The following is a 52,980-nucleotide window of genomic DNA, read 5'->3' as shown; positions in this document are numbered from 1 at the left end:
TTGCCCAAACAGCTTAACCACATTACAGGGAATCTTAAAAAGGAAAAAGATAAATAGTTAGAAATAGATAAATAGACAATCAGTAACATGACTGAAATTCTAGAATAGCTAAAAAGTTGAAGCCTTTTTCTTACTCAACACTAGCCAATAATAGACTTATTTTCATGTTTCTGTTGCCCTTGCTGAATAATTTTGGTGGCTTAAACATGTTTTGGAAACCTAATTTGGGTGATTCCCTCATTTTTGTTAAGAATTGAAGGGACTGCTAGACTAGAATTTCTTAGTAGCTGCTGAATTTATTAAAATTGTGCAGGCAAATACTATATATAATAATGGCTATTCTGCCATGACACTTTATTTATACAGTGAATCTCAATTAATTGTATGATAATTTATTTATGCCACCAGGTGCAACAGTGAGGCATCTATCTCATCCTGCTGGAGTGCCCTTTTCCTTTGCTTTGCTTTTTTATTTATTTATTTTTAATTCAGCCATTTTTCCGTATTCAAAATGCCTCCACTGAGCTGTTTGGTGCAGTGGGGAGGGCATGGCTGACCAGAGGCCAAAAATCTCTTCCTTGCCTTTTAAAGTCCAATTTCCATAGATTTTTCTCCAAAAAAAAAATGCCTTTCTATACAGCTATGTTAATTTTATCATTTGCCTACGTTACACATACCATGGAAAACTGGTATTAAGCCAGAAAAGTGGGGTTTGTCCCCTTTTTGTACATTCCTCCTACCCCCTTACTCTCCCCACCCCCAGCCTGAGAGGGATCGCCTCACTGCCTTCAGAATTGTTAGTAACCTGTAAGAGTAATGATTACACATAATGATAGCACTTTTTTTTTACTGTATTTTAAAAAGCCTTTCATCCAGTCATATTTGTCCTTTACAACAGCCTTGGGCAGTAAAAATGTGATGGGACCCCATTTCATAGGCAAGTCAACCAAAAGCTCAGAGATTAAATGTCAGGGACTTTTGCTCAAAGACTGCAAGGTAAGTGAAGGAATCAGAAGTTTCTAATTCAGTGCTTACCCCCAAAATGAGGTAGTAAGCTATAAAGCGTCATTTCAGTGTGAAGCATGATGATTGTTAAGTGCGCTATGTGCTCTTAAAATCCCTTGTCAGATGACAGGTGTCCCGCAGTCTTCTGCCTCCTGAATTATAGCCAGAACCAGACAGATCCTTGGTTATAAATGTCCATCGGGTGTCCGTGAAACATGAGCCTCCTCATTGCTGGGATACCTGTCACTGCTGTGGTGATATTTTGTTTCCACATTTGCTGTCATTCATCTGCCAACACTGCAGTCTTTGTTTTGTTTGTTGGACTTCTTTTTTTAAATGTAGGTTTTCTTTAAAGTCTTTTAAAAATCCCCCAGAAGTGTTCTTTAGCAAGGTCTAAGCTTTTTTCTTTACTCAGGTTTCCACTAAAAAATCATCATCATTTAAAAATACAGTTGCTTTTATGCATAGCCCCTCCATTATTAGTGTTTGAGTGTTATAGACTGTTTAGAATCTCCTGGCCTGGATCTAATGACCCTATTAAAATAACTCTTGCTCAATATTCTTCATAGTGATTATTTTTTAAAAGTATTCCTTCCTTTCAGTCGGGGCTAATTCCTTCTTAGTGAGTGTCAGTACATAATCTTGGAAATCACCTTTGACTTTTATGGGGGAAAGTTGGTATTAAGCAAAAAAATACAAAAAAACCCAAAAACTTTTTTAGAGACGGTAACCTAATTGACTAGCTTTGAAATTCTCCACCCCAACCATGTGTCTTCTTTTTAGAGTTAATTTCCCCACCAAATAAAACATACCCACCCCCACTCCCGCAAAACCGTGGCCCTCCAAATCCCTCTCCATTAAGTGACTTCTAGGAGGCATGTAAATAGCAAATGAAAACTGGTCTCTACACTTCTTGGTTTCGTTAACCTGCGGCAAAGGTGGGGCTCCTCCCAACCCACCTTATACCTCCTGGGGTTTCTAATGGAATGTGAAATTAACATGCCAGTTGTCCATTTCAAAATCGGATTCCTCTGCAAGTGTAGCAATTTTCAAAACAGAAAGGGCAGGGCCCGTGTCTGTGACAGGGTTGCCACCAGCAATTAAAACAGTCAAGTCAGTCCAATTAACCCTCTCCAGCTCTGGTGGCCCCCCAGTAAGAGGAACTCAGACTCTGGCCCTGTTAACACCAACCTCAACAGATTTCATTGAATTAGACTGAAAGGGTCTTTGTCCCATCAGATTCCTGTTCTGGCCTGTGGTCACCCCGGGCATAAGATCCTCATCTCTTCAGGGAGTGAGAGAAAGATGGGCCTGAGTCTCTCTCTTTGGGATTCTGCTAAAGAGTCAGCAAGTCAAAGTGGCCTTTATAAAACTGAGGAAGGCTGGTAGGAAGCCCCAGATACAAACTGGCCATTGGAGTAGGCCAAGGGAGGGGGAGGGGTATTTGCAGAAGAATCAGAGGAAGATGTGTCCTTTTCCTTAATTCCTCTAAAATGGGGACCAGAGACTAGAAATCGAGAGAAGCCTTTAACCCAGGGCCTGGCACATGTAAGTGTCTGATAAATGATAGCCATTATTTTTAGAAATTTACTTTTCTTCCTGGACTTTTCTCTCCCTGGTCCAAGTGAGAGGTTTTTTGGTGGTTTTTTTTTTTTTTTTTTTTTTTTTTTGGTGTTTTCTGTTTGCTTGTTTGTTTGTTTTTAAATTTTCTTGGCCATACCGTGTGATATATGGGATCTTAGTTCCCCAACCAGGGATCGAAACCATGCCCCTTGCATTGGAAGCGTGGAGTCTTAACCACTGGACCGCCAGGGAAGTCCCTGGTTGTTTTTTTTGTTTTCTGTATTCCCCGAGACCTAAAGTTCTAAAAGTCCCAGGGACCCATCCTGTCTTTCTGTCTCGACGTTTCAGAGTACACTCTTTGTACATGTTTTATAAATAAGGGTCAACCCAAGCCGTAGACTGACGACACTTTGCCAAATGTACGATCGTGTGGAGTCACTGTTAGGTGTGCAACAGGATGAGGTGGGAACTTATTTTTTTACCTGTCCTGAGAAAGTGCCGCCTACCCCCCTCTCGGAGCCCACAATCCCCTCTACCACCCCCCCTCTTTGTATTAGCCCCTATCTATAAACCAACCGGATACTACGGTCGAGCCCAGGGTCCTGAGCACAGATTGCTCTGTGCTTATTACACATGCAAAAAAACCAAAAAAGATTGTCTCTAGTTTTCCTTCCCGACAGCCAGATGGTGACGAAGGCCAGCCACTGGGAATGGAAGATGAGAAGACCTCCAAGAACGAGGTAGGGAACAACATACACACACAAAAAAATGTTTGAATTTTCCCAATTGTTGATCATCACATACTCAGCTGAGATATGGGATGCTCTGTTCTCTGACAGACAGCAAACACTTGAGAGGTGTAGCCCCCTCCAATCAGAATTACTGGAGTAGTTTTACCCAGACAGCAGCTGGGGGCTGTAATAGAGAAGGATGTTAGGTAACTGATCTGTGACAGAGCAATGAAAATCAAGGGCGTGCGCCTCTGCCGTCCTTACTTAGAAGGAAAATCCCACGTTGCATTGCAGAGTAATTTGTTAAACCTCAAGAGAATTCCCGAGCATTTCGACTCCTGGAGTTCTGCCCACAGAACTTGAACATTAGATCTTACTAAATGTTTCTTAATGATTCAATTTGGGGCGAGGAGAGAGGTATAAAGGTAGAAATTGTTATCGGATCCCGAATTTATTATGAGTCAGTCAATGTTTCTGAAGTTGTCACACATACTTGGTGTGTGGGACAGAGTACGTACCTTAAACTTCCTTTAATGAGTTGATAATGGGAAGGAAAATCTCTCGTACCCACTTCTGAAGGAGTGCCACAGTCAAGCTTTCATGAGCTCCGTGTCAACACGGAGTGTCGATTCTTCTAAGGGAAAAAGAACTCGGTGTATCCAGCTCTTGACTCTCCCCCTCAATCCCCAAACCAGAGTACCTCTCTCCTCTTTCCTATTTGAACAGTTTTGCCTTGCCTCAACCTGTTTGCTAATTTGCAAATGACCTTGGAGATTTTTTTTATAGGGAACCTCCATTCAGGTAAGTTTGCAGCTGTGGGATTTTTGCAAAGAAAGAATAATTTGTATGAGGCACACGCGACTAAAATCAGGCATTGTGATAGAGTCCAGGGCCAAGAAGGGCTGCTTGCCAGGGCTCAGCCCAGGGAAACAGGAACAAGGTCCTATATCTCAGCTGGTGTCCATCCCAGCACCCTGCTGGCCTTGGGGACCATATGCCTAGGCCTGTTTCTTTAGCTGTAAAAGTAGCTGAGTGTTAACCTTTGAAAACGAAAAAACAATCTGGGGAGAATAGGCCGTGTTACTTAGGAAGTATGTAGCTACTTAAATTGCTGGGGCCACTTGGACACCCCCTTTTAAGTAGATGCTACTTGCTTCTCTGTGGTTATATAAGGTAATCCCTAAGGTTCTCAGCCTTTGTGGGCTGCTGAAACCATAGAAAGTGTTCATCGTAATTCCTTATAGCTGTTCTCTATATAGGTCTGTTAGGCCTACAAGATGCTTAATTAACTTATTAATAAAATCATATAAATCGTTCGGGGTCCTTCCACCCACTGCCCCCCCCCCCCAAATATGAATTTTTTTAAAGACTGAATCTAGAATGGCGCAGAGATGGTGAAGGTGAGTTGATATTTCAGGTGGCCACTAGATGGTGAGACGGCACAGGCAGAAGAAAGGTGTCACATCTGTAGTGAAACTGAGAGGGGAAGGAGAGAGCCGGCAGAGGCAGGGGAGGGTCCCACTCCAACTGCACCCTCCCACCCCACCCCAGGACAAAGCCTGGGTTTAACAGGCCCCAGAGCTTTACTCAGACCTAGCCTTTTATGTTTAAGTTCTGACTTCTCCCTGCTGGCTCTGTGCGGGGATTTTAGCATTTTCAAGGGGCTCTGTCTAATAAAGGGGTCTTCCATAGGTGTTCCGTTGTCATGGGGACCGTCCTGTGCAATGTAGGGAGTGTAGCAGCCTCTCTGACCTCTACCCACTAGACGCCAGTAACACACACACACACACACACACACACACGCACACGCACACGCACACACACACAGCCTACCCCACCAAGCACCACCACATACACAATGTGACAAACAAAACTTCCTGTAGTCATTGCCAAGTATCCCCTGGGGTGAAGCGGGGGCAGAAATCATCCCCAGTTGAGAACCACCGCCCTAACATCAACATCAGATCCTGGGGAAGGTAGAGATCATACAGGTCAGAGCTTGAACACCTTAAAAATAAAAAATGATCTTCAGAGAAAAGGCTGTTGACTTCACTTACTAATAACCAGTCAGAAATGTTTATTCCGGTGTAGGTGATCCTACATTCTGGGGTAGAACTAATTTCCAAAAATCTCTGAAAAGAAGGTGACCCAAAAAGTCACCAGCTGACCCTAAGTAGCATAGCAAAGGGTGGAAATAATGAATCGGTCTAAGACTCTGATTAACCAAGTCAGTCCCATAGCTAATCAATGGGCCAGAATAAATCGGGGCTGACATAGACTTTAACCCTTAAATGACCACATCTACCACGTAGGGGTTCTTTAGGGGCCTTTGTCTGCAGCAGGCAGGGAATTCTCCCCGTCTGATGTGCATAAATTAATTCACCGTGCATCGTGAAGAAGGGTGGCCAAGGTAATAAGGACGGGCACTCATGAATGGAGGTGCCCCCTAAGCTTTAGCAACTGATATTTCAAGGCAGGAAGCTGTAGGGGTGGGATAGGGGGCAGTGGAAGGAATGTCTCTGAATGACTGTACTGAGGAAGGTCAAAGAAGATCTTTTAGGAATAAAACATACTTGTGCCAACAGGAATAAGAACCCAGGGACATTTCCTGATCAAGAGAGTTGCACTTGGTTTTGGATAAGATGGTAGATGCACCCTGCCCCCGCCCCCCCCCATCCTAGGGCAGATTCTATAACCAATATCTTGGAATAATCACAACAGGAATAAATCGTTTTTAAATTTTATTTTTTACAAAATTTTTTTTTTTACTGAAGTGTAGTTGAATAAATCATTTTACATTTAAATAGTGGTCTAGGCCCCCAGCTTGCACCTAACGAGTTTCTCCCCCAAGTATCCCTTATGGAAGGAGTCTTTATTGCTTCTTTATTATATTTTGAGCCTAAAACACTTATATGTTTGCCCTCTTCTGATCTTCCAATACAGTTATTACAGATTCATCAGAGATTTCACTTTTTTAAAAAAAGTTTTTTTTCTTTTTCCTTTGAGAATTTGGAACTTGTGGCCTTTCAGTTAGTTGCAAAGTCTAGAAGGAAAAACAGAAAACAAAAAACTCACTCTCCACTCCAGACACCTCTATGAACTTGGACTTTTGCTTTTACTGTTAAGATTACTTTAGGGTAAAGGGTGGAAACTGATTGGTAGTTTAATAAATTATATATTGGGCATGTTAAATTTAAAATATCATTTTTTTTTATAGGTTCCAAGTTTAGTTAAGTGCCCCCTAACTAAGATCTTCTTATTGCAGAATCCTCGAAACTACCCAAGGCATGTTTTTTGAATGTTGATTTTGACTTCTTGCCTGGGACCAAGTGCAGCATCTTTCCAAGGAAATGCTTAGAAGGCTCCAGGCAGAACCCCAAAACAAATGCCAGACGTTAGGGGAAAATTTTTAAAAGTTGGATTGCCAGAAAATAATAGCTATTTATAATCCAACACTTAGGTGATTTCATTTCTTCCTTTTTAGCTGCTAAAAGGGAAGCGTATTAGATCCTTTTGTTTTGCAAACAAATGCCCAGGGCTGACTTTAAGATGGACACTTGATGGAGGGTTCCCCTTTCCAAATGGAAGTCTTTGGGCCTTTTCCTGATGGGATCTGGTCATTCCGGAGCACTATCAGGAAATCTTTATCCTTGGGCGGTTTGGGATGGAGTGAGCTTGTGACCATCCTTTGCTGTCTCCCCACGTTGCCTTGATGGTGGGGGCGGGCAGAGGGGTCCAGGATCGTGGAAAGAGCACAGTGGGTAAATGTTAGTGGGCTCTCATTTCCGGAACCTTGGTTGATTCCACTGCTCTATTCAAGGATTCCATGAATTTGCCAGGTGACATCCAGAAAAGGCCAACGTTTGACTCTTAAAAGTACCGACAAGGCTTCATGTCGCAATGGTTCTGCCATGGTCAGGATAGGGACTTAAATTTGGTGGGCCGTCCAAGAGAAAGCCACAGGGGATCTCCCTGTGTTCACCTTTATGTAGAAAGAGGTAATGAACCAAGGGACAAATCCAAAACCCTTGAAGACATCTTCTCCTGAGACTTAAGTTGCCAGACGGCAGAGGCCTCACTTCTCTCTTTCTTTCTGGCCCTAGAACCTTGATTCCCCAGAGATAGGGTCTGACTTCTGATATTAAGGCAGGCCCCAAGCTGGGCGCTGATCTTTCAATCTGCCAGGAGGAAAGGGTCAGGAGACAGACCACCAGGGCTGCCTTTGATGGAGAAAGCGGGGTGCCCTGTCCCATTCTCCCCAGAGGTCCACACAGCTCAGAAATAGGGGAGCAGAAATCAGCCTCTTAAGAGATTCCCTCATTTTTTCATTGCTTTCCCTTTTTTTCTCTCTCTTTTGTGATTTAAAAAAAAATAAGATTCTTATTTTAAGGGGGTTTCTGAGCAAGAAATACCTTTTTTTTTCTTTTAAGGGAAAGAGACGAAAACACCAACTATTTAGGGCTGAGAAGTAGAGACAATAAAATAAAGCAAGGCTGCTCAGAACTGGCTGGCAGATGGCGCTCGGCTTTTACTATTGAGAGCCTGGCTTTTCAAAATTCACCGCGCTCTGGTGCCTAAGGCAGAATTCCACGTCCCCTCCCCTAATCCTCTTTCCAAGGGACACAGCTCCCGCCCCCAAGGCCCAGGGATAGTTTTAAAGGTGTTCCAGTTGAACAATTGATATCTGAGGTCAAACCCTGTCCCTTTTATTTATTTTTTAAATATTTATTTATTTTTATTTGGTTGCACCAGGTCTCAGTTGCAGCAAGTGGGCTCCTTAGTTGCGGCTTGCCAGCTCCTTAGTTGTGGCACACAAGAACTCTTAGTTGCAGCATGCATGTGGGATCTAGTTCCCTGACCAAGGATAGAACCCAGGCCCCCTGCATTGGAAGCGCAGAGTCTTATCCACTGTGTCACCAGGGAAGTCCCAATCCTGTCCCTTTTAACTAGTGGCTCTCTTAGACCCTAGCCTGTGCAGGAACACACACTATCACAATGACCTCTAAATTCCTAGGCCGTGTGTGTGCCCTGGGTCTTCTGGGAACCAGTTTCTGAGACTGTGGGCAAACTGCTCTATCTTCTGGGTCAGTTTTTCTCATCTGAAAAATGAGAGGGATGTCCTTCTCACTTTAAAACTTCTTTAATTCTCTTATTAAAAGTTTTAGTAGAACTGGTATGCCAAACCACCCGTCTGCCCCGCCACACACTCTCTCTCTCTCTCTCTCTCTTTCTTAAAGTATCCTTTTCAAAATGGCAGCTTGCACAGGAAATTTTAGGGCTATCTTTTGCCCTTTGGTACATAACTAATAATTTCTGGGAACCCATCCCTGGGAGAATCTCTGCAGGATGCAGAGGAGAGTGGGACATTCTTTCTCACCCCCAATCAAGGGCTAGAAAAGAAATTCAGAGGTGGGTTAAGGTCCTTTTTTCCATCAGGGAAACCCAGGGAGCCTTCCTGGAGGAGTTAGCATTTGCGACAATATGGGAAGATGCAGGGCAATGAGGGAGTAGACTTTGGGGTGAATGCTCGGTGCTGTCTTACAGAGAAGATACTGGCTGAGAGTAAATCCTTATGGTTTTTTCATTCATGGGAGCATCATTGGGTTTTTGAGGGTGCCTGAGATTTCAGAGCTAGTTTTAATTTTCTCCCCTTTACAACCCTTCTCTACCTCTCAGGGCTGCAAACCCACTGAGCACTCAGGGGCATTCTTACTAAGAAGAGTCTTCTCCATCTTAGCATGGGACCCGCACCCTCCATCTCAGGCCCAACCCTGGACTTGGAGGAAGATCACTTCTGTCTTGTTTAGGCCAAGTTTCCAGTGGAGGGGAGGGGAGATCTGATGGTGTCTGGGGCCAGGTTCCTTGGTTCTGAAGAGAACAGGCATCCTTGCCATTTCTTCCCCCCACCTCCCCTCCCCTCCCCTCCCCTGCAGCAGCTGTAAAATCATGAGGTCATCTATTTGAGAAGGGCCACGTGAACTTACCATGCCAGGACCTACCAAGTCCTGTCATGGGAGTTTATTCCTTTCCAACGAAACTTACCTTCCATATACCGTTCTTAGATACTTTCTCTCCCCTCCCTCTTTTACAGTTGAACAAAATCAAAGGGACTGAATGAAATATATTAACTTCGGGCAAAAGCTTCCCCCGCCCTGCTAGTAAAACCCTCCTCTTTAAGTCAACAAACTCTATTCCGACATGCTTTCTCTTAAGCTCCTAGTCACCTGGGGCTCCTTTAAAGCTTTTCTGACCTTTTTCCTCCTCACACCTTCCAACCTATAGTCCTGAACCTTGGATGAGGCAGGGTAACAAAGCCCCCCCCCACACCGGGAAGGGGGTTCCTCTGGATGCTGGGGTCCCTGGGAAAGCAGGACAGGTGCGCTGCCCAGTTTCTAACACCTTTTCTGGGCCAGTAGAGCTCCTCCCCCACCAGAGGTCAGCAGAGAGCTCAGAATGGCTGGGCTGCTCGCAGGAATTGGGATCATTTAGAATTTTCTAGATGAAATGTAGGAAAGCCCTACGGGAAAAAAGCCCCAGGTTTCAGGGGATATCTCAGGTTGTGGTCTCATCCTGTGCTGGGTCTCCGGGAGTTTAGTTTTAACACCATTCCTGCCATTCTGTGCTTTGGGGGAACAGGGGGCTTTGGTCTGTTCATTTGATGGGTTTCTTTGACAGTTGCTCCACGCCCCACCCCACCCCACCCCGGACAGCACACACATCTTTACCTTTTAGGAGGCCGTGCCCTCTTAGAACTCAGGGTCTCCCACACGGGGCCAAACCGCCCACAGGACTGGGAATCCACACCCCATACTTTCCCTGACCCCTTTCCCTTTTTCTTCCAGAAGTCGTACTTATTGTTAAAATGACATTATAATATTACAGGAAATCCCCCCTGTCCCGCCCTTATCCTGTCAGGATTTTATATCTCCTTATCTCCTCCTGTTCTTTACCCAGACGTATGGATGTTTCTAAAGAGGGTACTAATCGTGGTGTGCAAACAACTTCACCTTTAGCTCACCCCCCAGCCAACACACACTGACTTCCTGAGAGCTTTTCCCACATTCTCCATTGTGTCTTTTCACGGTTCTTTTACTTGCTCAGCGCTTTCCTTGGGGTGGGATGGTGGGAGGGGGGGGAATCCGAATTCCTTTTTTTGTGTTTCCTCCCCCGAACTTTTGTGAACTACTCCAAAGTTAAAAACCAGCCCCCCTCAAGCCAGTTCTTTATTGTTGAAAGAGAGAGAAAGAAGGTACAAAAGGAAGAAAAGAGCTACAGAAACACAGAGATGAAATGAAAAGTTTGAAAGGGAGAGAAAGGAGGGAAGAAGGGGGAGAGAGAGAAAGAGAAGGAAAGAAAAAGTGCCTTTGCTAAACTTAGCTCTAGACACTAGACGTGGTCCCTGCCCTCTGGGAACTTAGAGTCTGGAAGGGAGGAGGCAGAGGCCTGGGGTGCAAGGAATGGAAGTTGCCCCAGGCAGAGGATGGAGAGCTGCCAGTGCCTGCACAGATGAGGGGCCAGGCTGCCCTTGACCGGAGGACTGGGGAGGCAGGCCAGGCGGCTGGCAGGGGGGTGCATCTCCCGTTCCCTTGGCCCCATGGGCCCCATGTGGGTCCCAGGAGCCCACTGAGTAGGACGGGGACTGGAGGGCTGGTGGAGAGTGCCAGGACCAAGGCCCCCGCCTCCCTTCCCCACTGTCCCCTGAGCTCTGACCACTGCCCTCTCTCCCACAGCCGGCCCTTTTTCACTTTCCCGAATGTTCCTCTCCTGACCCTAAAATGATAGCTCAATTTTTGTTTTTAATTAGTAATAAGCCTCCTTCTAGCATGACCTAACTTTCCGAGTGTTTTTACCAGCCTTACCCCACTGAGTGGTTTGATTTTAAGAAATCTGGCACCCGTTGGACCTTTTTGACCTTAAAAAAAAAAAAAGGCCAATCTTTATGAGTTCTTTGATAATTACTCAAAAACAAAACAAAGCAAATCTTAAGGCTGAAAGCAAACACCCTGTATATTACGTATACATCTCAGACGTTGAGGAAATCCTTAGAAGTTTATAGGTTAGTGTCCTCGAGAACTTGGCTCCGGCCAGACCCAGTATAGGCATTGTGTGCTTTTTTTTTCCTTCCTTCCTCCCTTCCTTCCTTTCTTCCTTCCCCACACTTTTGAAAAACAAGTTTGATTCTCCTGGGTATGTTCATTAGAGAGGGGAGACAGTTCTATTCAGTGAGGAAGGGGGAGGGGGATTCTGCAGCAGGAGACAAGATGGATTGCTTTGTGCTGGGGGGGGGCCCAAGTGCACATCACACCCAGATGCAAATCTCTCAGGCTATAAAAAAAGTACAACAGAGAGCAGATTTCAGCTTCCTGGCATTAGTGGGGAAAATATTCCGTCAGCTGCCTCTGTGTCCTGTGCTTTATTCATTAGCTCAAGTGAAAAAAAAAAAAAAAAAAAAAAAGTCTTGTCCTAATTTATTGTAGTAGGGCTCCATTCTCCCAAGTTTGGGACTTAAAAAAAAAAAATGCACAGCCATGCACAGCCCACTGAGGCAGAAGAGGTTTGCTAGGTTGACCAGGATTTGGTTTGTTCTCAAGGTTTAACTTCCCTCCACCGGGAAAAGTTCACACTTTTCCCAAGCCCCCAAAAGTTAGAAATGTGTTACTAATTGATTGGAGCTAAATTTGCATTGCTTTGAAACCCAGCAAAATTGCCTACTAGGGGCCAGTAGGGGGAAAAACAGTTGCTGTCCTAATAGCCAGGAGAGGGGATTTGCTTCCAATATGCTTATCAAATGCACCTTCTGTGACCTTTAAGAATCCTTGGGGAAAGGGGGGTCGACCCGGCTGTTCTTCAGAAAAAGAAAGAAAAAGTTGTTGGGAAGTGTTTAATGGGAATTTAGCATAAAGTGACACACCTAATTGAGGGAAATCATGGTTCCAAATGAAAACAGTTGTCCCGAATTAATTTTTCAAGTTTCTGACTATTGGGAGATCTGAGGTTTACCTCATAAGTAGACTGTGTCCAGCTTGGCAAAGAGCACGGAATACTGCCCAGTTCTCAGTGCAAATGCTCCCATTTTCCCTCACTGATAAGTTCTTCCCTAATTTGGGGGTTAAATGGGATGTCGAAATGGCTGTTTCCTTTTTGCCTTTCTAGTAGCATCTCTTAACTTGCAGTAGCCGCTCAAGTGGATGAAATCCTTGCCGGGTCTGTGAGTTGGCCTTCGCTGGGGCATTTTCATTCATTCATTCATTCATTCATTCACTCACTCACTCAATATACACCTAATATGTGCCCTTCCCCATGGGGAAGAAAGGTAAAAGGCTTTGCTGCTCCCTTTGAGGGTCTCATAATCAAAACAGCCCCAGGAAGTTAAGCGTGGACCGTCACTGCCCAGTGATTAAATAGGGAATAGACATGGCAGCTAAGAAAAGATGGAAAGGTTGTCAAAAAACAGACTTTAGCGGCCTTCTGACACCACTCCAACCTAGTTGAGCAAAGCAAATCAGTGGTTACATGAAATTATTGTTGAGTCCTGATAATGAGATTGCAGAAAACCCCGAAGGATCTGCTTGGGTCAAAACTCACACCCGTGTGTAGATATTGGACAGGCATACAGTTCAGATTTCCATGCCAGTCTGGGGCTGAACAGTTATATGCCAACAGCGGGGACAGGCCTTCTGCAGGCCCAGTGTGGGCCTCAGAGATGCTACTGAACGATGCCTTTCTCCGGGAGGTGTTGCCCTGGGGCTCACTGGGAGAGCTGAGGGGTGGGCTTGCTTTCAGAAGGGACTCCAGAGGCCTGGCCCTGGGGTGGTGAGCGAACTGCTTTTAGCCCCATCTCTCTTCATTTTCTGATCTGTCTGGAGCCTAACTATGCCTTCCAGGATCTTCAAGGACTGAGAATTCTCTTTGGGGTAGCCCCGAATTCTTCCACCGAACCTTAGAATCTTCTGTGTCTAGGGTTTGTATTCTGAGGGGTGGGTGGGGTGAGGGAGTGTTCGTAGTTTGCAGCCAGAAGTGCTGAGGTACTGTGGAGTGTTTTCACCGGGCCGCCCTCCATCTTGGCTTCTGTCCTCCATCTTAGATCCTGAGCTCTGGGCCTCTTTTTCCTGTTTCCTAATGCAAATAGAGATCCGCGATATTCAATAGTATAATTAATTCCCGGTCATTGTGGAAAGAAAAATGCGCTCTTAATTCCAGAATTTAATTTCCAGTTTTTCTTTCACAAACTTTTCGGTCATCTCTTCAGTAGCCTTGGAAGAGTCATTTTATCTAAAGGTCTCCTGTAACGCTCAGCACGCGCGGTATGTGCGTTTTATAAAATATGTGTGTGTGTACAGATAGGTAGATGGAGAATTTTTATTTTAGCTCTACGATGAGGGAAGTGCTTTTGTGAAGGTTACTGAACTGAAGGAACTCCCAGACGACAGGGACTGGTTTTATTCCACGCGTAAAACTCAGGTTTACAGACGTATTAAGTTTGGGCTTCTCCTTGTTTGTGGCACTTTCCTGCTCTTCACCTGAGAGGCACACGAAGAAATCGATGCGAGTGAAAACCCATTTTCAGGGCATAAAGCGAAGCTTGTTTACCAGCTCAGGAAAAAATCAGTTTGCCAAGTCTCTTTGAAAACGTCCTTTATTACAAGTGGCTGCCTCTGTAAATGAATTAGTTATGTGCAATTACTTCCCCACCACTGGCCTGATGCTCCTCTTGAATCCGGACCACTCTGCTAGGATACCTTGAAAACGGTGTCCATCCTAAGAGAAATGATTGGAAGGAGATGGTCGGGCTCTGGCTGCAGAGTCCCCTTTCAAAGACATCTGAGCCGGGGAAGGCTGAATTTTGCTTTCTGCCTGCTCAGGGATGAGCCTTTGGCAAATTTGAGAAGGTGGGGTTGGCCCCCAGGCCTCCTTACCTCCCTGCAGGTGGCTGTGTTCTGTTCACTTAATCCCATTAGCTGGCAGAGGCTTATGGCGCTACCCTTAAGGGACGTTTGCATTTTAATCAAGAGTTCTCCGAGGCCGGAAAGCTGAGAGAGTCACATTTTTAATCGTGGAATAGAATTCTAACAGGAGGCGGTGGAGGAAGACAGGGGAGGGGGCGTTAGGGCAGTTGACACCGGAGCCCCCGTTCTCCCCAGCCCAGCTCTGTGCACCCCCAATGCAGTGAATTCAACGAACTGGCTCCCTCTCCCCTGCCCCGTAACCCCAGGGCTTTCTCCCCCACCCCAGCTCTCCCGGTACAGCTTAGTGGGTGGTAGGAGAGGGGCCCCATCCGAATGGCAGAGTCAGGTCCAGATCGAAGCTTCGGGTGCCTGACTCATTCTGGCTCAGGCCGGTAATAACAAGCCCCATGTTTTTCTCCAGCGTCCACTGCTCTGACACACAGAATAGTCAGGAAATAAAAGATTTGAGTACTACGCAGCTGCTTTGCTTTCTCTAAAAAGGGGGAGAGAAAAAAAAAGTCGGGGGTTGGGGGGAGAAAGGAGCAAGGAGGCAGGAGGCCAGGCCAGCAAATAATGAAGCAGCAAAAACAAGCTTTTGCTGCTGGCGTGTTACATAAACAGCCCCACCGGCCCGCGTTGCAGCCCGAGGAAAAAGTGGTGCTTTGGTGACACTTGGGTTGGTTTCACACCTGAGCTGGGAGTTACTCAGAGGGGCATTAACAGCTAATGATTCAATTGAGGGAGGCCTGGATTTGCCATTTTGACCTGCCAGATATTAGCATACCCTTCTAGAAACCCGGAAGCCTGCCAATTAAGCTCCCCAGTGAAAGTCCGAAGGGGCCTTTCCAAGATGCATGATATTTAGGAAAAGGAAATTAAGCTAATTTTGAAACGTTTCCTTAAAATCGAAGTAGTTGAAAGCTGGGATGAACGTTATGAATTCCTCACATGATATGAGTTTGAATAATATGTCATGGATTCCAAAGGCACAGCTCAAAAGTACTCAGGGCCCTGGGTTCCTTTTCGTTCTTCTCTTTTTATTTTTTTTTCCCTTTTTTTTTCACCCTTAAACATTACAGCATTGCTCACCTGAAATGTCCTTTTTAGAAAGTTCTCTGATAGCTAACAGGACAGAGTGACGTTTTCACAAAATGAGATGAGATGCCATTGCCAGAGAGAGCCCTGGGCACTGCAGTGGCCGTGACAGGCGTGTCACCCACGGGCTCGGTAGCACTCGGCGGGGAGGAGGAGGGCATTTCATTATGCGTCTAAGTGATAGCTTTATTTCAAACACAAACACGCAGGCTGGCGAGGATATTAAATATGCAGTCACGCTTTCCCTCCTAGCGAGGAAGGCGCTTGGATTTTATCTTCCCAGATCCAGAACCTGTTTACTTCCTTCCAAGCAGCTTCCTCCTGCCCTCTAGATAAGTCACCGGGGAGAATCGACCTCCAAATGTAGCTAGCTTGCGACCCCTGACAATGTCTGGTGATTAGGGAACCGGGCGTGGATGCAGGAGAGGGGGTGCGGCAGCCGGGAAGATAGCTCTGCAGCACCTAGGCTGCTGCCGCAGAGGGGCCGGCTCCAGAAACATCGATTTCTCTCCCCACCCTCCCAATGTTCGGATTCTGCTTAGAACTCTCTGCTTCCTGCTAAAATTTCCATCACCAAAGGGCCTGATTTCAGGCAGAGAAAGGACCACTTGAGCAAATGAGAGGAGAGGAAAGCAGAGGGTCATTTCAACTGCGGCAAAAATCAGCCATGCCATTTTCCCTGACAGCACTTTAATTATGATGAAAGAACAAGATGGTTTTTGGTTTTTTTACCGAGGAGGCTTGTGGCGGGGGGAAGGGGAGGGGGCTCTGAAAGAGATGCGAGTGGAGTGCCAAGCGGGCTGTCACCGCGGGCTGATGTATACACTGAAGGAGGGAGGGAAGTGCCCCCCCCCCCGCACGGTCACGGTCCTGGGTCACGGGCCCCCTTGCACCAGTCAGGCCCGCTGTTTGCAGCCAGGGGTGAGCCGGGCATAGGAAGGGCCGGAAGGGCCGAACTTAGCCAGCTGCTGGGTGCCGGCTTCCCCCTTCCCCGCTGTGGGGTGAGCTGTGACTTTAACCCCGAGCCTTGCGGGGGAGGGGGGGGTCGTCTAGCTTGTGTTCTGCTCCATCGGCTTTGAAAGCAGCCGAGGGGGGTTTTCAGTGGCCGTAGGTCTCATTCTTGAAAATGGTGGGTTGTTTTTTTTGTTTTTTTTTTAAGTCAGGTGCTTGGTTCAAAAGGCCATTCCAGGGCCTTGGAGCTGCAGAGGCCAGAGAGAGCCCTGCAGGCCTGGGGCCTCTGTTCTGGGGGCGGAGGTGGCATTTTAGCGATGGGAAAAGAGGTGGAAAGCAGATGTTGATCGGTTTCATTCAGCTCAAGCGAGAATCAGGGAAAGGGCCCATTTCCCCTCCCACCCACCCTGCCTTGACCTTAGACCTTGAGCCCTTAGGAACTCCCACCCACCCTCGCCCCCAGCTGGGTCGCTAACGGCCCCTGAAGGTGGGCCTGGGATTCGTGCTGGCGCTGTCTCTCAGCTGAAAAGAGCCTTAGCTCCTGGGCTTGGGAACGTGAGGAAGAAAGCACTCACATGCATCCGCATTGCACGCGGGTACCCAGGGATGGAGGGAGCAGAGGGGGAAAAACAAAAAGGCATAGAAGGCGCATTATTTCAGCCCCCTCCTCCGTTTTAGGACCCTTTCATGCCTTGCAAACACCAGGTGCAGGCTGCTGGAGAGCCTTTAGGACAGAACTACACAGAACAGGAGAGATGATCTGACCCTGCTCATCTCTGCTGCTTTTGTGTAACTGAATTACCCAATGTCTCTGTTAAAAGTGATGTCGCCCACGGAGAGCATCCTGCAGCCTTGCAATAAACACCGAGGGGCCTTATTCCCCTCTCCCCAGGGACGCTCTCTATGCGGCAAGTTCTCCCAAACAATCCGTGATTTCCCCGGGATCCCGCAGGCCCCTCACCGAATCATCATGCTGCTGGAGACCCTTCCGATTTTGATGATTATTACCGGGCAGAGGATAATGAAACAGCAGGGACTTAGGGCTTTGTGTGGTAGGTGAATGATGGACATTTCCAAGTAAAGCCACTTTATTTCTTGCACTTACCAAGAGGATTCACAAGCCAAATGCAACATCTGCAAGATCTTACGGGAGGGGGTAGTGGTCTTGGGATGCTGAGGCGGTACTGCAGGGATGCAGAGATGCCTCCTTTTTCTAGAACAACTGCAGCGTCCCCATCTGAGCCCAGCCAAAAGGCAAATTCTTTATCTGGATGCACGGTGATTCTGCCTGCTGCATAGACGGAGGAACCGTGACCCTGCTGATTTCCATGGACCGGTCGAGGAGAAAACACGAGGAAAAAAAAATCTTTATTTTTCTCAGTTTTCCCTTTTCTGCTTGGGAAACAATATTAGGAGCTGGCAGTTCGGTCTCCAAGGAGAAAGATGCAGGGGCAGCATCCCAACTTAAGACCATTGGGGTGTGTAGATATTTTAGAGGGATTTTAGTTTGGAGGAAAAACAAAAACAAAAAAAGACAAATAAGATACAAAAGCTTGCTGAGCTGGGGGGTGTGGGGAGGTGTCAAAGCAGCCCGCGTTAGGAGGCTGTACCTTTTCAATGTCGGAATAAGGAAAGTGTGTGAGGAGTTTGGTCCACTCTTAGAAATAAATAGGCACTTTGGAAAAGGAAAATATCCTGTTCTTTGAGAAACAGGGTGAGGTGATCGGTTAATGTCGGGTGGTGGTGATCATAATCCTGTTTGAAGAATAGGTCTCGTTTTTCATGTCAGAATTAATATTGGTTGAGATTAGATGGCTTCTTAATTTAGACCATTTACATTTTATAGAGTGCTAAAAAAGAGGGCTCCAAGCCACTTTCTGGCAGCAGCGAAGCCAAATAAATAGGAACAATATAACCTTTTAAAAAATCCATTCTCTCTGCCGTCTCTTCACTCTGGCAAGTTTTGAGTCATTTAGCACAACCTGAAAACTTAGATTTTTGTTGCTAGAAAAAATAACGCTTCCTACTATAGTATTGTTTGTTTGTTTGGTTGGTTGGGTTTTTTTTTTGGTCGCCCACAGATTTCCTATTCTGGTGATCTTTTTGACTTGAGTTTTTGTCTTCTTGACACCAAAGCATCCAATCAATTTGGTCGAAAGTTCAGTCATGGAAAAGCATCTGGTTGTTTTGTCCACAGACAGCCAGTTTGTCAAATATTTGAGAAGCAGCTCATCTGCCCACCTACCCTGACATCCCCCCAACCCAATGCCGTAGGGAAACTTATTTTTAGGAATTGGAGGGAACAGACCTAGAAGCCATTCTAGGAATGAGGAAGTAGAGGGGACATGAAGAAGATGTTAGACCCTCTTGCTTTCTCTGCAGTGGCCATCTTTGAAGTCTGCGGCAGAGGGGAGGAGGGGACACCAGTCTTTACAGACAGGCATGCAGAGGGGAATCTTTATGACTAGGCTCTTGGCAACATCAGGTCAGGGTCAAGATCTGTCTGGTGCCTGGGGCCATCTTAGGATGTGGTGAAGGCTGCAGCCACCTGCCCTCATTGTGTTTTAGGGTCACCAGCCCAGTGCAGCCAGTGAAACAAGGACGAGAAGTGTTGCTTTTATAGAAAAAGAAAAAAAAAAGGGGGTCATGATTCAGTTTCTTGAAAAAGCCGCCCCCATCCTTTTATCTCAAAGTCACCATAACTAGGACTCCATCATCAATCTTTTTCTTTCTTTCTCATGTGGATAGCTAATTGAGGCTCTCTGGGCTACAGGTTTTTTTCCTGCTCTTTCAAGGCACTCAATAGCCAGGCAGGCGGGGGAGGAAGGGGATGCTAGGAGGGGCAGAGGAAGGGGCAAGGGCTCCTTGGCACACCCCCTGCTGTACTTCAGTCTTGTGCAGAGCATTCCTATTTGCAAACAGCTCAGCCCAAAGCAGAGCGTTGCTATTACCCCCAGATGCTGTTTCTAATCGATCTGCCTTATTTTCCCTCTGGGGTGCAGGCAGGGCAGAGCCCAGATGTGCTCAGACCTCCAAAGCCACCCAGCCTTGATCCTTTATTTTTATGTTACAGTCACAGAACCTTGCAAATAACGTTTTCAGCAGTTTAACCGCGTACCGAGAATTTCAGGGAAAAAAAAGGTCAAGAAGTGATGATGGCTTACATTTGTTAGGGGCCCCATCAAGCAGACCTCTGAATCCTAATAAAGGCAAATCAGTGTCATGTTTCTAAAAGGAAAAGAGTGACAGCTGGGTGATTTCACAGACTTATCAGGTGTTGGGATGAAGGTAAAGCAAGGGTTCAATTACTATAAATTAGAGTGATTTTTGTTTGTTTGTTTGTTCCCCTGGGGTTTTCATGCTGCTGTTACCTTTTTTGGTGTGTTGGTAGTTTTGCTGAAATACACATATATTTTTCTCTCCGTATCTTTTTTACTTTGGCATCCACTTTAGAAACTAAACTTTTTGTTGTAAAGTTCTATTTATTCTTTAGTTTTCTTCTTTCTTCTTCTTCTTTTTTTTTTTTTAAACAAAGTTGCCCTGTCTGCCTTCTGTACCCTCAGTAAATCTAGAGGATATGTAGTTATGACAGGTCGAGGGATACACGTCTATTTAACACATTTAAGAATGTGCAAGGCAAATGAAATATAAAGTTATATCGAAAACATTAAGTGTCCTTGGCGATCACCCTAGTTAGCCCACGGTTTTCCCCCCCATTTTGCATTCAACTAACTCATGGCAGATTACTGAAATGATGTATTTAGACTAATTACTGATTTAACTAATAGAAAACCGTTCAAGAAATTGACTTTTAAGGCTGAGAATGACTTTCCGTTCCCCTGCTCTAGGGCGCCCCCTGAGGCCCGGGTTAATAATCTCATGATAGGATGGGGTCAGTTCGGTTTTTCTAGACATTAGGATGCTTTGAATGGTTATGAATACACGGAATATCCATTTAACTTGCAGATTAGATGTCTTTGGGTCCCAACTAAGTTTTATATCAACTTCCTTTGAAAGATTCTTTCACAGCTAGGCTTTCTGAAGCAGCTCCCAGAGAGTACAATTATGAAAATATCCTGGTACTCAGAAGATAGAGATTTGTCTTTTCAGGATAAGGAAGCAAAACACCTAATGCTGCTTTAAGCTGGTTGGTGCCTTCAGCCATCATACGGTGCGAAGCATCCTTATTGGAACCAGTCCCCAAAGTGGGAGATTTATCAACTTTTGGAGGTGGTTCTCTGTTGGTCAGCCATAGGACATCATCTTGCTGGAGGATAGGGACCCAGGGCCTTTGTGGCTGGTGGGATGGACCAAGGAAAGCTTTTTCACCTAGGCTCCCTTTTTGGCTTAGCAGAGCCTTCTTTCTGCCCTCTGCAGACCAGGTTTTGCTCAGGCCGGACTTGGACATTCCAGAGTTGCCCTCTTACCAGAATGCTGACTTCACACCAGAGCTCCCAAGGTTTGGTCTGGAGGCTCACTGGCCCTCCTCCACTGTTGCCAAGTTCCCTCGAAAGTCAACTACCTTCGTGACTGCTGATTTCTAACCCCAGGTCAGATTAAAGGACTCAGTGAAACCTTTGCCCTGTGGCCCCTGCCCTCAAGATGTTTCATGTCTTGTGTACGTGAAGGGCGTGTTTTCTAGAGTTTTTATTTCTTGGCGTTAGGTCACTGCAACCCTGGGATAAAAATAGGTGTAATTAGTATGTTACAGATTAGACTCTGTATTTCTAGCTTTGTGCTACTTCCTCTAATAATACGAATTTTGGTGACACATTTCCTAGAATCCTGGGCTTGCTTCGTTTGCTAAAATCCTCCAAGAGCCAATTATAGGACAGATCTGTTTGCTTTAAAACCTAGAAGGGTCTCCGATCCTGATCAGACCTCTCAGCTCTCACTCCCCCTTTCCCCTGTCTTCTGAGGTCTGTCTTGATCTTCTTGTTTTCTATTCAGGGAGCAGGGCCTCCATCCTCCTCAAAGGCTGGCATTTTTGTTGACGGCTGAGCACACATGGTCTTCCGTGGCAAAAGGCCCTTTCCTGGCTGGCTCCAGAGTCCCCACCAATTAATGGGGTGGGGGGGACTTGAGTTAGGCATCACTTCAGCCAAGCTGGGCGTACATCGAGCACACCTGTCACTTGTGCCAGTGTCCAAAATTCAGCCCTAAGGGTCACAGCTGTGGCATTATTTCAGCATGAGCAATTCAGTATTTAATGTTCCTTAGGAAAATAAATCATTCCAAGCTGCTACTGTTCACCTATTAACCCTTAGAGGATTTCATAGAGGGAGGGCGGGGGTGTCATCCACAGCTTTCTTGGCCAGTAACAGACACTTCCCAGTTCTCCTTTTAAAAGACCATTTCTTACATAATGGCGAACAGGAGCTGCAAAAACAGCATCCTCTCATTCTCTGGCAGCCACAGCCTCCCAGAGTGAGAAGTTAGACTTTCTTTTCCTTTATATTTTTACCTGCGTAATACATAGCTTCCTACACTTTGTCATTCCATCCCTTTCCTTTTTCACGGTAGCTTATATTAGTCTGCCATCATTGACAAGTCTTTTTTTTTTTTTTTTTTTCTTCTTTTTTTAAGTTTTGGCCACACCGAACGGCATGCGAGATCTTAGTTCCCCAACCAGGGATCAAACTCTCGCCCCCCTGCTGTGGAAGCGCGGAGCCGTAACCACTGGGCCACCGGGGAAGTCCCTGTGGCAAGTCTTAATTTACAATTAAGTGCTGGTGGGTGTGGTGGGGAAAGTTCATCATTGACCAGATTGGGGGCTTTATGTAAATGGCCCCCCAGAGCAACACACACGTTAGATGTAGCCTCCCTTCTGTCACCTGGGTCTTTATAACTGTCCATCTGCAGTTAATCCACATAGTACAAATCATTTGAAAGCTGAGTTGTCTGCCTTCTGAAAGAAATGGGCTATATTTAGTTTTTAAAGCAAGCCTGCTTTGTGTGCCTTGTAAAGTCAGCGACATTCTTTCAATTTTTTCAGTGTAATTAGCACAAAAGGAGCCGTAATTTGAGAAGGTAGTAGAGACTTGAGAGACAGGAATGTTGGAGAAAGCGGGCAGAGGCCTCTTTCCCCTTTCTGGGCGGCGGGGCAGAGACCCCGGGACGTGGGTGTGGGTAAAGCTGAGGTCTGTAGCTCATAAAAACATCTCCTTTTCATCTGATCCCTAGACTGATTGCAAATGCCTGATGCTTTGGCTGCATAGTTTTCTCCTCCACCTAATGTCCAGAGGTCGGCAAAGCCCCTAGGAAGCCACAGTGCCATCTGGGCTCCGCTGCGTCGAGTGGGCTCCTGACTTGTCGGGAGAGGCCTGTGCAGGCTGCCAAGCCCTCCATAAAGTGCTGAGTGAGGGAGGGAGTGGAGGGCACAGCCTCTGGCTGGGACTTACGTGTAGCCACGTGCAAAGGAGCAGGCTGCCTTCCTCCTCTGGGAGCCAAGCATTTGTGCCCCCTCAAAATAAAAACCCGGGGAAAGAGGTGGAGCTAAACTATAATTACACGTGTTTCAATTTCAACGTGTGTGGGCAAACACAGACAGATGAAGAGGTAGCTACATTTTTAGATAAATTAAACGTGTGAGTAATTATGTCCTATTAATTGCTTAATTCGGGGTTTACCAACAGCAGGGGAAGTGGGTTTAGAGAGGAGGGTTCGGCTACGAAGGCAGGTGACACCTACAGCCCTGTCAGAATCTCACTTGTCCCAAACTGAGGCTAGGAACTAAGTGCAAGTCTGTTTGAAAATGGCCACCCATAGCTTGGTTAGTAGGTAAATAAAGTAAAACCCCAAGATGTAAAAGTTGTGTTTAGCAGTTGTTTCCTATGTATATATGTATACACAAAGCAGCATTTAATGAAAGGAAATGTATTACCTGATTCATCCAGAGTGTTTAATGCTCTGAACTCTTAATTATATGGGGTTACATTTGAAAAATTGAATGCAATGAAAAGAAAAGAAAAAAAAAAAGTAAAATCTTTAAAATCAGAGCAGTTAAAGAGCTTCTTTTATCCACAGAGATCTTAATAGGACTTTGAGACTCCCTTGATCGGGCCAACTTGCTTTTTGTTTTGTTTTTTTCTGTTGGTACTTGTTAAGTAAGATGTTGGATCAAAATGTCATTTAAATAAGGTGTCTTGTAAATAAAAACAAAAGTGAGCTGACCTGCACCTGTTTTTAACTAGTCCTCCCTCTGCATTATTCCCCAGCCTGGATGGGTTTCCATCCTCGAGGCCAAATTAAAAGTTCCAAGCAACAGGCTTTCCCATTACCTTAGTCCCCATGAAATGCCGCCCCCAAGGGAAGCTAAAGATATTTTAGTTTAGGAAAATTAACTTTCCTGCTATAGAGGGGTAACAAACTTACATCTTTTTGCCCCCCCCCCAAGATCTCCAGTAAGTGGGTCCATTGGTCTGTGGTTGATGTCAGTAAACCCCTAATCCAAATTATCCATCTAGAATCTTTTCGAGGCTACCGTACGTATCATATTATTTAGGTCTAAGTTTTTAAAAGGAACGTTGTAATGCACATAGTCTCTACTTTATTGTTTCCCCCTTTTAAAGTAGATGGTGGCTTTGTAAAAGTCCACTCCCACTTACTCTGGGGCTCCCGGGGATGCTGTGAGAAAGGCGCTAATTGTCCTGGGAACTGGGCATCCATGGAGACCAGGAAGTTCCTCTCGTCGATGGTGTCCACCCATCAAAGTCAAGGAAGATCCATAAAGGCACAAAAGTCCCAGCTGCTCTCATTTTGTGAACTGTGGTTTTAAGTCGATGTTTGATTGGTATCTCAAAGCCACTGGCTCAAAAAATTGGGTCCAAACACATTGGCCCATGTGCCCCTATATTTTGTTTGGATTCGAGTATGTTCTAAACTAAAAACCAATTATTTGTAAAATTAGTTGATAGAAATTAAATAGGGAGATTTCATGTGGCCTTGTAGTTAGTCCCTTAATGTCAGGGCTTTTGAAATGAAGTTTTACTAACTTGAGCACCATGTTTAGTTCTGAATGCCAGTTTTGGATTACTTTGTGGTTCCCATTATTAACTAGTGAATATGACAAGGGGAAAAAAAAATGCCCTGGGTAATCGCTACATTAGATTTTTAAGAACTTTATGGTTCTAAGTAATAGAACCTTCTCACCGGGGATTAACTGGGACTAGGAAAAGGCTTTTTACAATACCTCCTTCATCATCGGCATTGTGCAGGCTTCAAGTCGCATTCATTTGCAACAATTTCAGTAATTCTAGTTAAATAAAGTGCGAAATGTGCTTTAAAGACAGAAAGCACCATTGAAGTGCTGAGCACTATTATTCAAACCTTACAGCTAAGGTTTCTGTTTCAGTGGAAACCTATTTATTGTTTCCTAGGCGGTTAAAATAATAAAATAATTATATTTTCTCTGGGATCTTACAGTGACCCCATCTAATGAAAGGCCAAGAACACCCTTGTCCAAAAACTGAATTACGTCATTAAGTGTAAAAATGTTTTCAAGATACTAAGCTATAGCGAGTCTGTTTCTTTTAAGAGCAGATGAGGCATTCTTTCTCAGACAGGAAGATGCAAAAGAGCCAAGGAACACATCCACCCATAAATACAAAGCTTACAAGACCACAAAACTCAAACCCCGACATGACATGCGGATGCATCCATTGTTGTAAAATATGCATTGCTGGAAAGAGCTTTTGCTAGGCCAGCCCTGTAAATAGCGGTGGGACCCCCATCTGTTTTACCAAGTTGTATCGTGAGGTGACCTAGTGCTTTAGGTTACGGTTGTATTACCCCAACTTGCTGGCTTTGGCATGAAGCAAGTCACCTGAACCAGGCATTTTACACCCAGGACATTCTGGCCCTTTGCCCCCTCTGGAGCTTAAAATTTCCACAACTTCCATCTCTCCCTGAGCCAAAGAAGAGGCCCCTTCCACTGGAAAACTCTAGAGTCTGGACTGTTCCAAGAATTATGCTAATGGATTGCTCACTCGCAAAGCATAAACCAGGCACTTAAAATGGTAACAACCTATTAAAATAAATTACTAATTCATATGAAAAGGTCACGCATGGTGGCCTCCAAACCTGAAAGCCTTTTTTTTTTATTATTATTATTAAAATGTTTAAGGCCCAGGTAGGTCAAATGCTAGACCGAAAGCTGTAGACGGGATCAGCTCACCACGCCAATTAAGTAAAAATCTCATCTTTCACTTTGTGTCGGGTGAAAACAGAAAGCTGAACAGACCACAAACGAGCTTGTGTTTCAGAGCTCTTAGTGGCCTTTGCTTACCTGTAAACCCTTGATTCCACCTGCTGTCATTTATTTACAAAGTAAATGCTTTATTTGTCCATCAGTGGTTGATCATAATAAAATATAGGTGAAACCTACACTTTAAAAAAAATTTCTTTTTTCAAGGGTGGCCTGCCAGGTTAGAAGTTGAAATGACTGAAGGCTGACCTTGCTTTATACATTCTAGAACAATAGTCCTGACTGTGCCTTGCCTGGAATATATGTCAGTATATGACATGGGACAGCTTCACTCCTTTCAAAGTTCAGGTGTGATATTTATCTAAAAGGGGGGAGATGGTAACCCAACTCAGGGATTTCCAAATAAGGAGCCTTCATTATATTCATTGTAGTAATGTGTAGCTGCTGGCATAAGTATCGAGGTTGTATTGGTTACTATTTACCTTCCTCCTCTTAAATACAAAGTATTTGCGCTTTGCCACATTAGAAGCAGGAAAGAAGATGCTTTAGAACACAGGGAGCATAACAAAAATTTCTGGCCTAGTTCTCCTCCTTATAAGTCTTCACCAATTTTTAAAAATGATAATCAGTTGATTAATCAAATTCAACCAACAGGTTTTTATTTAATATATAAAGGTATAGAACTTGGGCCCCGTCTTTAGGTAGTTTCTAATCTAGTTGGTGAAGGACTGTGTCATGATCTTTTCAAACAGCCTCACTGTCGAATTTGCTTAGGAGGACATTCCCGTCTATAGGGTAAATATTTTTATCGGCTTTGGTTTAGACGAACGGTAGTCCCTTTGAGTTTTTGTCGAAAGAAGGTGTGTTTTTGTGTAAGAAGGACAGGACATATCCAGAGTGTGATCAAGACCTGGTTTATTTGGACGTGAGGAGGAAAGGGCAAGCGCAGCAACTTTTCTTCAGAGTTCGAGAGAGTCTGAGACCCGCAGTCAGGCGAGGTAGCAGATGTAGATCATGAGGGTCTGGCGTGAAGATTTCGCTTCCTGTTCTTAATTCCAAGTGTTCTCGGCTGTCTTTCAGGTCCATAAAGTGAGGCCTTGTAGAAGGCGGGTAGAGGTGTACTGGATGGGACCAAGAACAATAATAGCTGACATCTTCGTCTGTCACAACTTTTCTTACTCTGAGTTGAGCAAACTGAGGAGAAGGGGGGATTGCAGCAGCCCCGTTGAATGGTTAACAGTGTCTGTTTTCAAAGAAAACAACACGATTTGGACAATTTACTCAAGGCCTCTGACCAAACCGAACAATCACCCCACCCCCTAGGTATGTTAGCTGTGTTTCCATTTACAAGTAGGCTGCCTGTTCCTTTCTTTCTATCGCCCCAAACATCCAAAGTTTTACTGTTTCGAAGTGAAAGAAAGTTAAACGCGGGAGAGGGTTCACGACTACTACATTTACGGGTTCGGGTTGACCGGCGGGCAGCCGTGACCCACCAAAGGCAGTTGCCAAGTCTTAGACTGACGGCCCAAGGTGGGCTGCACGGACCACACTTTTATTGACTGACCGAACGAATGGCACCCAAGTAGACACGCACAGGGCTCAGCCTGGAGACTCAACCAAGGTTCCGGGAAAAGCGAGCCGGGGCCGACTCGTAGACAACTTGGTATCACTGCTCTTCACCCACTGCGCTGTACCGCATCCTCATATGGGACAGGGCTGGGGTGGGACACTTGAAAGTCTCTGAACAATTCTCAAACAAATTCGTGTTCAATAAACTACTTTTCCATTTGTTCCAGAGCATCCCCCCGCGGCACCCTGGCCCGGCCTCGTATAACCGGGACGCCCTGGCCCGCCACCTGTCCCGCCCAGGAGGACTCCAGGGGCGCAGACCGCGCGGCCCCGGCCACCACCGCTCGGCTCTCGGCTCTCGAGTCGCCGGCGCCTGCTTGCTCTTGCGACGCTCGTTTTTCGCGCTCACATAACACCTCTCATCGGATGACCCGCCGCCGGGCACGCGCCGCCGGGAGGGAGGGGTGGGTGGCGGTCCCCGCGCGCGCTAACCGGGAAGCTGGAGGTAAGGAGGCGCGCGGCAGGGGTAAGCGCCGCCGTCGCACACTTTGCACGCCGCACAGGGCTACACCACTCACCGAAAATTGGGAGGCAGGTCTGGGAGGCGGGGTCCGGCGCCCACCGCCTTGGGCGCCCCCTCGGCCCCCGCCGCCGCGTCCCCCGCGCCCTGCGCCCACTCCCGCGTGGCCCCCGCACCGGCCTGCACCTCCGGGGTGCGCGGCGGCCCGTTTGGGCGCGTCCCCAGCGGGCCGATTTTTCGGCTTCCCCTTCGGTTTATAGGGGCCGCCACGGTGGGTCCGTCCTCTGAAGAGGCTGGGGCGTCATCGGGCTGCTTAGGAGCGCTGCTCTCCGGCGGGGACACTCAGTCGCGTCGGCACCGCGGAGCGGGCTGCGTCAGGTGGCCGGCCCGGCGCGGCTCGCTCGCTGGCTCGCAGGCTCTCTGGCTCTGGGCTGCGGCGCCGCGGCTGGAGCGAACCCCTGTCCCAGCGCGGGGCGGCGGCGGGCGGCCGGCAGGCAGGCACTGCCTTGCGTGTGAGTGCACCTCACTCACATGTAAGTCCGGGGGCACCGTGGCCTCCCGCGGAAGTGCGAGTCGCCCGGCACGGGGAAATAGCCACCGGGGCCGGGACGGGGCAGGGGCGCCCCAGCATTGCCGCCCTGCCCGCGCCTCCCGGGCACCCCCCAATTCTCTCTCTCTTCTCTCTTCTCCATTGGCGTGCCCAAGAGCCTAACCAAGGAGCGCCTGAGGGTAACAGCAACCTCGTGCCATCGCGCCTCTGCACTTTTCTTTTTTGAGTTGTTTGACATTTCTTGTTGCTTTTTGATTTCTCGTGTTGTTGGGTGCTTTCTGGTTTGTTCTCGCCCCTTTTTCGTTTGCTCACCCTTTTTGGCGCTAACTTAAGCAGCCAGCCCAGCAGCCTGAACGAAGCCCGGCAGCCGCGCTCCGCGGCCCCGGGGCAGCGCAGCGGGGATCGCAGCCGACTCCCCCGACACGGGGCGCACGGGGTCCGGCCAGCCCGAGGCCGGGGGCAAGCAGGGCGCCCGGGCCAGGCGAGAGCCAGGCACCCCGAGGTGGCCGAGCCACCATGCTGAAGATGGCCATGAAGATCAAAGCTCGGGCGGTGGAGAGCGAGAGGAAGACAGCGTTGGCTGCGGCCGAGGTGGCTGCCGAAGCTGCGGCGGTGGCTGCAGCGCTGGCCGAGCCGCGCGCGCCGTGGAAGAAAGGGGACACCGAGAAGCCCCCCAAGAAACCGGAGCAAGAGGCGCCCTCCGAGAAGTTGCTGACCGAAAAGGAGCGGCGGAAGATCGAGAAGAAGCTACTAGAGCAGAGAAGAAACGAGAAGGAGAAGGAGAGGAAGAAGTTGGAGAAGATGCAGAAGAAGAAGAAGAAGAAGAAGAAGAAGGTGCCAGAAGCCCGGGAGGAGGCCCGAGGCCCGGGGGCCGCCGCCGATGCCGCCGCCGCCGGCGCAGACGAGGGCGCCGCGGAGGGCGCCGGCGGGGGCGGCGTGGGCGCCGGCGCCGGGGCCACGAGTAGGATCTGGATCGAGTGGGACACGGACTCGAGCGACGAGGACGAGGACGACCTGTTCGACGCCTTGCTAGGCTTCAGGGGCGCCGTGTGGGCGTCCGGGCTGCTGAAGATCAGCGCGCTGAGCGCCCACTTGCCATTGCTGACCTTCCTGGTCCTCTCTGTGCGCAGCCCCGCGTGGGTGCTCGATTTCCTGCTGCAGAATCGCCCGGAGAAGGGCCGCGGCTGCGGCTTCTTTTTCGGGGCGACCTGCTGCTTCCGAATGTTCCTGGGCTGCGCCTTTTTCTCCTTCGTGGGCGGCCGGGCCAAGGGCAGAGGCCGTGGGCGCTACGGGACCTCGGGTGCCTTCGGCTCGGGCCATGGCGCCCAGCGCCAGGGGCGCGACGAGCGGCTCATCTAGTCAGGCCCCCGCCCCCTCTCCCGCCACCAGACACCACCATCGCTGTGTAGTGTGGAGTTTTATTGAGTATTTGTGTGTGTGTGTTTGGACACATTTTCTTTTTCGGTTGCTCTATCCTTTGGTTCGTGCTCGCCTCGCTTCTTCCACACTCCCTGCTCTCTAGCTCTCTCTGTCTCTTCTTTTCGAAAAATTTCCTAAGTCCGGGCTCTGGCTCGCGCTCCCTCCCCTTCCGCCCACCCCGGCCCCTCGGCGGCGCCCGCGGGAGGGGGGAGGGGGCTCGGCCTCGGGGGCCGCAGGGCGACGCGGCCCGGGGGGTGGAGCGTTGGCGTCGTGCGAGGGGTCGTCACCGGCTCGGAGACGCCCCCTCTCCCCCCGTGGCCGGCCCCGCTTGGGGCCCGAGCCAGGGGGGCGAGGGGGCGTCTCCCAGGCCTGTCCCGTCCCGGGCGCGGGCAGAGGACCCCCCCTCCCGGGGTACCCGGGGGGGGGGCGCCTCCCTCCGCCAGCTCCCGCCCTCCCCGCCGCCGCGGCCGCTGCCGCGGCTGCTCCTCATCCCTCCTCCTCCTCCTCCTCCTCCTTCCACCCCCCTCGCCGCCGCCGCCTCCTCCTCCCCCCGCCTCCCCCCGCCCGCCGCGGAGCTTTGGGTCGGGGCGGCGGCGGGGCCCCGGCCGAGGCAATAAGAGCGGCGGCGGCGGCAGCGGCGGCAGCAGCTCCCGCAGCTCCTGCTCTGGTCCGCCTCGGTCCGCGGCGGCCATCAGACCCCTCGGCTTCGGCTCGAGGGGCCGGGAGCCGCGCGCTCGGCTCGGTCAGACCGACACCACCCTCCCCGCGCGGCCCGCAGTCCGCCCCGCGCGCTCCTCCCCGAGGAGCCGAGCCCGCGCCCGGCCCGCCCGCCCGGCGCTGCCCCGGCCCTCTCCGCCCGCGCCCGGCCCCGCCGCCGCCGCCGCCGCCGCAGCCCGGCCGCGCCCCGCGCCCCGCCGCCGCCGCCGCCATGGGCTGCCTCGGAAACAGTAAGACCGAGGACCAGCGCAACGAGGAGAAGGCGCAGCGCGAGGCCAACAAAAAGATCGAGAAGCAGCTGCAGAAGGACAAGCAGGTCTACCGGGCCACGCACCGCCTGCTGCTGCTGGGTAAGGGCGGGGCGGGGGGCGCCGGCCCCGGCCCGGCCCGGGGGCCCCTCGGGGCACCCCGCAGGCCGCGCGCGCCGAGCCCGCCCCTCGCCCCGGGCGCGCGCTCCCGAGCCCGCCGCCCGCCCGCGGGCTCAGTCTCCCGGGGGCGAGGCCGGAAGGGGGACCCCGGGGCGCCATTCGGCCGGGCGGGGGCCCAGAATGGGTCGAGGAGCCGTGGCGACGCGGGCGCGGGTCCCCCTCCCCTGGCCGCTCGCTCTCTGTCTCTCTTTCGCCCTCCCCCTCGTTCTTTTCTCTCTCTTTTTCCGCGAGGCCTACACGACGCCAGGGGTTCGGGTGCGTGTTGGGGAGGGGGAGGGGGAGTCCCACAGGACTCGGGAGACTGCGACAAAAAGAGGGTTTCGGGGACAGGAAATGGGGTGGCGGGCCGAGGGAGGGGGACCCGCCTCCGTTGGGTGTGTGATTTGTTGGGAGAGAGAAGGGGAGAAAGCGAGAGGGGCTGGCGGAGAAGGGGGTGACGCCGCGGTGGCGGAGGGGCCTCGTCGAGGGGAGGTTCGGCGGGAGAAGTGGCCGAGGAGAGTGGGGGCGGGTGACATCAGCCCCTCGGAAGGGCTCGGAGTGGTAAAGGTGGTGCAGCGAGGGGGAGGGGGCGCGGGCGAGTCGTGGCGCCGGAGGCGGGGGGGCGGGCGGAGGAGGGGAGCGCGGCGGCCGCTGGGCGCGACTTGGTGCGTTGCGGGCAGGACACACTGTGTGCGCTGAGCAGACGTGTCCCGGTCCTGGCCGGGCCGTGGAAGGAAGAGAAGGAGAATCGAATAAAATAAGGCCGAAAAAAAAAAATGGAGTTAGTACTCTAAGTGCCCAGTGAAGCCAAATGACACGTCATTTTACAGTATGACCTTTTTTCCCCTTCCAGATATGCAGGCTCTTTGAAAAGCAAAGAAGAGAATTAACTGTAGCAGCTCCCGCCCCCCCAAACCATTAACACACACACACATTTTCCTGTTAGTCGGCCACATTGAGAGTGCTTTGTGAAAAAAATGGAAAGAAAAAAAAAAAAAAGACATGCACAAATCAGAACTGGAAAATGACATTTGTCTGTAAATGGCTTCTTGGTCTGGAAATGGCGTGGTTTTTTTGTCCTTTTCAAGGTGGGAGGGGGGATTGAGAACGCTTTAAGGAAAAGACTCTTTTTCCAGGTGGAAGGAGATGAGACTACATTCGTTGTTTGTCAAGTGACATTTGGTTGTTTGCTTTGGGGTTTTCTCTTTTGATTGCGGTTTTTCCTCTTTGGCCAAAAAAAAAAAAAAAAAAAAAAGCGGGGAGGGGATGTGTGTTAACTCTAAGGAGATGGCCTTTTCCCCTTTTGTCTTAAAGGTGCTGCTTTGGAAAAATAAATCAAACAAAAGAAGCATAAAAGAAATTGTTGAAATAACCAGAAGAATTACACAAGCATTAATTAGTATGGAAGTTTTCCACTTCCTTAGTAATTTGGCTATCTGAGTTAATTTGTGAATTTGCTAGGTTAAGACCTAGTTCATGGTCACATATCAACAGAACAGCTTGATTATGAAGAATAAAATGTAAAGGGCTGTTTTTTCTTTGTGGTGGCGTCTGCTTTGCTTTTTTTTTTGGATGGGTCACGTCTTTGTTCTCCTGGGTCCAGATTTATGTAAGGCAGAAAATTATTAAGTGAAAATAAGTCCCTTTGGTGTGTTTATGCATTTGCGATTACAATAATTAAATGGTACGTATGTTGAGGTGTTGTCAAAAACTTCTAAAGGTGGACCTATGCTGTGTGAATATTAATGTGCATGTAATTTGATTTCAAAGTATAAGCCTAGAAAAGTCTAGAATCTTGCCTAGGACCTTAAATTTCTAACACCCTTGCACGGAGATCACAGTCTTCACTTGAGGCTGTTGCTCTGAACACACCTGGCACCATTGGGCTAACCTTTCCCAGGTGTCCTAGCCCTATTGCCATAATTTAGTGAAGGCTCTGCAGCCCAAAGCAGTGCCACACATTTTGCATCCTTAAATCGTGATTCTCACCAGATGATTCCGCCCCCCCCCCCACCAAAGAGGAAAAGTAGTGATGCCCAGAATCCTTTTTTAATTTAATGATATGAAATCTGAGTGAATTACAGTACCACAAAAGATCTTAAAGTAATTTTTCAGTCCAGTTCTCTAATTTCCTAAATGTGGAAACTGAGGCACGGACCTGTTTGTGCCCCCTAAAGAGAGGTGATACACATTTTAACACGAGTGTTGGAGATTCTGATTAAGACTATGTATTCTCTTCATGGAATCTCTTAATTGTACCTTTAATATTTTAATTTATGAGAGTTAGGCTCATTAAGATAGAATGTTTGCTTTGAAATCAATGTTTCTGTGGAAACTGATTTTAACTTTTTACAGATATTGATTACAGCCTTGTGGAAAGGCAAGAGAAGGAGGAATGCTTTGCTCTCTGGGCAGTAAAACAAAACAATTAAACAAAATAAAAGTGAAAAAGAGGACTAAAAAACCAAACAGGTTTGTGTTTGAGGAGGACAAAAAATGGTCCCCTCAGGGTTAGCTGTTGGAGAGAGTATCCATTTGCAAAAACAGAAAATGAGAAACTAGCAATCCTCCTTCTAGCTTGATGGAACTGTGTTTTTTCCATAAAATATATGTTTTTACAAATGAAAGGTGATTTAAAATGGGGGCATGTGCCCCTTCTAGCTCTGTTCGTTGGGAAGGGCTTGGAATCTTTGAAAATTCAGTGGTTCCCAGGAATATTTTCCCTTCAGATTAAAGTCCTGTCCTTTTCACATGCTAATAGGGTAGTTCTCAAGCCCTGTATTTAATATTTAAATGTTTTTCGAGAAAGTGACAGCAAATCAGTGGTGTCCCCCCCACCCCATGGTGGTTGTATCTAGAGAGAGTTTATCTTTAGAAAAAAAGTTAGCAGGAAAGGGGGAGGGGTTTGGAGAAGTGGATAAAATGTAACATTATGGGGCTTGGGGGTTGATTTTTAAGTAGCCCAGGGGGCGAGAACCCTTCAGAGAAGGCAGCAGCCTTGAGAAAATGTTGAAGAGGCAGTTGCTGCGTCAGTACGTGATCTGGGGGCGCCTGCAGGGCCGGGGCATTGTTTGTGAATACTGGGGTATTTTAACCATGAAACATCTGACAGTGAATTATGTGGCCGTATACATTAATGTGTACATTTTTACCAGTGAACGCTCCTGGTTCAGACATCCAGTTTCATGGCTTTAACTGCAATTTTCTTGACCCCCCCCCCATGACAGAATTGCGTCATTCTTTCTTTGCCCCTTTGCCCACCCCACAAATTTTAAGGCAACCAGAAGGAAAAATAAACAGAAGAAAACAAAACACCTAAACAAAGCAAAACCTTTAATTTTTGTTTGTTGTTCAGATGGTGAAATACTGCAGGTACACACAAAGTTGGATATTTATTTCATTTTCTCTGCGTCGAAATGTCAAGGAAAATTGCACGTCTCTTGTTTGTTTTTTGTGTGTTGCTTCTATGGAGAAAACGGCAGTCCCCCCTCTCTCTCTCCTCCCTGCCCAAAGTGTGTAAAATGCCTCCCTCTTAACCTGAGACTTACTTTCATTTTCTAGGTGCTGGAGAATCTGGTAAAAGCACCATCGTGAAGCAAATGAGGATCCTGCATGTTAATGGGTTTAATGGAGAGTAAGTGTCAAATCTGTGGCAAGGGCACAGGCAGAGTAGCACATTGGATACTAACCTTTAGGAAGTTGAGGTAGCTTTGGGGGGCTGGGCAACATCCACTTGATTTTTTTTTTTTTCAGCCTACATGTTAGAAAATCCAGGGAAGAGCTCTTTAGGGGTTGTTGTCCTCTCCCTCCTTTTACTCTTTGGTGCAGCAACGAAACAGTAATAATAATAAAACCCCAGTGTTGGCCCCGTGACGGGTCTGCGGCAGATTTTGGTGCAGTGGGTCTCTGACATAGCTGACGCTGGCCGTGGCCACCCTTTTGCCTGGTGACGCTGACCACTGCAGAGATGCCCCCAGCTCCCAAGCACATCTCAGCGCAATGCACCAGTGCAGGATGTTGTAAACTACTAGGGAAACATGGTTTCAATAACATTCTCACATAGAACGACGTTGGAAGAGTCGGCCCTCGTTCATAATTCCTCATTCCCCATTCCCCACCCCCCACCCCCTTTGGAATAATTATCATGGGTAAATCATTGTTTCCCTTTTTAAAAATCGATGGTCTTGCCTAAAAGACGTTTAAATGACGGAAAGGCTGGGAGTTGGGCTCTTCCGGCCAGACCAAGAGGTACTTTTGCCTTTGAAAAGTCCTTCAGGGCATTTTGCTATAGGACAATGTGACAATACCGCAGTGAGAATAAAGATTAAACGAGAGAGTGCCTATATCAGGGATGTAAAAGATGGGAATGGCCTTTTACTTGCCAGGAAGGATGCAAATAAGGGGCACAAGTCTCCGCAGACCCAGCCTCTGTTTTCGCGGGGGTGAGAGCAGTTAACCTCACTAGATTACAAACACCTGAAGGCACTAGTTTGCAGTTACTAGTTGGTTAGCAATCCTATTTCCTCTCTCAAACCTGGATTCAATTGAAAGTTACATTCCCCCTCGGGTTCAAAAGGGAAGATTGAGTCAAAGGGGCATAGTTTAACTCAGTTGTGCACCCAAAACAAACCAGTTAAAAAAAAAAAAAGTTACTGTAGCCTACTAAGGGTGGGGTGGGGGGGCACATGACAGAGATGAATTTTATCACCTTTCAGAGGTAAAAGAACTGCGCTGAAGGCAGTTTATGGAAAACAGGCTCTATGGAAAATTCTAGAATTTCTTAGACCAAATAATGGGGGGGGTGGAGAAAAGGATGACATCACCGATACAAATGGACATTTTACCTTAGGATGCTTTTTAAGCTTTAAAATTCAGAGGGATGGACTATTAATTTTATGAATGGCGCCTGATGAGTTACTGATATGCACATACATGCTGTTAATTAAATAAGTTCACTTGTCACAAACCATTTCTGAAATTCTTAATTTCTAAAGCCTTGCCACCAGAGTTGCCATCCGTCAATTAAAACAAAAAACCTGAAACAGGCTTCTTGCTATGATTTTGTAATCTAAAGAAAAATCTTGCATAAATTTCCCCCCTGCAACTTGCTGGGGAGAGCTTCTTCATGAGGCTAGTTAAGCGAAAATAATTTGACCATGTACCCTCTAGATAAATATTTTGATTAAAACTGGACATGGCTCGAATTTTTTAAAAGGATGCAGCAGCCACTGTTTACCTTAGCTTGAGTCCAATAGAAGATAGGACATCCTTGACATAATTCACTTAAAGTTTTATTACTCAGCAGATTGCCCTAAAATTTTTTAATTTTTAGGGAAAGGATTCTAAGTGAGCCCGTCTGTAATGCAGACGAGGCATTTAAAGCAGAACTTCTCTTTTCTATTTTTTGAAAAGAGGAAGCGACATTCCCAGTTTGCCTGCTTTGTAGAGGAAGCCATAGGTAATCTCCGAGGATGTTAAATTTAGCCCGTGAAAGTGACATACAGGGGAATTCTTTATGTGAGTCTAGAAACCTTGTTTTTATCTTGTCCAACTGAGCCTCCTTTTTTCTTTTTCCTCGCTGTGGTATTGCAACAAAAGCGGTTTCCTTCTCCACTAGGAATTCCCTGTGAAGTGGGGACATCCGTCCACGAAAGGGTGTCTGTGTGGTGCAGGGTCTCTCCCTCCTTCCTCCATAAATGTGCGCTTTGTCAGGGCTGGGCTGAGCTATTACATTTGCCTTAACTGTCCGCAGACTGCTGTGCCGAGTACATCTGCAGAGTAACATGTCATTAATCTGACCTTCAGAAATACAGAGGTCAAATGCGGATTTTCCTAACTCAACGCTAACTCTCTATCTTACATTAAAAAAGAAAAAGTGCCATTAACACTAGTTGAGCTAATAATCTAATCAAGTACAAACCCACGTAGACAGCTTAAGCCATCTTGTCCGTCCCACCTTCAAGGAGGAATTCCTACCATTCATGAAGGTTGGGTTTTGGTGGGGTGGGGAGGGTTGGCGGTAGTGGGTTTTATTCTTTTATTTTTTGTTGCCTTACGGTCCAGGCACACTTTTAATTGATGACAGTTTATGGGGAGCAATTATATAGAAATAAAAACATAGGTAGTTTCCTGACTACAAAAAGGGGAGGAAATTAATATTGGCACCAGGAAAATCATGGGCCAAAAGCACCCATGTCTGTGTTCAGGTGCGACATGGTGAAGATTGAGGTCTGGGACAGTCGGGGGCCTTGTGCGCTGCTGTATATGCTCCAAAGAACTGTGAGAGAAATCACTGCTTTAGCTCCTGATGCATGTACATTTAGTGAAAGCGCAAGAAAATAATTATCAGTCTCTTCTGTACCCGACGGGGGTCCCCAGAGGACTCTGCTAATACTGCAGCGAAGGTGTGGAATTCTTCCCTCGACGGCCTACAGTCTCAGTAGACGTTCCAATTTAGCCAGAAAGGCAACCTAAGAATTAACGGGAGGATGGTGGCCATTTGTTTAGAAATGTAGAGAGGCTGTGTGGGGTTTTTGTGAAATTGCGGTGCCTTGCAGATTAGGTGAGCTTTCAATCTCTCTTTAAAAGGGGCGGCGAAGAGGACCCGCAGGCTGCAAGGAGCAACAGCGATGGGTAGGCACATTCAAAAACAGAAAAACTTTTTAACACACACACTTGACACGCACGAAGATCATACTGGGGAACTGAGGACAGAGACCCGGGAAGAAAACCAAAACCATTTAAGGGCCGTCAGCCATCTTGGTATACGTCTGCAAACAGCATGATTTCTTAACATTTCAGAGCAAAACAATTTTTTTTTTTTTTTTTTTTTTTTTTTTTTTGGCCAACCTTAAAGTATAATTAGATCCAGCTGGGGGAAGGCTATAGATTTCAGCTTTAGACGATCAGTTTAGGGTTTCTCAAGAATTGATGTTTTTCCATATGGTTTCTATCCTCCCCCCAAACCCCCCAGCTCACCATTTACATTGGCTACTTGCTTTTCAAACTGGCTACTTGTTTTTAAAACTACTAAATTCCATGTACCCAGTGGTTGGTCTGATTTTAAAATTTCAGACCTCCCGCAGGGGGGGCTTTTTTTCTTTTTTTTTTTTTTTACTTCTGTTAAAATACGTGGTGCCGCACTGTCCTTAATTTTGGATAAAAAAATGCTCGGCACGTTGAGGAGGAGGGGAGGTCATTGTTGAGAATGACCTCGAAAAGCCTCTGGTCTTTCTTAAATTGTCAAATTTATTTCAACGCAAGGCACTTTACCTTAGCTAGAGGACAGGAAATTAATGGTGGCCTCCATCTTTTTCCATTCATTATCAAATTATTTTTTTTCTTCACTTCCTGCATCTGCATTGTCCATCACGCGCGTGCGTTCACGCAGACACACGCACACACATGCATGCCAGGTAACCCTCTCTGAGCACTGCTTTGCTTATTCAGCTTGCAGTGGGGGAATAGCTATTTCTCCTGAGAACATGCAGAGCCGACTGACCTAGCCTAGGGCATCTCAAAGAAATAGCTTCTGTGGCCTGGGAGGGGAGGGGCAAAGGATACTGGGGGGTCGGGACCAAGTAACTGACACGTTTGTTCATCTGTTTTTTTTAGACAACATTACCCCTAGATGATGGCTTCAATTTCTCATCTTCCCGGCTATGTCCTATCACACTTTGCATGCTGGAATTGCCCGTCTTAGGAACTTCTAATAAGAATACTATTCTGTTGGGGAGGGGGGAGGGGGCCCTACCACCTAACCTCTAAAGATAACAAAAAAAAAAAACGCCAAAAAAAACCAAAAAAAAATCCCTAATTGACAAAAATGTAGTGTATCAGCCATTCAAGGCATCTACATAAAAAGTGATTGACAGCTTACTGTACCAAAAGTTGGCATTTAAGAGCTATGACACATCCTTACCGAGCCACCTATTGTGTACTAGATGCTATGCTAGACCCCTGAACCCTTCTAATACCTACTAACAGCCTGCTCTTCTGTGACTCTGTTCTACAAGTAGAAATAAGTATTAACATATGTGATAAATAAAAGTTACCTGCATGTCTCAGCAATCCCTGTATCTTGCGTCTGTCTTCTGTCTTCTGTCTTCTGTCTTTTCCCACCAAAGGAAAAAAAGGCATAAAGATAAAAAAGGTATAGAACTTAGTATTACATAGCCTTCCCCCTAATACTTAACCGAAGGGGGGAGCGGGGTGGGCAGCTCTTAGAATTCAAACCTAGCACAGAAAGCAGCCCTGATCTGCTTTATACGTGGAGGGGGCGGGCGGGGGGGGGGGAGAAGATACAATATCCTAAAAGTACTTGCCCCATTTTTCAGTCCATCAGAATTCTAGCAATTGATATACAATGTGGCTTTGTTAAGTAGTTGAGAGACATGAGGAATTTTCTCTGAATGTCACAATCAACATTAAGTTCATTAAGCGATAGTAAAAATTATGATAAACTTGCCAGCCCCCAGAATCATAGCTCCATCTACAGAGTAACTGCTTCAATGGAGGAATTTTTATGTTTTAGTATTACGCGCCCGAATTAGATTTTAGATTTCTATTTTAGCTGTTTTATACTTGATATACTCCCACACCTATTCACATACGTAGATGAATACTGAACACGTTCTCAAAATATCCGTATTTAAGACTGGAAGTTTTCCAATTATCATACTACTACTTAGACCAAAATATCAAACTGAATGAAAGAATCAGGTTTCTGGAAATAACTTTTCTCTTGCTCTGTGTTCATTTGGGTATTAAATACCCGGACATATCTAATTTTAACTCTGGTGGGACCATAAAAGCAAAGGTTAAAGGCTCTCAGTACCATGGAAATGGAACTGGTTTCTAATGAATGGGAATGGATTTGTCCTATGGGGTTTTGATGAATTCCTGGGTGAACGTTGGGGACAAACACGTGTCCTTTTAAAACTCCAACGTCTTAAATACCTGATTCAGACTGTAGCACCAAGTCTGGACACGATTAGCAATTTTCAGAAACGTACGAAGCAGAATAGCCCCACAGAGGGGTTGGGACACTCCCTTTAGGCCTAGGGTCGTTGCGTTAAGAGTCTGGGGGCTTGGGACACGGATCCCACTCTCCTGGTTGGCAGCACAGCTCTCATATCCGTGCCTGGAGTTCTCCCGACCATGAGGGGGTTCCTGGTACCATCTGTCGCCCCACACCCTCAGCCCCTGATGAGCACAGCACCTCTAAACCAGCTCCTGATTCCGGCGTGAGCGGGGCGGGGTCTCCAAGGCTAGTTTGACCCTGCGGTAGGGATGAAATGCTATGAGATCATTCAGAAAACAAGGGCCCACCCCTCAAACGAATATGCAAAGACTTATTTTGAAAGGATAAAATGGAAGGAAAGGCCAGGTTCTCGAGGGGGCGGGGCTCTTGCAGGCGAGCACGTGACATCCCCCATCCCCCACCACCGTGGTCCCCCGACCCGAGAGCCGCCTCCCCACGTCACATGCTGACCTCCCCGCTGGGCTGCACTTTGCTGTTACCCGCCCCACCCCACCCCCGCGTGTCCTCTGCATTAATGTCCTGTCGTGTTCTGCCCCTGGGGGGCTACGTGTTTAATTTCTACCTCCATCCCACGACTCTTGGGCAATTAACCCCGTGAATACGTCAAAAGTTGGGACTCTCTTTAAAGAGATTTCCTTAAAAATCCCAGCAAGAAAAACGTAAGCTGTGTCTCCCCGTCTGTCCTCCTGCCTCTGTCACTCAGACCCTCTCTCCCTCAGCCTCAGTTCCCTCCTCTGTGAGGACAGCACCTTAGGTCCTCGTGACGGGGCTGTCACATCCCAGGGCCTAATACGCAGTAGGTGTGTCATAGCTGTGGGTTCAATACCCCATCCCACCCCCCAAACCAAGAGGTGACGCCTGGGCAGTAGAGTGGCAAGATTTACGCCCCAAGCAAGAAGTCCTTAACCCCTAAAAACACCAACCCGAGAATGTTCCCTGGCTGTGCCTGTGATGGACAGTGTCTGAAAGACGCGGGGACAAACAACGTCTGCGGACCACAGAGCCAAAGGGCGTGGCCTTTACCTGTGGTCCCAGGGACCCTGAATGTAGATGGTTCCACATCTACACACAGGCCGTCCCAGGTGCCCAAGTTAAAATCAATAAGCAACAAACGCTAACCTGTACTTAACCGCTAACCTGTACTTAACCGAGTGACATGGGCCACACCGCCTCCCTCCCCCTCCCCCCAATAAGTCCCAGATCATAAAGGCTTCCGGGGGCAGAATCTTATTTTACCTTATTCACATCGAGGGATCAATCTATATTACCATCATCAACTAGAAATGTCAGCCACTGCTACTGGCTGCAGTGACAGACACAGTGACTATTGAAATAAACAAAAATAAATAAGCAAGGCCCCAAAGCCCTCACATCTGTAATTAACACTACCACCTGCATTTCATCCACTGGTCCATGTGCTAATCCAGTGACTGAGGAAGCCCCAAGGCACACCTTGAACTTTCCCCCCTCCCCCCCACCCCCCCCACCCCAAAGCAGGGATGCTATAGCAAGGGCCAGTAGGAACCTTTTCGGAAGTGCTGGTGTGCGGCGTGGGCCTCAAGAAAATGGAAGCACCTCTGAACAGTGATGAACCAAACGCCCCCCCCCCCCCACTTCTGGTACAGTAGCCTTGATCCTTATCTAGATGCCGATTTGGTAATCTGCCCCAATTGGGCATGTCCTCAGGACACAGTCTGGGAGGTTATCATTTGAAACCACCTTTATTCAGGAACCTCCAACCTCTGCACAGATCTGAACCCACCACTCCTTCAAGAACAGAATACTATTTTAGTTGGAAAATCGTGATTGAAGCGACACTGTGAGTCAGCGTGATGCAATATGATTTTTTTTTTCCTTTTCAATCCCACTGTAGTGAGAAGGCAACCAAAGTGCAGGACATCAAAAACAACCTGAAAGAGGCCATTGAAGTACGTGCCTGGTCCTTTTTGTCATTCTTTTAGCCTCCCTTTCAGACAGCGCTGTGCCCCTGACCGCTTTGCTCCATCACTTTCAGACCATCGTGGCCGCCATGAGCAACCTGGTGCCCCCCGTGGAGCTGGCCAACCCCGAGAACCAGTTCAGAGTGGACTACATTCTGAGCGTGATGAACGTGCCAGACTTTGATTTCCCTCCCGTAAGCTAAGCCCCTGCCCCTCCCCACCCCACGCACCCCCTGGGATGCCCCCCCCCCCACGGGCACACTGCCCGCAAAACCCGTTTCTGTGATATTGACAGGAAAAATAATCATTACAGCTTTGGTCAAGATGGATGAGCGAATTTCTGTCACCCCTTGTCCATCGTGGCTCGCCCGTCCCCGCAAGTACACAACACACACGGTTCAATACTACAGTTCTCACTGTATTAGATTGTCAGTCTTTATGAGAAAAAGTCATGAGTTGTGGCAGCCTTAATTATTCCCTTATACACATCTTATGACAAACGAAACTGTTAAGTATGGCACACAAGTGCTAATTGTCCAGCTAATCGAAAATATCCTAAGATACCAAGGAATGCAGAAGTGAAGTGCCAGCTCTGAGTTTTATAAACGGAAGATATTCTCATTTTAAACAATTTGCCATTTAACCTTTATTAAGGTTTTTCTAAAGTCAGTCCTTGTCTTGGGGCAGATGAAGTCTTTCTCATTATTCAAAAAAAAAAAAAAAAGAAAGAAAAGACCTTCACCTAAATAAATCATAACCCAGGGACTGTCCTCTGTGCACCCTGGCTGGTGTGCAGGACGCTGCTTACAAAGATTTGTCTGCTCCATAAAGAACTATTTTTAGGGAACACAAAATTGCCTGTGGCCCGAGCATATATGTTTTGACCCCTTTGTGGGGGAAGAATAGTTTATAAGAGGGGAACAGGAAACAAGATGGAAAGATGGGTAAGTTTATAAGGCCCAGAAGGAAAAGACTTGTCTGCAGCAAAAACAATGACTTATTGTTGCCTTTTGTCAGGCTTTCGTGGGAATTTGTGTTTGTGTATTTTAAATGGGTTTGGCTGCAAACTTCTCCTAACAAGGAAGCAGTATTAGTAAGTATGGCTAGGTAAATTCTTTTCAACGGAAAAAAAAGTCGAGCAGTAAACACAGCACACATAATGCCAAACACAGACTCTTTCATGAGACGTGATTCTGTATTTTAATAGAAAAAAGGCAGCCCGTTAAAAATACACCGGGGCGATGACCTCTTAAGGGTCTTTTGTTAGCTGAACTTCACGTTCCTGCCTACTTTTGACCCTTTTCTTGCTGCATTCACATTGCAGAAGAACCTTCTCTTTCCTTGTAAGGGACGAACTGCCCCGATACAATTAAAAATGTTATTCCGTTCGAATGAAATGTGAATCATGACCTACTGCGATTTAAAACCACGCAGAGGTCATTTGCTCTTTTGATTGACAGGCATTGACGGACAAGGTCAGATTTGCCAGCAACTCCCAACCACAATATTTTTTTCTAAAATTCAGATTTTCCTGGAAGGAAAATTTTGATCCCACCACATCTTCACAAATGAAAACGTCTTGTTTCCACAACATGGAATCATATACATTGGCAGCGCCTCCTAATTAGTTTATAGTCCTCCTAGATATGCGCCGTTGGGTGAAAAAAGTTATTCAGTAGTTTACTCTGGCCCCTCCCCCCACTCGCAGAAATACAGGATGAAAACGTCCCAAGAACAGTAATTCACAATAAGAGGACAGCTGGATTCCGTTTTTGAATACGTTTAGCACGCCGAAGGTCTTTGTGAACGCCCATTCCTTAGTTTGCCCCGAAATTGGGAATCATCACACCCAGGGTTGGTGGCAGCGTGAACTCCGGTCTCACTGACTTGGAGCAGCTCCCGCGTCTAAACCTTCCCTCTCGTGTTCACTTTCAGGAATTCTACGAGCACGCCAAGGCTCTGTGGGAGGACGAGGGGGTGCGTGCCTGCTATGAGCGCTCCAACGAGTACCAGCTCATCGACTGCGCCCAGTAGTGAGTAACCCCGTCTCCACATCCGCATGTGAGACAGGCACACACGGGCACACGGAGGCAACCTTACAAACCTCGACTCCCACTTTCCAAGTTACTCGTAAATGAGTTCTTTTCATAGAAGCCAGCCAGTTATTCCCACCTGCGGTTAGAAAGTTCTAGTCTGATTCATTTGTTTTATAAAGCCCTTAATTGCACTTTTTAGTGCGGTGACATTATTTTTATACAAACAGTTAATGCCCGTTAGAGCAAAATGATAATTACCTGCAATAAAGTGACATTCACACTTAATTAGCTTGAGGTAATTAATTGAATTGACCTCCAAGCATTTAGGGAGATAGGGCAGCTCTCACACGTTGGATCAGGTAGAAATATTCTGTTTTATTGCTGTAATGTAAAAACCTGACAAAGAGGAACGGTGAGGACAAAAATATGCCTCCTCCTCCTTGGTGACTGATAAGTTGCTTTGCTATTTCTGCTATCAGGTAGGTGACTACAGTAGCTGCCAGAGTGCAATATTTCTAGTTCATCTGGAGTCGGGTATTGTGTTGAATTCCATTTCCTGTCCTTATTTATTCATTCACACTGGGCCTTAATTCAAGGATGCTCCCCCCATGGGGTCCTTGCTCTGTCCTTTCATGGGCTGTCTTCCAGTGGATGTGATAACACAGCTGGAAAGTTGCCTTTTAAATAGTTGACGACCTTCCTTATCCTGGACATAATATAGCAAATATGTGATGTTCAGAGCCATAAAAAATATTTTAAAGATATCGTTTGTTTGCCGACGTTGCACAAATGTACTAAGTGGTCTCAGTTATCATTTTCTCAAGTTGGATTGTCTTTCATGACCGGGGGAAGGGGCAAGAGAGATTTGTGATGTTTTAGCCTCTCTCATGTAAGTAACTGAAACTCACAAACAATTTTGCTATTGAAAATATTAAGTAACCAGGACCAAGGTACCCTGGCTGGCTCACAAAAAGCTAAAATCGCGTTACGTAGTAGCCCCACGCAGGAGGAACTTATTGTGAAAACCACTGGAATAAACAGGAGGGAGGAAGAGGTGACAGCGCCCAAACAGCAAACACGAAGCAAGCTCCCCAGAATCCGGTTATAGACACATCACACAAGCTGATGTTAGGGGCTGTGAAACCGATCCATTTATCTTTCCCTGGCCCTGCTTTCCCATCGAAAATGCATTGGATTATTTTCAGTTGTCACACATGTAGCGATTTTGTGATTTAATATACAAGCAAATCTGTATATTTTTTCAAGGAGCAGAAAAACAGTCCATCTGGACCGGTCCCTGTGACCCTCCCACCCCCACCCCTTCTTCAACAAAGCCCCTGATTTTCTCAAAAGTTTGAGCTTAAAGCTGGAAGTGCTAATTATAGTAACGCAAAACAAATGGAAATCCTGGAATTGTTTGCCTTTTGTATTTTGGATCCAAGTCAGAAGTACAGGTACAAGATTAGGAGGGTTTAACCATCCCAGTTTTGAGCGCTCTGGAAGCGGGGGAGGGTGTAGCAACTTCATTGATGAACAGTTAGCCAGCTTTTTTTTTTTTGAATCTCACACCATTTAAAAGTTGTTTTTTTAAGGCAAAATTCAGTTACTCCTGCAACTTTATCTGAAAATGGCAACATTTGCACAATTTATGGAAAGTTTCAAGGGAACTCCGGGAAAAAAGAGAACATAGCTTGAATCTTAGAAAATGTCTTCCCCAGCCCGATGATTAAAGTAGCCCTGCCTTTGCAGTGACCAACGTATTTCTGGTTTAACAGCCTTTATGTTAAAGTTGAGCTCCTGGTACCTTGCCCGTTCCTTAAGGTGCCTATTTTTATTTGTTGAGCTGGGGTTTGGCTGGCCTTACTCCAGATGTCTCTCTCACAAGATTTGGTGCTGATGATCTATTTATAGAACTGTGGTTCTGTTGCCATGGCAACATGCTGCAGGCCAGGGCGGCTGGGGAGCTATTTCTGGCCCGGCGCTGTAATGTAAGACTGATTGGGCAAGTCGGTATATCCTCTAAGCCAGACTAACTTTAAACTGGTAAAAAGGAAGGGTTGGGGGGGGAAACCTTATAGAATTTCTTTAAATAGACTTTTCTCTCTTTGTGATTTTCTTCTGATTAGCCCACTTTACAACAATCCAGACCCCTGCCCCCCCCCAAGAGCTGGGTTTAATATTAACTTTCCACAGTAATTAAATTAGTCCAGTCTTTTAGAAGTTATTTTTCCTAACAGTGTACCTAGTCAGGCAACACAAGCAAGATACTTTTTACTTTGGGAACAGTTATGGCTGTGGAGCTGGAGATAGAAAACACTGCTTTTCCCTCTAAAGCTTTTGCATCACTAATGATGGCCCCTGAGACCACCCCCACCCCTCCACTGTACATGCTTCCTGCCCAGATAAGGGCCCCGAACCTGGATGGCCCTGAGGTTTTTTGAAAACTCAAAGTTTAATATCTGGACTGTTCTATTTCATGGACCAAGTGGAACGGAAGGGAACTTTGTGTCTGTTTCCTGTTCACTGTGGTAAGGGCCAAAAGGGCCCCTTCTTAAAAGTAGAAGGAAGGGATACCCTTTCTGAGTAACTCAATCTTATTTTCATTAGTCCCTTTGGGGGGGGGGGAAATCCTTGTTTCTTTAAAGTGTGCCGTCTTTTTCATTAAAAAAGAAAAAACTGCTGACATGGAAGGGTACAATTTTCAAACTACTTGCCATTTTAGTCAAAGCCAAACAATTTGAAAATCTGAATTTTTTACTCAGTCTTTATCAAATGGCACAAAATCAGACCTGATTTTGGGCCCTTAGCTAATTGACATGCACAGAACCAGCCTTTTAAAATTAAAGCAAGACCAGAGCTCTGCAATGGCCTGTGCTGTACCTGTAGGCCAGGGGTCCTGAGAGCCCACCCCTAGTTCCTGGTTCCTAGACCTACTGGTCAGCCAGGTACATTTATCTTAAATTCTGTTTGCGCTAACCTTTTCTAAGGCATAAGCTTGGACTCATAATGAACACAAGCAAACTCCCCATTGACTTAATGCCAGGTAACTGTGGGGTGATCATTTCCATTTAGTTGGACTTGGCAGAGAGGCAGGAATAGTGGGCAAAGTGGCATGAGTGTGTAGTCACCCCTGTGCATTTTTCTTTTTCTCCCAGCTTCCTGGACAAGATTGACGTCATCAAGCAGGCTGACTATGTGCCCAGCGACCAGGTATGCACGCGGCCTCACAAGCAGAGGACGCGGAGCCCTCTTTCCAACCTAGTCAAGACTTTGGCTCCAGATTGTCAATTATTAATAATGTTTTGGTTGGTTTGGGTGAGATCCCTTGACCTAAGATTTTGTTTTAGGACCTGCTGCGCTGCCGCGTCCTGACTTCTGGAATCTTTGAGACCAAGTTCCAGGTGGATAAAGTCAACTTCCAGTAAGTAAATGGTTCCCTTTTAAAAAAAAAAGAGAGAGAGAGAGATTTCTTGACGTTCCCTCTGGCAGGGAGAATGGTGGACCAGTGTTGGCCCTTGGAGTGACCAGGTGTCATTTCTCTCCTGCAGCATGTTTGACGTGGGCGGCCAGCGTGATGAACGCCGCAAATGGATCCAGTGCTTCAATGGTACGGAAGCCATGGGCTTCTCTGCTCTTTAAGGACGTTTTGTTTTTTTCATTATTAAGGATCATTTTCTCTGCTAACGTGCACTGCTTTTGCTTTCTTGTGCTGAAGATGTGACTGCCATCATCTTCGTGGTTGCCAGCAGCAGCTACAACATGGTCATCCGGGAGGACAACCAGACCAACCGCCTGCAGGAGGCTCTGAACCTCTTCAAGAGCATCTGGAACAATAGGTCTGTGCGGTGACCCCCTGGTCTCCTCCCCACTGATCTCAAGGCCCTGTATTTGCAGGGCTAGTAGAAAAGAATCTTGTGCAAGTTCTTGGGCAAGCATCTCAAACCCCTTGCGGAAAGAATGCTTTCTTTTCCTGGGCATCAAACCTGTGTCTCTCTTTCTTAGATGGCTGCGCACCATCTCTGTGATTCTGTTCCTCAACAAGCAAGATCTGCTCGCTGAGAAAGTCCTTGCCGGAAAATCGAAGATTGAGGACTACTTTCCGGAATTTGCTCGCTACACTACTCCTGAGGATGGTATGTGTGGCCTTCTGAGGTTTATTAGTGCCCCTTGGTCCTCTGGGGTGTCTTGCATATGTTAAAAATTTCTGTTCTGGATTTTAAAAATGAACATCCTCTAAGAATGGAACACCCCCCCACCCCCCGCCCTCAACCACCACCACACTATAAGGGATCTGTAGGGGGAGCCAAAGAACCTTATTTTAATCACTTAAATAACAAAATGTTTATATTCTTTGCAGCAACTCCCGAGCCCGGAGAGGACCCACGCGTGACCCGCGCCAAGTACTTCATTCGAGATGAATTTCTGGTGAGTAGAGACTGTCTTTGGTTCCCTCTCTCTGCTTGTTCTCTTATTCTTAGGGGTGTAAGTTTCCTTAATTCTAAATTTGGGGATCAAACCATCCAGTTCCTCAGTGTTATTTCACCAATAGCCGGTATGCATTTAGCCTTTGTGCCCCTCAACTTGGGTTTGTTTTAACATAACATCAATGACTGGTGGGCAGTCCTTGGTAGCTGACCCCACTGCTGACAGGGGGACTTACTGGAGAGGCAGCACTGACCGAGTTTCCTTCTGTGCCCACAGAGAATCAGCACTGCTAGTGGAGACGGGCGCCACTATTGCTACCCTCACTTCACCTGCGCTGTGGACACCGAGAACATTCGCCGTGTGTTCAATGACTGCCGTGACATCATCCAGCGCATGCACCTCCGTCAGTATGAGCTGCTCTAAGAAGGGAACTTCCAAATTTAATTAAGGCCTTAAGCACAATTAATTAAAAGTGAAATGTAATTGTACACGCAGTTGATCACCCACCATAGGGCATGATTAACAAAGCAACCTTTCCTTTCCCTCAAGTGATTTTGCGAAACCCCCTTTACCCTTCAGCTTGCTTAAATATTCCAAATTTAGAAAGCTTAAGGCGGCCTATAGAAAAAGATAAAGGAAAAAAAAGGCCACAAACGTTCCCTCTCTCTTTAAGTAAGTAAAATAACAGCAGCAAACAGAAATAAAGAAATAAAAGAATAAATGACATAAATGAAACAAATGAAATAAATATTGTGTTGTGCAGCATTAAAAAAATCAAAATAAAAATTAAATGTGAGCAAAGGATGTGACTCCCGTGAATTATTTGTGGTTTCAAGCAAATACCCATCGTTCAGGGTTTTGACTGCATCAAAGATTGGGAGGCCCCCGTGTTGAGGTGATAAGGCCCCAAGGTTATAAGTGGGTATAAAATATTGCCACTCTATGTTTTTGTTGACCTAATCTTGGGTTTCTGAAAACAATTTGCAGACAATACAAAATGTCCACCCTGTCCTCCTCTCAAACCCATGCCCCATAGAAAACCACTAAGCCCCATCAAAAAAGTTCTATACTTTGATCACTGCTGCCCTATCTAAAGAGTCTATCAACGTATACCCTTGTATATTGTCTCACAGTGTGCCTGCTTATTACCTAGTCTCCCCAAATAGGTGTTTGAATTTCAGCTGTCTGTCCTGCATTAAGACAGGGACTCAGTTGGGTGGGAGGAATTTAGGAATGCAGTTTACAATCAGGAAAAGAGTTATTCAAGAAATGGGGTACAGGGCTTCCCTGGTGGCGCAGTGGTTGAGAGTCCGCCTGCCGATGCGGGGGATGCGGGTTCGTGCCCCGGTCTGGGAAGATCCCACATGCCGCGGAGCGGCTGGGCCCGTGAGCCATGGCCGCTGGGCCTGCGCGTCCGGAGCCTGTGCTCCGCAACGGGAGAGGCCACAGCAGTGAGAGGCCCGCGTACCGCAAAAAAAAAAAAAAAAAAAGAAATGGTGTACAATGTATATTAAATCATCACATTTTACACTTTAAATATCTTAAAGATTTGTCAATTATATCTCAGTAAAGGTGGGAGGTGGGGGGTGAGGAGGAATAAAGCTGGTACAAAGCTATCAAATAATCAGAAAGAAATGGTATAGCGATTTGGGGAAAAAAACTGGATCCCTACCTCATTCCATACACAAATGAACTCAGTGTGGGTCAAACACATATGTTTAAATACAAAAAGTTACTTTAAAAAAGGTCATTTTTACAATTAAAATCTTGGTTTATAGAAGGCCTCTCTGAGCATGACCTAAGATTTTAAAAAAAACATAAAGAGGGGTGGGGGAATGACCATACAAAAATTAATATCAAATATGAATGGGGTGGGGGTGTGGGTGGAGACTGGGTAAAAATCTGTAACAAAGGGTTACTTTCCCTAATAAGCAAAGAGCTCTGAAGAATTAATAAGCACCTCGCAAAAATGGGCAAGGTACATGAACAATCAATTTTACTTTTTTAAAAAGGTACAAATAACTAATTAACATTGGGGAAACCATGCAGCCTCACTCATAATGAAGTGAAATACAAATAAAACAATCTTCCACCACTGTTGGGGGAGGGGGTGGCCACCAGCACTCATGGGCCCCACATCAAACTCTGAATCCTTGGTGGGTTATGGCTTGGACCTGAGGTCCACTTGGGCTCCCTAGTCCTTCACCCCCTCAGGCTCATCCCTTAAGTTCACGGTCACCCATGGTGTGGCTTCCTGGAGGGGTGGGAGGGAGAGACCAGTTTGCCCCCAGCATCAATCATTGCACCCTCTGAAACTGGCCAAATGGGGCGTTAATCAAGTTGATTCTGTAATTCAGGCCAAAAACCTACTTCCTGTTCCATTTTCTAGGTGAAATTAATCCCACTCAAGCAGAGTATACCGGAGGTGAGCAAAGCATGCCCCAAGGAGGGCAGAAAAAGTAGCAAATACCCCATGTCCATAAACCTTCCCAAAGCTTCCTATGTAACATTCATTCCACATAAAAATTGTTGGCTTACTAGGTAGATTTCATTACAAAACGCGCCCCCCCCCCAAATTAACGTATAATCTACACGAGTGCTTGCTATGCAAATATAGCCAGAAGACCAGTCCCCAAATTCCCATAATCGTCCAAAGTACTCCAAATAAACACAATTAACTAAAACCTAGGCAACAAGTACAAGACCAGCTCACCATACAAACACCCACCCAAGTAAAGTGCTGGCGGAGAATAAAGTCCCAAAGCCCCTTTTCCAAGATTGCCGCCTGTAGGCCCCTCCCACGCAGAAATTCTAGAGCCTTCTCTGAATAAACCACATAAAATTGCCACAGTGCTAGCCACATAGCCATCACAATTAGGGAACAAATTCTCAGGCTATAGAACATTTATACATAGAAAATGATATCCCAGAACCCCCGGCCCTTGCTGGTCAAAACTGGCAGAGACTTTTGTGATGACGTCCAGAAAGAGGGTTATCCACCACCTACTATGTGCCAATTAAATCACGGCCCAATGAGACAGGTTCAGCTATTACTGCCATTTTACAAGGCCTAGAGAGGCCAACGTAACTTGGCCCAAGAGTTAAGCAGAGAAAATGAGCTTCAATCTCAGGTAGCCAAAGCCCACTGCTTGGCTACTACAATATCCTGTAGTTCTAAAAGATATAGAAAAAAAGAGGTCTCCTGCTCTTCTTTCCTGGATGCCAGTTGCCAGGAGCCCAGGACCCATGACCCCAAGGGGAAATCCTGCATGTCTCCATTGATTCCATATCCGGTGGTGATGGTGGGGTGGGGGGATCGTGAACAGGTCGGGGAGGGGAGAGGGACGTCCTCGTCCCTCAGAGAATGGCACTGGACACACTCCTGCCTTACCCCAGTTCAGAGGTTTGCCATGGGGCCACCTCCAGTCACTCAGATGTGTTTCAGGTCTCCTCCTTGGGATTTATCCCTTCTACTAAAACAATTTCATTTTCGTTTTCCCTTTGACTTGGTACCAAACGTAACTCTTATAGGGCTATTTTAAAATCTAAATTCTAGGATCTTCAGAATTCCAAAAAATCATGAAGAATTTCATCTAAATATTTGATTACAATAAACCATTAGTTTTTTAACTGTTAGCTGAATTTTACATCCCTACTCAAATGCAAAACAACATATTTTTCTAAAACTAACAATTTGTGCTCCACTTTATAAAGCTGTAGAGGCCAAATATTAAAAATAACTATTCTCTGATCTTTTTGAGATTAAAAATAATAATAATAATAAACCACTAAGCCCCCTGAGGGTTTAGTTTCAGGAGGGTCTAGAATTAATTGGGCAGAAATTTTACCCACCTTCACTTTTATTTAAATGTAGGCAAAATTATCCCCAAAGAAATGGCCACCTCAGAACAGCCTTTCTATGTCAAATGATATTCTCTTATGATAATGGTTTCTTGGACATTTTTGGTGATCTTTTTACTCAACAAATATATAGAGAGTATAGAACCTATGCCAGCCACTGGGAGTTCTGCTCTCATGGGTAACTTCTATCAGGGGAGACATGCATTTACCAAATAAATAACTAAAAGAATTACAAATGATGAAAAGGTCTCTGAGCTAATAAACAGGATGGGGGTGATGGGGAATGGAAGCTATTTGGGGAGGGATTCCACTTGAGATAGAATAGCCAGGGAGGGCCTCTCGGGGGAGGTGACTTTTCTTATGGGAATGCAAAGGATGACAAGGAGCTAGTCATCTAAGTATGAGTAGCAAATATCACTATTCTTTAAGCAATATTACTTATTAAAACATTATAATTGGGCTTCCCTGGTGGCGCAGTGGTTGAGAATCCGTCTGCCGATGCAGGGGTCACGGGTTTGTGCCCCGGTCTGGGAAGATCCCACGTGCCGCGGAGCGGCTGGGCCCGTGAGCCATGGCCGCTGCGCCTGCGCGTCCGGAGCCTGTGCTCCGCAACGGGAGAGGCCACGGCAGTGAGAGGCCCGTGTACCACAAAAAAACAAACAAACAAAACCAAAAAAAAACCATTATAATTAACATTTATGCAGCACTTTACCATGTGCCAGGCACTGTCCTAGGCCCTTTATATGGATTATCTCATTTAATCATTTTGAAACCCTAGGATGATATACCCTATCATCTGCACGAGAGGTAACCAATCTGTATCCCACTGTACAAAAATGAAAAAGGTAAAATACATCTAAGACATTGTGAATAATTTATGCAAATTATGCTTTTAACAATGGTTACACTAAAAAGGCCATGCAATATGCACCTAATTTGTGTAATTGCTACTCAGGTTCCTAACTTAGAGTTGGCGAATTTGGTGTCTCTACAATAA

General features: G+C 46.7%; 2 protein-coding genes and 1 long non-coding RNA gene across 11 annotated transcripts; 2 read left to right on the top strand and 1 right to left on the bottom strand.

The window, feature by feature from the left end:
- Positions 1 to 26,394: 26,394 nt before the first annotated feature.
- On the bottom strand, positions 26,395 to 27,578 carry LOC136792570 (uncharacterized). 2 transcript variants are annotated; one of them, XR_010836520.1, is made up of 2 exons: positions 27,061 to 27,578; positions 26,395 to 26,739 (listed from the first exon to the last, which is right to left on the bottom strand). It is a non-coding gene; the product is annotated as an uncharacterized lncRNA (long non-coding RNA). The 2 variants fall into 2 exon arrangements; XR_010836521.1 differs by having other exon boundaries at positions 27,091 to 27,578.
- A 455-nt stretch (positions 27,579 to 28,033) lies between these two features.
- On the top strand, positions 28,034 to 30,407 carry LOC136792569 (protein 4.1 homolog). The gene is made up of 2 exons (XM_067013017.1): positions 28,034 to 28,118; positions 28,291 to 30,407. The coding sequence occupies exon 2, from the start codon at positions 28,652 to 28,654 to the stop codon at positions 29,492 to 29,494; it is 843 nt and encodes a 280-aa protein (XP_066869118.1). The 5' UTR covers positions 28,034 to 28,118; positions 28,291 to 28,651; the 3' UTR covers positions 29,495 to 30,407.
- Positions 30,408 to 30,415: 8 nt separating this feature from the next.
- Positions 30,416 to 48,923, top strand: LOC131740370 (guanine nucleotide-binding protein G(s) subunit alpha). Of its 8 annotated transcripts, none has more exons than XM_059036103.2 (13): positions 30,416 to 30,621; positions 34,240 to 34,312; positions 37,267 to 37,311; positions 41,595 to 41,649; positions 41,736 to 41,855; positions 43,597 to 43,694; positions 46,853 to 46,907; positions 47,045 to 47,118; positions 47,246 to 47,304; positions 47,413 to 47,533; positions 47,700 to 47,830; positions 48,055 to 48,122; positions 48,399 to 48,923. In XM_059036103.2, the coding sequence occupies exons 1-13, from the start codon at positions 30,483 to 30,485 to the stop codon at positions 48,543 to 48,545; spliced, it is 1,185 nt and encodes a 394-aa protein (XP_058892086.1). In that variant the 5' UTR covers positions 30,416 to 30,482; the 3' UTR covers positions 48,546 to 48,923. The 8 variants fall into 8 exon arrangements, with proteins under 8 accessions (XP_058892086.1, XP_058892085.1, XP_058892089.1 ...); XM_059036102.2 differs by having other exon boundaries at positions 41,592 to 41,649; XM_067013013.1 differs by lacking the exon at positions 30,416 to 30,621 and adding an exon at positions 30,745 to 30,954.
- Positions 48,924 to 52,980: the final 4,057 nt, after the last annotated feature.

The sequence above is a fragment of the Kogia breviceps genome, chromosome 14 (genome assembly GCF_026419965.1).
Source record: "Kogia breviceps isolate mKogBre1 chromosome 14, mKogBre1 haplotype 1, whole genome shotgun sequence".
NCBI lineage: Eukaryota > Metazoa > Chordata > Mammalia > Artiodactyla > Physeteridae > Kogia > Kogia breviceps.
This window is presented reverse-complemented; position numbering and strand designations above follow the sequence as displayed.

Bases quoted from the DNA above. Each gene is read 5' to 3' on its own strand.
- LOC136792569 (XM_067013017.1), top strand. From the start codon at position 28,652: ATGCTGAAGATGGCCATGAAGATCAAAGCTCGGGCGGTGGAGAGCGAG.
- LOC131740370 (XM_059036102.2), top strand. From the start codon at position 30,483: ATGGGCTGCCTCGGAAACAGTAAGACCGAGGACCAGCGCAACGAGGAG. The intron at 30,622-34,239 runs GTAAGGGCGGGG...TTCATTTTCTAG, and splicing joins GCACCGCCTGCTGCTGCTGG to GTGCTGGAGAATCTGGTAAA. The intron at 47,119-47,245 runs GTAAGTAAATGG...TCTCTCCTGCAG, and splicing joins GTGGATAAAGTCAACTTCCA to CATGTTTGACGTGGGCGGCC.